Source organism: Benincasa hispida, chromosome 6 (assembly GCF_027475165.1).
Source record: "Benincasa hispida cultivar pf3 chromosome 6, pf3_genome.v1.1, whole genome shotgun sequence".
Taxonomy (NCBI): Eukaryota; Viridiplantae; Streptophyta; class Magnoliopsida; order Cucurbitales; family Cucurbitaceae; genus Benincasa; species Benincasa hispida.
Genome location: NC_143483.1, coordinates 13,796,303 through 13,868,391, shown reverse-complemented (window position 1 = coordinate 13,868,391; position 72,089 = coordinate 13,796,303). Strand labels below are relative to the sequence as shown.

The 72,089-nt window shown below is 35.3% G+C and overlaps 5 protein-coding genes, 3 non-coding genes and 1 pseudogene across 9 annotated transcripts in view; 4 read left to right on the top strand and 5 right to left on the bottom strand.

The window, feature by feature from the left end:
- The window catches only part of LOC120080391 (cystinosin homolog), a 5,328-nt gene extending 4,325 nt beyond the window's left edge, over window positions 1-1,003 (bottom strand). The window contains exons 1-3 of one of the 2 annotated variants that reach the window (XM_090314633.1): window positions 869-1,003; window positions 618-749; window positions 381-513 (exon numbers count right to left, since the gene is read on the bottom strand). In XM_090314633.1, the coding sequence (XP_090170759.1) occupies window positions 381-513; window positions 618-736 (252 nt within the window). In that variant the 5' untranslated portion in view covers window positions 737-749; window positions 869-1,003. The remainder of the gene's footprint in view (window positions 1-380; window positions 514-617; window positions 750-868) is intronic. The other variant, XM_090314634.1, reaches the window with a different exon arrangement.
- A 6,033-nt stretch (window positions 1,004-7,036) lies between these two features.
- LOC120080130 (early nodulin-like protein 21) lies at window positions 7,037-8,561 on the bottom strand. Its single transcript, XM_039034698.2, has 2 exons — window positions 7,536-8,561; window positions 7,037-7,445 (listed from the first exon to the last, which is right to left on the bottom strand). The coding sequence occupies exons 1-2, from the start codon at window positions 7,708-7,710 to the stop codon at window positions 7,105-7,107; spliced, it is 516 nt and encodes a 171-aa protein (XP_038890626.1). The 5' UTR covers window positions 7,711-8,561; the 3' UTR covers window positions 7,037-7,104.
- On the top strand, window positions 8,114-8,420 carry LOC150035434 (signal recognition particle RNA). Its single transcript, XR_016530398.1, has one exon.
- Window positions 8,562-17,684: 9,123 nt separating the features above from the next.
- On the top strand, window positions 17,685-17,991 carry LOC150035433 (signal recognition particle RNA). Its single transcript, XR_016530397.1, has one exon.
- Window positions 17,992-19,402: 1,411 nt separating this feature from the next.
- LOC120079109 (putative membrane protein At3g27390) lies at window positions 19,403-22,480 on the bottom strand. The gene is made up of 6 exons (XM_039033293.2): window positions 22,394-22,480; window positions 20,572-20,678; window positions 20,362-20,485; window positions 20,076-20,271; window positions 19,748-19,991; window positions 19,403-19,658 (listed from the first exon to the last, which is right to left on the bottom strand). Exons 1-6 carry the CDS (start codon window positions 22,478-22,480, stop codon window positions 19,403-19,405), a joined length of 1,014 nt encoding a protein of 337 aa, XP_038889221.1.
- Window positions 22,481-40,305: 17,825 nt separating this feature from the next.
- On the top strand, window positions 40,306-44,867 carry LOC150035432 (uncharacterized; annotated as a pseudogene).
- Window positions 44,868-54,343: 9,476 nt separating this feature from the next.
- On the bottom strand, window positions 54,344-55,330 carry LOC120079573 (early nodulin-like protein 21). The gene is made up of 2 exons (XM_039033801.2): window positions 54,812-55,330; window positions 54,344-54,721 (listed from the first exon to the last, which is right to left on the bottom strand). Exons 1-2 carry the CDS (start codon window positions 54,984-54,986, stop codon window positions 54,390-54,392), a joined length of 507 nt encoding a protein of 168 aa, XP_038889729.1. The 5' UTR covers window positions 54,987-55,330; the 3' UTR covers window positions 54,344-54,389.
- Window positions 55,331-55,389: 59 nt separating this feature from the next.
- LOC150035431 (signal recognition particle RNA) lies at window positions 55,390-55,696 on the top strand. Its single transcript, XR_016530396.1, has one exon.
- A 1,281-nt stretch (window positions 55,697-56,977) lies between these two features.
- On the bottom strand, window positions 56,978-61,466 carry LOC120079108 (putative membrane protein At3g27390). Its single transcript, XM_090314475.1, has 10 exons — window positions 60,640-61,466; window positions 59,747-59,855; window positions 59,457-59,652; window positions 59,215-59,351; window positions 58,615-58,903; window positions 58,277-58,383; window positions 58,067-58,190; window positions 57,781-57,976; window positions 57,453-57,696; window positions 56,978-57,363 (listed from the first exon to the last, which is right to left on the bottom strand). The coding sequence occupies exons 1-10, from the start codon at window positions 60,791-60,793 to the stop codon at window positions 57,108-57,110; spliced, it is 1,812 nt and encodes a 603-aa protein (XP_090170601.1). The 5' UTR covers window positions 60,794-61,466; the 3' UTR covers window positions 56,978-57,107.
- Between the last annotated feature and the right edge of the window lie 10,623 nt (window positions 61,467-72,089).

Below are 72,089 nucleotides of genomic sequence, written 5' to 3'. Positions count from 1 at the left end.
AGGGATCCAAGAAAATCAACAAAATCAGTAGAAATATAAAGGTGGAAGGAAGGATCCAAAAACTCTATACATGTATTGACTAATGAAGTTGAATAAATATTCTAACATGTTGACATGCTAAACACGAACACACACTAATTCACATTAAATAGCAGGATATTGAGTTCAAACTTCCACATCTAGATTTTCCTGGCAAAATATGCTTGTAGTTGTGAAGTCCAACACAATAAGTTATTCTAAAGCGGCCATAAACACAAGATATATTCAACGAATGCAACATTAATTCCAACATCAAAACATGAAAACAGAAGAACACACAACGAGAAGTTCACCCCTAAAATTTGAACAAAAAAGCAAGAAGGTAAAGGAATTAGAGTGACCTGATCGTAACCATATTTCTCGAAGTACTGTTTCTGAACAGCCGAGCTGAAGTAAAGCGAGGCATTATATATCAAATATGTCGAGTGCTTAGTCAAATTTAACAGCACAAAATCGAAGTTCAGTCCCACGACACTACATCAACACCAAAAAAAAAAAAAAAAAAAAAAAAAAAAAACAACGATAAATCAAGAAGAAGAAATCGGATCGAATAAACAAAAGGAAATGAACGAAAGTACCTTTTCCTACGGAAATTTAAGATGACTTGAGGATAGAAACTGATGGACCAGGAAACGAAGGCGAACCATCCGAGTACTTCGTAGGTAATCTCGAGCGGAATCGAATTCCACGACGCCATTTCTCTTCGTTTCCTGATTTCCGGCGAACGCAAAGGAAAAACAAGAAGGAGAAGATTATCGTCGGAAAGTGAAATTTGATCCGTCAAATCGAAATTCAGAAGCAGAGAAAGACGATGAACGCTGATAGTTACCGGCGGATCGAGGGGAGGATTCACCGGCGGAAAATAAAATAATCTTTTTTCTTATTTTTAAATATAATTTGTAGAATGTTGTAACTTATAAGAGAAAATGAAAAATGGAATAGAGTCGTAAAGCGAGGCATATGCATATGGAAATAGGTCAACATCGGTTAATTATCTAATTCAGGGCTGTTCCATAGGTTTGTGCACCTTATCCTTAATTTATTTTATTTTGGTTAATACAACCGTGTTTTAAAGACGATATTTCTATTTAAAAGAAGACTATAAAACATCAATATCTATAATTGAAATCTTTAAAAGGTGACTTTTTTAAATGTTTTTTACCATTTTACCTTTTTAATTAAAACAATTACAAATATGTCACTATAATTGCAATTTTTTTTAACAATAGTTAAAATTATGCAGGTTTGAGTTTGGCTAAATTCTAAAAAATGTATCTTTAACTTTGTACTTTATATAAAAAAATATATTTCAACTTTCAAAACTTTATATTGAAACTTTCAAAAAGTGTTTAAAAAATACTTTTGTTATTAATTTTGGATGGAAATCGTTAAAATTTTGTTTAAAAAATATCCTTAAACTTTCAAAAGTTTAAAAATACTCTCAACTTAAAAAAGTTCAAACATATCTTCATAGTTAGTATATGAACAAAAACAATCGTTGCAAAAATAACTTTAAGTTTTTTAAAAAAAAAATTAAAAATGCTCGTAGCATTAATATGGTGATCAATTTGTTTGAAGTTTTGTTAAATTTGAAAATTTTAATTTAAAAACAAATTAAAGAAATATCCTCTTTTTTCATATAGATACTTTTATTTTTTCTTAATTTTCCAAATTTTAGCTTATACCAATTTTCTCAATAACCAAAATTTTAAGTTAAATCATAAAATCCCACAAAATCACACAAAATTTCAAAGTCAAAATCTCTTATTAGTGTTGGCAACGGAGTCCGGTTGAGGCAAGAAGGGGTTCCCGTCCTATCCTCACCCATTTCCCCTATTGTTTCTCCATAGGAACCTTTTTTTAAAAAAAAATAAAAAATCCTAATATTTTCTTTTGTTTGGGCGTGGGCACTTTCATTAGATTTAGATTGGGTTAAATAAAAATCTAAGCTAAATGTAAAAGGTTAAAATAATATATATTAAAAATCTAATCCGAGTGTAGTCTGGGACGGGGCGGGGATACCCTCTTCATCCTCACCCCATCCCTGGTTTGGGATCCTAAAGAAGTCCCTGGTTTGACCCCATTCCCAGATAAATTAGGGATTCCCCATAGGGAATTTTGCCAGCCCTAATTAAAACATATCAAAATGATAAATATGATAGAGTAAACATGGATAAAACGGAAAATAACATAATCATTAAGCACTCTAATTACACTTAATTTGAGTCACAAGCATACTAAAACACAAGAATATACAAAAAGGGTTTCAGAATTTACAACCTTTGTAGAATCCTCTAAATCCTTGCTAATTCCATGAATTTGATCTTCAAATCTTCAGTAGACCACCAAGAGAATCTTTTCTATTATTCTCAACATTGGATTTGAGTGATGGAACTCTGAATTGGAAAGGTGTTGGAGATGGATTGGAGAGGGTTTGAGAGAAAAAAGCTTTCTGCAAAATTTCTCAAAATTCTGATTGCATAATCCCCAAATTTTAGAAATTTGAAGTATTTATTCATTTGATTAATGCAAACACTACAATGATCATCTGATTGAACTTCAATTAGCACTATCCAAGTGGGCTAGGTGTTAACTTATGGATTAATCCACTCAAAATTCAATTTTTGGGATAAATTCACTTTGACAATTTAGAACCTTTTTTAAATTCTAATTTTTCATTTTATCAAAATAAACAAAAACTAAATTAAATCTAATTTAAATTCAATTTTTTAAATTGAATTTCTTCTTTTAAATATGAATTTAATTTAATTAATTAATTAATTAAATAATCATTTAATATCAAATATTAAATCAATAAAACACCTAATTTAAACATGAATCTTATTCATGTAATCAATATTTAAATCATTATTTAAATATATTTATCTCTTCAAATATGTTTACTTTCAATAAATTTAAATGTTAATTATATCAAATATAATTATCCAAACCCTATAATTGAATTTGAACATTTCAAATCCAAACCCTAATATTTTAATCCAAGGTTTAATTTTTTACGAGCTAGTAGAAAGACCTTATGGACCTACAGATCATGAGCTTCAATGATTTGAGATTATTCGGTTAAACTGTTTAATCCAAATTAATCAATATTCGTTAACTACCGAGACATATCACTATAGCTCGTTAATTGCACTCTCCTCACTGTAGATATATTCTTGTTCACTTGATTTACCCATGATCAGTTAGTCGATCTTTCATAGGTCATTTATATTTATAGCTAGGTCAAAATTACCGTTTTACCCCTATAAATACATCTTGCTCCTTAAGTCACCATGATCCTCTATTGAACGGTTGGTTTATAGTCCTACTAATAAACCATATCCCTCTTTATCATGAGAAGGCGGGGCTCGTTTGTTCAATACCAGCAATCAATACTTAAGAGAACAACCTATCTGCTAACCTTAATTGAGTAGGAGTGAATTCCATCTTGCAGGGCTATGTCCTCAGCTATCTATCTGATTTTATCCCCAGAATGAGAGGCTTATTGAGCAGTGTTGAACTAATCTCACCTATGCAGATCAAAGGATAATCCCGAATAAACAGGAGTTCATAGCTAGCTCAGGATTAAGATTGAGTTACCCTAGGTCATCGAATTGAAATAGTCAGTTTTAACAGTAAAAGATCGTTATAAAGAAAAGTGACTATTTCGTGATCCGGTCTTATGCAAACGTCTTTTGCATAGGATGCCCCCACTCGCATGTGTCCACATGAACGATTTTGGGATCACATTGTTTTGTATTAGTATACAAAGTGGGTCGCATCCATAGTGTCCTCAGGATGAGGTATCCAACCTCATCCATATACTTACAGACCTTTTAGGCTATATACTATAACTTGATTCTCTTTTATATCTCTGCATAAAGTTACAGTATTCATACTATAGCCATGGTTTCGTTTATTGGATTTCATAACAAAATGCAATTTCGAAAATACTTTTATTGAAAAAATAGAATATGTTTCATATATTACGAACTGTGAGTTTTAGGGCATTTTTAACAATCTCCCACTTGGACTAAAACTCCAATGAGTTACAAATATATATAAATATATAATGTTGAGAAAAAAGAGAAAAATACAATAAACTGAGGCATCTATATACCCTTGACATTCTCCTACTTTCCCCAGATTTATGGTGCTCGTAGTCCCAGTCCTACCAAGTGACCCTCGAACACTTTAGTCGGAAGAGCTTTTGTAAATGGATCAGCAAGATTATCCGACTATCACATCTCCTTTATGTACTATCTTCCTGATGAGATGGTACTTCTACTTGATGTGTTTTCTGCATTTATGGCTCATAGGTGTAAGAGTATATCAGCATGCAACAGAAGCAACAAGGATCAATAAGCACTTTAATTCATTAATTTTGGCAGTAACTAAAACATGCTCATCTAACACAAGAGGGTTTGAAGTCATACTTTTGTAGAACTCCTTGAAGTCTTGATTCTTAGCTGTAATCTTCTTCGAAATTTGCTGCAAACCACATCAAGATCTTCCCCACTATACTCTTGGAGCTTTAGAATGAGTTGTGGGACTAAAAAAACAACTTAAAAAAAAGGAAACTTGGAGAGAAGCTCACTCCTACAACCCACTTGAAGAACAATTTCTTCAGCTCAAATTTTTCTGTATAAACTCTTTGAATGCATGCCTCAATTCCACTCCCATCTTCTTTATTTATTGCAGGTCTTTCATGCAAAAAAGATGTCTGTATGAGATGCAACTCATGCTTGGAGTTATTGAAGCCAAAAGAAAATGGGTTTTGTGTGAGCTAGTTGAAGGTTTAATGGAAAAATCCATCTTTCCATTTGTGTTGTTTTTCCAAAACCAAATAATTTCTAAAAATCAATTTGATTTCAAATATTTAAAATATTATTAATTTTATAAAATTAATTTCATAAATTAATTTTCTAATAAAATTAATAAATAATTATTTAAATAAATCAATTAATTCTAATTAATTTAATATCAAATATTAAATTAATTTTACACAAAACCACCTTCATATATTTAAACCACATTTAAGTATAAATTATCATATTCCATTTAATTCTAATTTAAACGTTTCAAATTAACTTATCATGCTACTCTAAAGCCAATCCCTTTACGAGCTAGTAGGGAGATCCCGCGGACCTATAGATCATGGGCCCCAACGATTCGAGATCAAATAGCTAAACTCATTATACCGAATTAACCCCTATTCGTTAACTAATGGGTCGCTCCACTAAAGCCCATAGTTGAACTCCCTCACTGTAGATATATTATGTCCACTCGATATAACCATGATCAGTAAGTCGATCATTCACAGGTTGTTCATAATCACAACTGGGTCAAGTTCATCATTTTACCCTTGTGAATACATCTTATTCCTTAAGTTCCCACTGACCCTTTAATGAACAATTTGGTTCATAATACTTATGAATCAAGTCCATTCTCTATCATGAGAAGGCGAGGGCTCGATTGTTTAAGACCTGGAATCAGTACTTAAGAGAACAACCTATCTGCTAACCCTAAATCAGGTAGGAGTGAATTTCATCTTGCAGGGCTATGTCCCCAGCTATTCATCTGGTTTTATCCCCAAAATGGAAGGCTTATTAAGCAGTGTTGTTGGATTACTCTCACCCATGCAGATCAAAGGATAATCCCGAACAAACAGAAGTTCATAGCTAGCTCAGGATTAAGATCGAGTTAACCTAGGTTACTTAAAATAAAATAGTTAGTTTTAACAATAAACAGTCGTTATAAAGAAAAGTGACTATTTTGTGGTCCAGTCTATATGCAAACTCATTGCATATGATGCCTCCACTCACATGTCTCTACATGAATGATCGTGGATCACATCATTTGTATTACGTACAAAATGGGTCGCATCCAATAGTGTTACCAAGATGAGATACCCAATTTCATCCATATATTTATTAGACCATTTAGGTTATATACTATTAACTTAATCCTGTTTATGTCACCACATAAAGTTAAAGTATTCACACTATAGCCATGGATATATTTATTGGATTTTCATAATAGAATGCAAAATTAACAACTTTATTGAATAAGTTACTCAATAATATTTTATTGATAAATAGAATGTTTAATACGAACTGCGAGTTCTAGGACATTTCCAGCACTAGGTTCCTTTGAATTGACAACTGATCCATATCATAATACAAGGTGCATATGCATATTTGGAACCACTTCCAAATATGTTCGAAATTTTTTGAGTCATACTGCTTCATTAGCTGCTTCACATGCAGCTACATATTCAGCTTCCATCGTGGAATCAGCGATACAATTCTGTTTAAGTGAGTTGTGAACTCCTGCCTATGAGAGCGATTCTTTGATTTGTATGGGTGAGAGTGGCTAAATCGCTGATTCAACAAGCCTACCATTTTGGGGATTCGTTTGATTGGGGAGCTAAAAACACAGCTACACAACGAAGGAATTCACTCCTTCCCCAAGGTCAGGGTAAGTAGATAAATTTCTCCCTTAAGGGCTGATTCTGAGGCTTGAACAATGTGACGCCACACCCTCTCTTGGCCCGAGAGAAGTTTAGTCATAATTAGATTATGATCTATTGTTCATTAGAGGGATCAGTAGTACTTAAGGAGTTAGATATAACTATAGGGGCAAAACGGTAATTTTTGCCTAACTGTACTTATGAACAATTTGTAAAGGGTCATTGTACTATTGATTGATTATGTCCAATGGACACAGAAATATATTTGTAGTGGAAAGAGTGCAGTTGTCGGTCTTTAGTGAAGTGCTCGACAGTTAACGGATGGTAAATATTTTAATTAAAGAGTTTGATTAAATATTTATGTACCATTGGAGCTTCAAGCTACAGGTCCATGAGGTTTAAAATAAGAATAAGTTTTTGAATTGTTCAAATTAATAGAGAGATTTAATTATATATGATATAATTAAGTTATTTTAATTATATATGATATATTTATTATAATGTATTTGATACATTATAGCTTAATTAAGAGGATAATGTATAAGATATTTTAGGATATGGATATTTTTGAATAATTTTTGAAACCTTGATATTCAAAAGAAAAAAAAAAGATTATGGAAAATATCTTCAAATCCCAGACTAGAACAGAATGGACAGAGCCAACGGAACAGAGACGAAGTTGGAGCGCTCAAAGCAGAGGATTTGTTAGAATCGGAGGAAGAAGCAGATTTATCATCGGCCATGACCTTCACGATCATCCTCTGCCCTCTTTCGCCGTGGCCATTAGCGCCGCTGATGAAGTAGAAAGTTCCTGATCGGCTGAATTGGAAGACGGTGTTGCCGGTGTTGGAGAAGAAATTTGGTTGTGTGGAATTGCATCTTTTATACTCTTCTTCTGTCACTTCCATCACCGAGTCCTTCTTGTACCGGAAACCTAATTCAAAAACAACAGACAGATACAATGTTAATGTAGAAAGGGACGTTAATTTAATCGATCGGTGTTGTGGAGATTAACTGTACTTACGGACGGTGTCACCGGCTTTGAATCTGTTTTCTGAGGCCCAATCGTTGTAGATTTTGCTGTCGTTAGCCGGCGGAACTACCCAGCCTTTGACGCCACCGACTTGGAACTCAAAAGAAGCGACGGCGGAGAAGGAGGTAGTGAGAAGGAAAAGTGTGAAGAAGGAGTTGGACGGCATTGATAATAATTGTAGTTTTTTACAGAAGGAATTGAACTGGATAATGGAAGTGAAGGTTGATTGGGGGGGAGAGATTTATAGTGGCGTAAATGGGAGTTGAGAGGAGTTTGAATATAGTGGGCGGTTGATTTTTGTTCATCCATGGCTGATTGCACGTCGAGTCCTACAATTTCGGGTAATGGGCAATGAATCGTTCTGGTTTTTTCTTTTCCTGCTTGGACCGTGGGAAACCAGAAGAAAATAAAAAAGGTAATATTCTTCAACATATCATATTCATATAAATATGAAATATGAAAAGAGTATTTAAGTTTTTGAAACAGAATTTGATTGAAATGTTGTACCACATCGATAAAATGACAACTCTGCATCTTCTTTATAAATGGCATGCCAACTCCTTACAAACGCCGAGCTCGGTAGTGTGAGCTTGTAATCCAAACGGAGGCAATAATGTGGTTGGAGGCTGGTTCGGCCCGGATGGTAGGGTCCTCTCAAGAAGTCTGTCTGGCCTGTCCGTTTCCAAGTAAGGAGTCGGGCCTTGGGCTTCGGGCGAAGGTTTGGTGTCCACTGCCCCTAGAGATTGGAGGGCACCGCGTGAGGCTGGATTCACAGAGCAGCGTAACCTCCCACTCCTGTCGGTGGAAGGATAACAGGCCGGTTCTTGACGGCCCATCAATGTCACCTGGGTAGTTACCCGCCCGACAACCACTTTTTCTTTTTTTGCCTGTAAATATTACTTAGATAATATAGTTTCATTGGTCAATTTTTCTAGAACAAAGTTTGAATTTTCAAATACACTGATGAACACTTAGAACAACTTACATCTATCTCAATCAAATTTTAAAAGCCCTTTAAAACAAGAGTTCATCCAAGTTCGCATGCAACTCTTTTCTTTATTAATTTTAGTTTTAATTTCCATTATAACTCTTATAACAGGAACCAACTAAAACTAACTACAACGCAAAGCAACATATTCAAGGCATTCATAACTCTTATAAATAAGCCTAAGTGGCATGCTCAACACCCTTATACTATAACTCTTATAATATAAAGATGATGCATTAATATAACTCTTATATTATATGATGTATGAGCATGCTTTCTTGTAATTTTATCATGCCATTTACTATATTATAACTCTTATAATATATGATGCATGAATAAAATGCATAACCTAAGGTGAGTTTTAAATCTATATGTCATACATTATGGCATATAAACAAACATACATCTCATGTACATTAAGTAAAGATTGACGAACCGAGATAATTAGCCTCAAATCCTTAAGAATAAAGCTAACTATTACAAAGAGCATTGAGTCCACGAGTTCAAACAAGCAAACTGGGTCTTGAACCATCTGGGTGAAGATCGCGTCTCCTTGATCGTTAACAGCTCCTTGTGATTATCTAGAAACAGTGTATGAGCATAAACGATCGTTTAGCAACGATTGGGTACCTTTGACTATGCGATGAAGCATGAAGGTCTCGCGATCGTGCAACACACATTGTGTAATGCACGTCTTAAACGATCAAGTAGATGACAACGATGCGATGAAGCATAATCGTCTAAATAATTGATGAGCAAGCGTAAGGTATCGTATACCAGGTGATCGTGTAGCTAGTGACTATGCGATAAAGCATGTTGAACTACATGATCGTTTAATGTGCGCGCCTATTAAACGACGAGCATCAAATACTCTATGCGATCGTTTACCTCAAGCGTCCACACGATCGAGCAACCAACGCTACACGATAGAATAAGCTCTTTACTCAATTGTTTAGCATTAGCTATACAATTGTTTAGTAAATACTACACAACCGGATAAATCTTTTCTATATGGTCGTTTAGCCAAATCTTAACAATTGTTTAGCTTGGGCTACACGATGCGACCAACCTTTGGTCTTCTTCCTCGATGCATCTCCATGCTTTGAAACTTCATCACGAACGACTCAAAAAACTTCAAACGCTTTGAATACAGACTCGATTACTTGTTAATTATGTCAAAAAAATGTAGGGGCCCTTACAAATTAACACTTTGTAAACTTAAAGAAAACTTTAAAGAGAGGCAATCATCCCGTAAACATCCATCAACACATCCGCAAACACATTTAACTCTTAAAGGCATTATAGAAAACGTAAAACATATCATAACTGTAAAAGAAGTTCAATACAACAATGAAATTTGGAATATCAAAATAACCAGACGCTGATACCAATTGAAGAAAATCTAAATAGAGATCTCCATGAGTAGCGGAAGTGGATCGTTCCAAATTCCACAGAGAATGAACACAACAATTACAGTCTTAAACGGAAACTAACAAATTATGCATAATCATAAATTACAGCATGCTACAAGAAGATACAAAGGATAGAGTATGCATGCCTTTGAAGAACTATTCTTCAAGTATCCCTTGATCAGTTTCCAATGCGTCCAAAACAGCACTCGAACTCAATGAATAGAACACGATCTCCACGAACGTCTGGATAAGCCTCGACTCTAATCGAGTCCAACTCGATCCACGAATTGAACAGGAACACTACAACAAGTGTGTCACACCCCGCCCCAGACCATCCTCATAGCCTATGGAAAGGGATGCGACTGCAGCAGTTATCAACCCTTAGACTGACACTTACTGCCTAATAACTCTTGCGGAATTAACTCTGATACCAATGTATAAATTTAACATTCAATTGATTAAGTCAAGGAGACAAACTACAACGGATTAAGTAGGACCATCTTATATTACAACAATGTAACGTTTATACAACTCCAAGACTTAACTACAAAGTTTACAATAACAACCAACTGTAAAACCCTTCGGGAGTGTATCTGTGGCCTGTGGCAGACCTTGACCTTAGCAGCACTCTGGAACTCCTCACCTTTTGCTACCTGGGAAGAAAAACATGAAATAACGGAATGATCTTTTATAAAGCTTAGTGAGCGGTGACACAATTACAACCAACAAGAGCTTTCCAAGTGAACCTCCAACAAAAGCATTATGCTTTTCACCATTCCACCTACACACACGGTAGATGTTTACCACATAATATCATAACAGTAATACTAGCTTATGTACACGTAGCTCCTCCCATCATGGGCTCAGAAACTAGGCTCGTCGGCCCTTTGACCATCCCATTTCAAGGATTCTTAATCCCACAGGCTCAGGCACTAGACTCTTCCGTCCCTTGACCATCCTGTAAGGATTTATTCTGGGCTCAGGTTCTAGGTCTTTAGATCCCCTGACTATCCCATCATCACAAAAATCACAACATATTAGTATACAATATGCACAAATAATAAGGGAAGAATTAACCACTCACCTTAGTCGCTTTAGGAACTTTTCTTTTTAGAAGTTCCTTGGTCTTCTCGAGTTCCTCTTTTGAACCCTAAATTCCACATTCAATTTAAAGCTCAAATTACTCATAGTTCTAGGCTTTATCTCAAGTTACTTCCTTCTACAAAAATACTCTAATGTCTCAGGAAGCTTACCATAAAATCTTAGCTCATAACTTCTAGTGGTTTGGCCGGAAACATCAAAACATCAAGACTGGCCCAGCTTACCCGACAGCTCGACCCTTCTGTCTTTTCCTCATTCTCCAGCCCGATTTCTTAGAGCTTCTTCTCTGGCAGCCTCTCCATGAAAACTAGACTCTTTTATCTTTCAGATCACTTTGAAATCACATCAAACGCACGAGTTTATTGGGAGATCTTCTCATCTCAAGTTGATGCATTCTCCTCAACCCTCACTGTCCAATGCGCTCTACTCTCCCTCTCTTTTTTGACATAATTTCTGATTTTGTGATTTGAAAATAAAATCCCAAAGGCTCTATTTATAGGAGTCCAAACTTCCTCTGGTGTTGACACCACCTACTCGACTGCATGACCAAGTGTTTACCTCTCCCCTTATCAACGCAAGCTTGCATCATCTTGGCCCAAGGTGTTTTCTCCATATGCGTCCACCACAATTCCTTAGCCCTTAAGAATTTCTCCCAAGGTGACACATGGTTTGGCTGGTGTTACCCTTGTGACCTCACCCTCCGTATGTGTTCAACTTAGGGTTTTCAACGCATAATCCACAACAACGCAGCCTAAACTCAACGCATGGATGCTTGCCCAACCGTTCGATGCATAGGCGAGGCCGCTCGCGTGGGCGAGGCATTCGAATGCAGCATCGAACGAGGCGTTGTTGCACGCACAGGCTGCTCTCGCTCTCTCCTTTCTCGCTGGTGTCGCTCTCTCCCACTTTCTCGCTCATAATCTCGCTCTCTCCACTCCCGCTCTCTTCAACTTTCTCGCACATAATCTCGCTCTCTCCCATTCTCTCGCTCAAACTGCTCTCTCCAATCTCGCTCTCTCCCATTTTCTCTTCACTCTCGCTTGGCATCACGCGTAGGACAGTTGTTTGGTCCAACGCTTCCATCACCGCATGCCTTTCGCAACACGTAGACAATACTTAAACCATTGCGTTATTCCATACTTAATTCATTTATCTTGGTTTTTCCACGTCTAAATTCCTCATAATTTTGTTATATTTTTTATTTTTATATTCTATTTCCTCATGCCCTCCAAATTAGGGGTTAGGGTATTACAAAGTATTGCCTTGGTATTCTCGGTGTGAGAATTCAGAAGTTATGGGCTCTGTATGATCTTGGATGGAGGAAGATAGGAGGTATACGATCAAGTAGACGATCGAGGAGATGAAAGACTGTCTATCGTATAGACGATGTACTCGATCGTTTAAAAAATGGAAGCCTATCGTATAGACATTGTTACTCGATTGTGTAGCAATGATCAACGAGTAACTATCGTATAGTCAATTCTTAGCTCAATCGTGTATGTTGTCAATGCTATCACTTAGTAAAAATCTTTTTTACTTGATAGCCTTTTTCGTGAGATTAATTCGAAATGAATCAACTAATAATTTTAGAAAACAATTTTCTTTTTATCTCACGGTTACCATAGAACTTCCAATAACCTCCCGCTCAAAATGATTATTAAAGAAAAAGAATTAATTATCATATAATTAATATATTATAAATAAATATGATAACCAACTTATCATATTATATTTATAACCTATAGTTCTAATATTTCTGCAGGGATTAAAGCCCTGCACAGTGGAAAACAACAGATCTAACTCTAATTTAATATCAAATAAATTTAGCATTGGAAAATAAACCTAGGCTAAACATATACGTTCAAAAAAAATAATAATAAAAGGAATTCATAACTTAAAACAAACTTGTTGGATATCAACAACACCTCCAATAAGCCTTCATTGGTCTTCTCTCACGGATCTAACGAGGCGGGATTGTGGGATCCCCTCTTCAATCTTGGATTAAGGGAGAATAATGGGAGAAAAAAAACTGTGAGAAAGTTTTTTTTTTTTGTTCACACACACTAATTCTCAGAGATCTGAACCTCATATGTGAGTATTGGAGGGAGAGGGAGAAGAATTAGGGAGAAGATTCCCTCTCCCTTCCCAAATAAAAAAAAAATAATTTTAATTAATTAAATAATAATAAATATATATTTAATTTAACTAAATAAATTAAATCGAATTTAATTTATAAAATATTAAATTAAATAATTATGAATTAATCAAATTAATTAATAATAATTAAATATCTCCTGTATAATACATCCCTCTCACATAACCTATAGTTTAAATTCAATTAATTTAATCAAATCATATTTGATTAAATATAATTAAATTAAATAATTGATTCTCCAATTAATTAATCATTAAATTAAATATCACATATTTAATTTAATCTTATAATTGAATCACATTCAATTATCTTTCTCTTATATAATCTATAGTTTTTAATTTAATTAATTTATCAAATCATATTTGATTAAATATAATTAAATTAAAATGATTAATTCATATTACAATTAATATTTAAAGTCCTTCAAATATTTAATTCACCCATAAATTAAATTTTAAATCAAATTCAAAAATAAATTTATACCAGAAAGTTTAATTAAATTATAAACTTTAAATCATTGTGTTTGTATCAAATACAAAGTCATATCCATAGTGTTACAGGATAAGGTACCCAACCTTATATTTATACTATAAACCCTTTAGGTTGTTCTTAAACAGTGATCCCCATATATCTCCACATATAGATCAATACTCATACAACAACCCAGGATATTAATTTATTGGATTAGAGTTATTTAGGCATGATTAACATAATAATAAACAATAACGCTTTATTGAAAAACATCAATATAATTTATTAATGAACAGTCAAAAGTTATATTTACTATCTATGAGTTTTAGGACATAAAACCCAACAATGTTATCATATGAAAATTTATTTTATGGTACTTAAGATAAATCAAATTTATATTAATTCCTCCAATTAATGTATCTAATACATCATATCAATTATATCACATATAATTGAATTTTCTCTCGTTAATTTGAACACTTCAAACTAACCCAAAATCTATTTCTCAACTTGAACCCATTGAGCTACCAAGAGGACTTCATGGACTTATAGCTTAAAACTCCAATGGTACATGAATAACTGACTAAACTCTTAGTCATGAGATCCACCATCCGTTAACTGTTGGTCACTAAATTAAAGACCGATGGTTGCACTCTTCGCACTACTGATATATTTTTGTGTCCATATAACCAAGAAATAGTACGATGACCCTTCAGAAATCGCTCGTAAGTACAGCTGGGCCAAATTAACGTTTTGCCCCTATAGTTATATCTAACTTCTTAAGTACTATTGATTTCTTTAATGAATAATAAGTCATAGTACTACAATGACTGAGTCCTCTCTTCTAAAGATAGGGTGTGGCCATTATGTTCAAGACTCAGAATCAGCCGTTAAGGAGCAATTTATCTACTTACGCCTGCTTCAGGGAAGGAGTGCATTTCATCTTGTGTAGCTGAGTTCTCAGCTCCCCAATTAGAAGAATCCCCAAAAAGGTACGCTTATTGAGTTGGTAATCTGATCACTCTCACCCATACTAATCAAAGGACCGCCCTCATAGGCAAGAGTTCCGACTCACTCCAGATTAAGGTCATGTCATCTATGATCATTTTAGTGAAATGTAAGTTTCAATTATCAAGGGCGTTATATAAAAAGACTAATCATCTCATGGTTCGGTCTTATACAAGCTCTTTATATAGGACACCCCCTCTCACATGTCTCCACATGAATGGTCGGGATCAGACCATTTGTAGCACTTTACTGAAGGAAATCTTATCAAAGAGCACCTCTGAGCGGAAGCAAGATCATTCCAAACTCATTGTGATAGAAACACCGCATTCACTATCAAACAAACTAGTTATGCATTTAACAATAAATTACGGCATGCTTTGAACTTTAAACAACAAAGGAATGAACATACTAGTTGAAGAAATCTTCTTCACTTTAAATCTCGCTCTCGTCAATTCAGCCAATCTCGCTGTCGTTGAGACCGTTAAGCCTATCGTCCACCAAATCTCGCTGTCGTCTACCATCGAATGAACTGCTCATGAACAAGGCAACAATGGAGGACACAACCACTCGAAAATCTCGGTATGCTCGGAGTGAGAATCCAGGAGGTGTGGACTTTGTTGGATTTGGTAGAGAGAAGGAGGAAGGAACGATTGTTTACCACGACCAAGCAAGTGGGAGATATCTGAAGTCTATCGTATAGACGACTACTTGATCGTTTAGTAAAAGGTACACGATCGTGTGCTAAAAGGGGCTTAATCGTTTAGATGATTGTTTAGTAAAAACGTTCGGGCATATGATCGTTTAGCAAATGCTTCACGATGGTTTAGGTAAAGCGCACGTGTGTACAATCGTTTAGTAAACTTTGAGTTATCTTGTATGCTCTTGTTTACTAGGGCAGTGTACTAAATCGGGGAGCGACTATTTGATCTGTTGTAAAATGAAACCCATTTTCATTTTATCCTTCAATTACGCTGAAAGCAACCTCCCACTATCTCATTCGGTTATGGAGAAAAATCCGCCAACAATTATCTTATAATTCTTTAATTAGAAATAAATATAATCATATTATATTGATAATCTATAGTTTAATATCATATCATATACAACATATAAACCATAATCCATTTCTCCTCCACTAGATATAAATTATATTTATATCCTATTCCTTCAATTAATGTATCTCATACATCATGTCAACCATATCATATATAATTGACCAGTTCAATCATATCATATATAATCGAACTCCCTCTTGTCAATTTGAACACTTCAAACTGATTCTCAACTTGAATCCATTGAGCTACCAAGGGGACATGATGAACCTATGGCTCGAAGCTCCAACGGTACTTGAATAGCTGACTAAACTCTTTAGCCACGAGATTCACCATCCGTTAACTTCCAAGTATTCCACTAAAGATTGACAGCTCTACTCTTCTTACCATAGATATATTTCTGTGTCCATCAGATATAACCAATCAATTGTCCAATAACCCTTCACAGATACTCGTAAGTCCCTACTGATCCTCTAATGAACAACTCGTTTGTGATCCAATCACTAAACCAAACTCTCTTAGCCCAATGAGAGGATAGGACCCCTTGTTCAAGACACGGATTCATTACTTGAGAGAACAATCTTTCTCCTATTCCTAAATCTGGTAGGCATGGACTCCGTCTTGCACCCTATGCCCCCAGTTATCTATCCGGTCTTACCCCTAAAATGTGAGTCTTATTGAGCCGACGCTGTTAAGCCAACCCTCAACTATGCAAATCTAAGGACAATCTCGAATAAACAGGAGTTCATAGTTAGCTCAGGATTCAGATCGAGTTACCTAGGTCATCTAGGTGAAATAGTCAAGATTAAGATAAAGAAAAGGGTTTTGGAAGTAGAGATGATTCTTTTCGTCGCTTAGGAAAAATTTTGCATTATAATACTTGTGTGTTGTGTATTGTCACTGTCTTTCAAAGGGGCCATAGGGAAGTCTTTATATAGAGAAGGATCAAGCTTTTTTCCTAATCTTTTTCCCATTTATCTTTTCCACAATTAATTAATTAACTAATTAGACTAATTAATTAAATAACACTTACTTAATTAATTAGCACAATTAAATAAAACTTATTTAATTTAATTTGCACATTAATTAAATAACTATTTATACATTAAATCCAATTTAATGTATATATATTTAATTATCATAAACATTTATGTATATGTGCAATACCTCTCTATTAGTTAATTCTTTGTGAATCTAATTCACTTGATTTAATTAATTGAATTTTATTCAAATATTACTTTCCAATTTTATTTGAATTATAGATCATGTTCATAATCAATTATATATTGATCACATTAATATATGGTTTCCTCAAACTAATCCAAACAATTCAAATATCCCTCTTAAATATTCTCTAGTGAGCTAACAAGGGGACTTGGTGGATATGTAGATCAAAAGCTCCAACGATACGGGATTAATTGGCTAAACTCATTAACCAAATTAATCAATATTTGTTAACTATGGGTACATTCCACTAAAATCTACAACTGTACACTTTGAACTAAAATTATATTTTTGTGTCCACGGATATGTTCAATAACAAGAAGTTAGTCCTTCATGAGTGTTCATAACACCACGGATATGTTCAATAACAAGAAGTGAAGGTTGATTGGTGGGGGAGAGATTTATAGTGGCGTAAATGGGAGTTGAGAGGAGTTTGAATATAGTGGGCGGTTGATTTTTGTTCATCCATGGCTGATTGCACGTCGAGTCCTACAATTTCGGGTAATGGGCAATGAATCGTTCTGGTTTTTTCTTTTCCTGCTTGGACCGTGGGAAACCAGAAGAAAATAAAAAAGGTAATATTCTTCAACATATCATATTCATATAAATATGAAATATGAAAAGAGTATTTAAGTTTTTGAAACAGAATTTGATTGAAATGTTGTACCACATCGATAAAATGACAACTCTGCATCTTCTTTATAAATGGCATGCCAACTCCTTACAAACGCCGAGCTCGGTAGTGTGAGCTTGTAATCCAAACGGAGGCAATAATGTGGTTGGAGGTTGGTTCGGCCCGGATGGTAGGGTCCTCTCAAGAAGTCTGTCTGGCCTGTCCGTTTCCAAGTAGGGAGTCGGGCCTTGGGCTTCGGGCGAAGGCTTGGTGTCCACTGCCCCTAGAGATTGGAGGGCACCGCGTGAGGCTGGATTCACAGAGCAGCGTAACCTCCCACTCCTGTCGGTGGAAGGATAACAGGCCGGTTCTTGACGGCCCATCAATGTCACCTGGGTAGTTCCCCGCCCGACAACCACTTTTTTTTCCTCGTTTAAATAATACTTAGTGGTTTTTTCCATCCATTTTTTTCGTAAACTGTTGTTAAATTACATTCAATTAAAAACTGACAAATTTCCCCATAAGGTATACTAACACTTTCCAATATCTAATTTCAGCTTACATTCTATCTTCAAGTGTGCATCCACACCAAAAAAAAAAAAAAAAAAAACAAAAAATCTAAAACCATTGATAATGTTAACACAGAATAGACAATAGAAACATTCCATCGAAACCATGTCAACCACTAATAATAATCTAGTCAAAACATAAAATCTCAATCCAACATCTTATATTTACAATGTATTCCCAAGCCAATGTACATATAAAATGATGTGTAGCATGTCTAAGAGGATAGATGGTAGATGTTAGCTCTAGTAGGCATGCCTGGAACTCTGATGCTATCTAGTGGAAATAATTAGGAAGAAATGTTGAGCTAACAAATCCAGTGAGTGATAGTTTACTTAGAAAATTACTTATTTGAAATTATGTTTATGAAAATAAAACGAGAGAAAAAAGAGACAAGTAAGCTCATATATAGAATCTTCGCTAAATTTGTACTTAATATTTGGTCATACTAGCTTAGAGTAAACCCTATACGCACTATAGAACAATAGTTGGTCATATTACATATCAAGTAGTCCCAAGACATGTAGCAGAGCAATCTAATATGGTCATACGTGCATGCAAAGCTGCCCCTAAGAGGTTTGACACCCCAACACATGGCCCAAAAGCCTATGTATGTGCCAAAGTGGGTCTCAAAGACCTGTATCTCTTTTTGATATACTACGAAAATATATTCACATAGCATATGGATAATCACTATGAATACATAGATCGTGTGGTTTAAAAACCACTATTGTCTCAAAACCTATAATCATAGTATTCTCAAATCATTATTAAAGAAAACATATTCACGATAAACGCAGACTATTTCTAAAATTCTCAATTGATATATCATCATAGATCTCAAATCTTTTTAAATCACTAAATTTAGGCTAAATGCATGAAAAAGTCAAAATTCATGGTAATTCTTGGAATTATCATAATATTTTTCAATGTAATTTAATTATCATAATATAATTAAATTACATTAAATTATATTACAAATTTCCATGGACTTTATATTACATTCAATTAAAAACTGACATGTGGCACTTCCTATTACATTCAATAAATTGACATGTGGCACGTTCATTTTTTGAAAAGGAAATTATTAAAAAAAAATGAGTTTTTGGTGCATGTAGAGGAAAGGGGAGCAATACCTAAACATTACTTTTTATATAATATAGTTTCATCTGTCAATCTTTCTAGAACAAAGTTTGAATTTTCAAATATACTGATGAACACTTCAGTGATAATACAGAAACTAAAAAGATTACAGCTGAAGAAAGAACTATGTTAGTTTGCTTTCCACATCTCTTTCAACTACATTTGGTTCTTGATCAGTCTCATCATTTCCTGTTTTATTTTTCAAAGATATCTGATTTAGAAACCTCCCAATAGCACTCTCTGATTTGGAAAATTTACGTCTACTTGGTCTGCTTCTATCATTCTTCTTGATGATATCTTCAAACACTGCATCGACAAGACTGCCAAACCGACGTTTGAATGTTGGAAATCTCGATATCAGTCTGGTGATCCCTCGAAGCCTTCATGGTAGACAGAAGAAAGCCATTATGGGTATGATGAAATTACCAGAATTCATTAAATGATGTACCAAGTTTTTCCAAGTACTTACCTTCGAGCCAATGCCTCAAGTTCGGCGCACTTGCATTTAGATTCTGGCGGCAAGCTGATGTTTGAATTCTTCATTCTAATGGGATCATCACCCAACAAGACCAATCTAGAGAGGTAGTCCTCTTCCTCCTCAGAGAGATTTATTGCTTTTATTTGCTCCTTGATGATCAGAAGAGGACTCAGAAACCAATCAAAGAATACATCTTGCGGTCGATTTGCGGTAGTAATCTCCGTAACGTTGTCATCTAAATCAATTGAAACCCAAATGGATTTGAAAGTAGTTTTTATATGCTCAAAGTCATCATCAAAAAGAAGGAAATGAAACTTACTCAGGAGCAATCCAGTTGAATCGGCTTTTGCCGAACGAAGGATTGTCTGAAGAATGCAGTAAGCAGGTAAGCCAATGCTAATGACTGTGATGTCATTATTGGATCTGGCATGCTCAATATCTTCAAGTGTTATTAATCCATTGGAGACGACAATTTCCCCTTGCCGCTTACACTCCTTAAAAAGACGATCAAGAAGCTATAGAAGAAAGCAGAGTCCAAAATTTTCATTCAGCTCTGGAAACTTTTGAGCTAAAGGAATGCACTAGTTATTATGAACACAAAGTACCTCCAAAGGTTTCAGCTCAAGAATGAGATTCTTAACCAAATCCGTAAGAGAGGGACAACTTCTAACAGATTGAGATTCTTCAGGTTTATCTACTGACTGCATATCCTTCTTTCGATAAATGGGTCTTTTCGTATACAATCAAAGAAACAATGTTATGTCAAGGTTCACTTGTGCAGTTAAAAGAGAGGTTTTTAAAGGGTAGGAAAATACCTAGGAAAACAGGAGCCATTGGCCATGTCTAGGACATCATTGCTGTAGTCATCATAAATGGAGATGGATGCCAAAATATAGCAAAGCCCCAACCAAAATGATGATTCCTGCAATCCAAATTCAAAAGTTAAGAATGAGCATATCTAGATATGCATAATTTGAGATCTAGATATGACACACACTAAATTAATTGAATCGTATGTAATATGAACAAATCATGTTGTTCAGTAAATCACACAAGAGCTGAAGATTACTAGTAGAGATTAACCATCGATAGAGATATGTTGAAATTGCAAGAAGGAATGATCAACTTAAGATTAAGAGAAAATGTAATAAACCTGATAAACCAATAAACCATGTCACAATAAACTAATAGTACTAATGTTCTTTGTAAGAGAATAAACCATGTCACAATAAACTAATAGTACTAATGTTCTCTTTTTTGCAAGACTACTTGGATCTAAATGAAACAGACCTTAAGTTTATATAATGAAAAAAAAACTTGGGTGCAGCTTAAAGTGCATCAATCAATTGTGCAACTCTTATTGTACTCAATTAAAAACTGACATGTGGCAAAACTTGGTGTTTTTTAAAAAAAAATTAAAAAAAAATAGGTTTTGGTGTGTGTAGAGGAAAGGGGAGCAATACCTAAATATTACTTTCTAGAACAAAGTTGGGATTTTCAAATACACTGATGAACACTTCAGTGACAATACAAAAACAAAAAGATTACAGCGGAAGAAAGAACTTTGTTAGTTTTCTTTCCACATCTCTTTCAACTACACTTGGTTCTTAATTAATCTCATCATTTCCTGTTTTATTATTCAAAGATATTTGATTTAAAAACGTCCCAATAACACTCTCTGATTTGGAAACTTTACGTCTACTTGGTCTGCTTCTATCATTCTTCTTGATGATATCTTCAAACACTGCATCGATAAGACTGCCAAACCGAACGGGGGCATCCTATACAAAGAGTTTGTATAAGACCTGACCACGAAGTGTTAACGTCTCGTTATATAACACCGTTCACGACATAGACTTCACTTCACTAAGATGACCATAGGTAACATGACCTCAATCCTGAGTGAGTTGGGAACTCTTGTCATTGAGGGCGGTCATTTGATTTGAATGTATATGGTGTATTTCGGTCACAGTGAAATTGGAGCGGTCCGAACGCACTCATGAAACTCTTCGTTAAGAGATCCTTCAATTGGTATCAGAGTCAGGTTATGATACTCTAATTTCATATGTTGCAACGAAATGAAATTTACGTTCTTGGTGGGTGTATTTCTACACTGTTTAATTGTTAAATTGCTGTGGATGTACGGATTAATGAATGTTTTCGTGGATGGTAGCCTCGGTTTGATTTAATTCTTTTACATTTGCGATTGTTTGTAAAGGTCCCTGCATTTTAGGCATTACTAATCGTTATCGAGTCTATATTCAAAGTTTGTTTGAGTTTTGAGTCGTTCGTGAAGAAGATCGGAGCAAGCGTTGCGATTCTTCGAGGAAAGAAGCGATCAAAGGTTGATTGCATCGTGCAGACGATGGAGTACGCAATCACTGTTGATCGCATCGTGCAGATGATGGGGTACGCGATCGTTGTTGATCGCATCAGTTAAATGATGGGATAGTCAAGGGTTTATTGTATTGTGTTGACGATCGGGTACGCGATCGCTGAGTATCATGTCGTGTAGACAATGGGATGCTCATATATCATTTAACGCACGCACGCACTGGACGATCGTTTAGGTCAGCAAATTTCATCGCTTAGTAACTGACTAAACGATCGTTTAGTAACGCAAGGTAAATCGCTTACCTGTCGCCGCGTTAAGCGATCACATAAACAATCAGGCTTCGCAACCTTGTTGTCGTCTACGCAATCATTTAATTTTGCTTCTATCATCTAGTGCGCGCTAGACGATCATCTACCTACGGCGTTTACTACATGATGGAGTCCTCCTGGCGGTTCAAGACCCGGTTCGCTTGTGAACCAGTTTGCTCTATGAAAAATGTAATAGGTATGGTTATTTCATTCCGCTTTTTGTAAAGGCTCATCTTGGTCTATTAATCCTTTATTTATTACATGCGATGCATGTTTTTTATGTCATATGGTATGCACATATAGTAAATCTCACCTTAGGTTATGAAACGGTCATGCATCATTTCTATATTGTAATTGTTATAATTTAGAGAAGCATGATTTAATAATGTAAGAGCATGCTCATGCATCATATAATATAAGAGTTATATTTATGCATGCATAAAAAGCATTGACATGCATCATCTTTATATTATAATTGTTATAGTATAAGGGTGAATAGTAGCATGTTTGCTTGGTTGTTACGCGTTATATAAAAGTTATGTATAGTAATGATTGGACATTGCATGAAGCATGACACATTGGTTTCTTTATAATTGTTATAAACACCTCGTCATGTGCAATTGTTTTAGTTGTTTCTTTTAAAAGTTAAAGAGAAATTATAACTAAAATAAATAAGTAAGACATGCATGCTCACTTAGGTTTAATTCATGGTTTTAAAGTGTTTAAAACTTGGATCACATAGAACTAAGATCACGGTTCTAATATGATTAGTAACCCTAAAACCTTGATCTTTTAATCAGTTTAATAGGATTAAATTGGCTAATAAAAGGTTAAAGTGTAGCAAATCTATCTATAAAGGACCTTTTGTGTAAGGCAGGTTCTGTCTAGGCTGGGATATTTAAGTTGACGGAAACGTAACACCCCTACCTGAGAACTTACCTGGAAAGGTGAATTAGATAGATTTGATGCATGCATGAAAGTTAAGGACAATCCATTAAAATGTTTAAATGTGATTATTTGAACTTGTTTTTTCATAGACAAACGTTGTTTATGAGCACAGTTCAAAAAGACGACTTAGACTAAAATCAGTAGTCGGATTGTCTAGGTTAATGAACCCTTAGGTAGAACATTCAGTGGGAGGTACTTGGGGCATAGATACTTCACTTAAATCTTTCATTTTTCTCCTAAATAATCCACACCGTGAGATCTACCCTCGGCTTTGTGGCACCTTTGGCGTGTCCCCCCTAACGGATGGTGTTTGAGTAGGTCAATATCAAGGTGGATGGAGAGAGTATTCATTATAAGTGGGAACGGGAAGTGTGACAGCATATCCCTCGGTCTTCCTCGTTAGGTTGAATAAAGTTACTACGCATCGCCTCGAGGCACCTTGGGAGTGTCCCCCCTAAAGAATGACAGTTTTGCGTATTTCTTTATTTGATCTCCTGTAAGAGGATAATGTAACTTAGTCTTTTGCCTTAATCTGCTTCTTCCCTACGGTGGGCTCATTTGGGTGGGACTCAAGCACCGAAAGCGAGGGGTCACACTTACACAGAATTGTTAAAGGTTAACAATTCTGGTACAAAAAATGGTGGTTGTTAGGTTTAGTTCGAAGAGTTGGTTCTGCCTAATGGTTGAGAATGTCTCATCCCAGCGAAGAGGCAACTGATCACCCCATTGGTGACATTTTTCTTGCCTCACTGGGGCATCATTGCAAAATAGAAGTCTATAACTTAGTGTACTTGAAACTGTTTTACAAAACTGATTAGTTTAAAAGTGGTTTAGCAAAATCTAATAAAGTTTTGTTCGTATTTTCAGCAGCTTTTGCAAAATGGCAACAACCACGTAGCATTGTTAAGTGCCAAAAAAGTTACTGGCGATAATTTCGCAACATGAAAACACATGATCATGACGATCCTGATCATCGAGGATCTCATGTTCGTTCTCACGGAGGCTTGTCCTCTTATTCCAGCTTCTAATGCCGCTCGAAATGTTCGGGAGGCATACGAGCGATGGACAAGGACGAATGAGAAGGCCCGAGCCTACATCATGCAAGTCTTTCTGAAGTCTTGGCCAAGAAACATGAGCCTATGGTCTCAGCGCGTGAGATCATGGAGTCCCTGCAGGGGATGTTTGGACAACCGTCTGAACACTTATGCATGAGGCTCTTAAGTACATATTCAACTCCAAAATGGAAGAAGGCACCTCTGTTCTTCGTGAACATGTACTTAACATGATGATCCATTTTAATGTGGCAGAGTTGAATGGGTCTACCATCAATGAGGGCATCCAGGTTAGCATAATCCTGTATTCATTGCTAGAGAGTTTCCTGCACTTTGTTAGTAACATGATTCTTAACAAAATGAAATATAACCTTACAACCCTCCTCAACGAGTTGCAGACCTACCAATCTTTATTGAAAATTAAGGAAAAAAAAAGGGTGAGGCAAATGTTGCTTCATCCTCCAGGACTTTCTATATAGGTTCGACCTCAGGAACGAAGTCTACACCTTCTACTTCTAACTCTGGAAAGGGGAAGAAGAAGAAGGGTGGTAAGGGAAAAGCGAAGGCGCCTATTAACCCACAACCTATCACCCTAGAAGGCGTCCACCGGTTGCTAAGGGAAAGTGTTTCCACTGTAACCAAGATGGACACTGGAAGAGGAACTGTCCTCAGTATCTGAAAGAGAAGAAAGAAGCCAAGGCCGATAAAGGTAGATATGATTTACTAGTTCTTGAAACTTGTTTAGTGGAAAATGATGATTCTGCTTGGATAATTGATTTGGGCGCCACTAACCATGTTTGTTCTTCTTTTCAAGGGATTAGATCTTGGCGACAGCTGGAGGCTGGTAAGATGGCGATGCGAGCAGGCACTAGGCACGTCGTCTCAGCTGTGGCAGTAGGAAGGCTCCAGTTAGCTTTACAGAATACGTTTCTAGTTTTGAATGATGTATATATTGTTCCCGAACTAAAGAGGAACTTCATTTCTGTAAAGTGTTTATTGCAATGTAAATATACTTTTAATGTGGATAAAATATTTATTCATAAAGATGGTGTTTTTATTTGCATAGCAAATCTAAAATCGAATTTAAATGTGCTATGGCTTTTAGCCATTAATTCCCTCCATAATACTGAATTATTTAGAACTGTCGTAACTCAAACAAAACGTCGAAGAATTTCTCCAAAAGAAAATGCCTAACTTTGGCATCTACGTTTAGGACACATCAATCTTAATAGGATTGAGAGATTGGTGAAGAATAGACTTCTAAGTGAGTTACAAGAAAATTCTTTACCAGTGTGCGAATCTTGCCTTGAGGGTAAGATGACTAAACGACATTTTATTGGAAAAGGTTATAGAGCCAAAGAGCATCTTGAGTTAGTACATTCTGGCCTTTGTGGTCCTATGAATGTGCGAGCCCGAGGTGGCTATGAATATTTTATCAGTTTATTGATGATTACTCCAGGTACGGGGATGTTTATCTTATACAACGGAAGTCTGAATCCTTTGAAAAGTTTAAAGAGTTCAAGGCTGAAGTTGAAAACACATTAGATAGACAGATTAAAACACTTCAATCGGATCGAGGTGGAGAGTTTTTGGACTCGACATTCCAGGACTATTTGATAGAACATGGAATCGTTTTCCAACTCTCAGTACTGGGTACACCTCAACAGAATGGTGTAGCGGAGAGGAGAAATATGACCTTGTTAGACATGGTTCGCTTGATGATGAGTTACGCTTCCTTACGGGACCTTTTTTGGGGTTTCGCAGTGGAGACTACAGTATATATACTCAACTGTGTTCCATCCAAGAGTGTTGCAAAAACACCTCTAGAGTTCTGCATTTGACGTTTCCCTGCACATGTGCTTGAGACTAATTCCAAGAAGTTGGAACCACGGTCGAGGTTATGCCTCTTTGTAGGCTACCTCAAAGGTACACGAGGTGGTTATTTTTATGATCCGACGGAAAATAGGGTGTTTATTTCAACAAACGCTACTTTCTTGGAGGAGGATCATATAAAAGAGCACAGTACACAAAGAAAAGTCGTGTTGCATGAGCTTTCCAATGAAACTACTAAAAATTCAACAAGAGTTGTTGAAGAGCCTGCTACATTAGCAGGAGTTATTGATGGGAGTTCATCCAGTAGGTCGGTTTCACCTCAAGAGTTGAGAGAACCTCGACGTAATGGGAGGGTTGCGAACCCATTTGTTCGCTATCTGCGTTTCACGAAAATCCTTGCTATGGTAGCAGATGGCGACGTTGAGGATTCGTTGTCTTATCAGAAGGCAATGGAGGATGTTGACTGGGATGAATGGGTCAAGGCTATGGATCTCGAGATGGAGTCGATGTACTTCAATTCAGTATAGGATCTTGTAGATCAGTCTGATGGGGTAAGACCTATAGGTTGTAAATGGATCTATAAGCGCAAACGGGGTACTGATGGGAAGGTACAGACCTTCAAGGGTCGACTTGTGGCAAAGGGTTATACTCAGGTAGAGGGAGTCGACTATGAGGAGACTTTCTCGCCTGTTGCCATGTTAAAGTCAATTCGCATCCTCCTATCCATTGCAGCTTATTATAATTATGAGATTTGGCAAATGGACGCCAAGACGACCTTTCTGAATGATAATCTTGAAGAGACCATTTACATGGTACAACCCGAGGGATTCATAGCCTAAGGTCAAGAGCAAAAGGTTTTCAAACTAAATTGGTCCATTTATGGACTAAAACAGGCATCTCGATCTTGGAACATACGGTATGATACTGTGATCAAATCGTATGGCTTTGACCAAAACGTTGATGAACCTTGTATCTACAAGAAGATCATCAAGGCTCCAGTAGTCTTTTTAGTGTTGTACGTAGATGATGTCCTACTCATTGGGAATGATGTAGGTTTACTGATTGCAGTTAACAACTGGCTAGCAACCCAATTCCAAATGAAAGATTTGAGAGAGGCTCAGTTTGTTCTAGGTATACAGATCTTTTGAGATCATAAGAGCAAAGTGATAATACTGTCTCAGACATCATACATTGACAAAATATTGCTCAAGTATTTGATGCAGGACTCAAAGAGGGGCCTACTGCTATTCAGGCATGAAGTCACTTTGTCTAAGGACATGTGTCCTAAGATGCCTCAAGAGGTTGAGGAGATGAGATGGGTCCCATATGCGTCTGCCGTTGGCAATTTGATGTACATAATGCTCTGTACTCATTCAGACATTTGCTACGCTGTGGACATAGTCAGTAGGTATTAGTCTAACCCAGGCTAGGGTCACTGGACCGCAGTGAAGAACATCTTCAAGTATTTTCGAAGAACAAGGGACCACATACCCGTGTATGGTTTTAGGGATTTGATTCTTACCGAATACACAAATTCTGACTTTTAAACTGATAAGGACTCTCGCAAGTCCACATCAGGTTCAGTCTTTACTCTTAACGGATGAGCTGTAGTGTGGCGAAGCACTAAGCAGTGGTACATCGTTGACTCCACCATGGAGGCAGAGTACGTCGCGGCTTGTGAAGCTGCTAAGGAGGCCGTCTGGCTCAGGAAGTTCTTGATAGAACTGGAAGTTGTTCCAGATTTGCTAGGCCCATTACTCTCTATTGTGATAATAGTGGGGCAGTGGCGAACTCCAAGGAGCCGAGGAGTCACAGGTGTGACAAACACATTGAGTGGAAGTATCATTTGATCTGCGAGATAGTGCATCGAGGGGACGTGATCGTCACAAAGATCGCTTCGGAGCATAATGTTGCTGACCCGTTTACAAAGGCTCTCACGACTACAGTGTTTGAGGGTCACCTATGGAGCATGGGTCTACAGGATCACCCGCAGCTGGATTAGGACAAGTGGGAGATTTTCTTGTACTAGGCTTTTATGCCCTAGTTTATTGTTTTGTATTAGTTTTTTGTACACCCCACTTCGCTTTAGGACAAATGGGAGATTGTTGGGTTGATAGTCTAAAGTCTTGTGTCCTATAGTTTGTAAATAGTTTGTACGAACACTTGTATTGTATAATATATGATATTTTACTTCACATCTTGTATTTTGCTCAGTTGCATGTTTTATTTGCTTTACCACAAACTAATAAACATAAAATCCCTGGTTATCTGTATGTAACTCAAACATGTATGTGGTGACATACAAGTGGATCATGTCTTGAGTGATAACCAAAATAGTCTGTAGTATATGGATATAGGAGGGAAACCTTATCCTGGTAGGGCTACGGATGCGACCTGCTTTGTGAAATGGTCACAAGTGTTGTGACTTGTGACAGATGGTCTGATCCTGATCATTCGTGTTGGGGACATGCGAACAGGGGCGTCCTATAAAAAGAGTTTGTATAAGACCTGACCACGAAGTGTTAACGTCTCGTTATATATCACTGTTCATGATAGAGACTTCACTTCACTAGGATGACCATAGGTAACATGACCTCAAGTAACATGACCTTAATCCTGAGAGAGTTGGGAACTCCTGTTATTGAGAGCGGTCCTTTGATTTATATGGGTGTGAGTGGCCAGGTCGCCGATCTAAACCTACTATTTTGGAGATTCGCCTGATTTGGGAGTTGGAAACTTAGCTACACAAGATGGAATTCACTCCTTCCCCGAGGTAGGGGTAAGTAGATAGATAGCTCTTTTAAGGGCTGATTCCAGGGCTTAAACGATGTGGCGCCACACACCTTCTCTTGGCCCGAGAGGTGTTCACACATAGTTGGACTATGTTGTATTGCTCATTAGAGGAATCAGTGGTATTTAAAGAGTGAGATATAACTATAGGGGCAAAATGATAATTTGGTCTAGTTGTACTTACGAGCATCTGTGAAGGGTCATCGTACTCATGATTGGTTTATATCCGATGGACACAAAAATATATCTGTGGTAAGAAGAGTTCAGCTGTTGGTATTTAATGAAATGCCTAACAGTCAATGGATGGTGGATCTCGTGGCTAAAGAGTTTAGTCAGCTATTCACGGACCATTGGAGCTTCGAGCCACAGGTCCATTAGGTCCCCTGGGTAGCTTGGATAAAGTCGAGAATCAGTGTTTGAGTTAATTTGGAATGTTCAAACTGACAAGAGGAAGTTAGATCATGTATGATATAATTGGACTGGTTAATTATATATGACATAATTGGCTAAATGTATGAGATACATTATTTTGGAAGAAATTAGATATAAATATGTTTTGTACCAAGTAGAGAAGAAATTACTATAGTAGATATATGATATCAAACTATAGGTAAAAATATAATATGATTATATTTATTAATAATTTAATTGGTTAATTATATGATAATTAACCCAAAATCTCGCTCGGACATGCGTTAGTGAGAACAACGTCGATTATTGTAACCGATGAATAAAAATGAAATTTGTTTCATTTTGAATAGTTATGGAAAATATTGGAAGTTTGGCGTTAGTGTGGAAACGTAATCGATCGTTTAAAATCGAGAGCCTATACGATAGTCACTCAGCGTCTAAACGATCACATACCTCGCGCTTAAACGATCGCCTACCTAACGCCTAAACGTCGCACACTAAGTCCTAAACGATCGGTTATCTTTTTTAAACGATCGTGTAGTGTGTCATGTTTGCTAAATGATCACCTCTGTTTTCTAAACGATTGTTCAGTAAAATCTACACGATCTGTAGTTTCTTCTAAGCGATAAGCATCTTGCTATACGATAGCTTCATATTCCCTCTCACTTACTTATCGACTACACGATCAATTCTTCCTCCTACCTCTACCAAAAACACCAAAGACCACGCTTTGGGTTCTCACTCCAAGAATACATGGGGCTCTTTTCTGGTGGTGTCGTCCTCGTTGCGTTCGTGTTTTTGCGGTTTTTTGTGCTGCTATAGTCGACGCATCTACTGGGCATTGGTTGATCGGGTAGAGGTCATTCACTGCGTTGAGTTCCAAAGTTTGAAGACCGTCTTTAACTGGTACAAGAACTCTCTCCCTTGTTTTTTCTTGTTCAAAGCACGTTGTTAATTATTGTTTGTTTGCATAACTGTGCGTTTGTATGTATATGGTGTATTTCGATCACGGTGAAATTGAAGCGATCCGAATGCGCTCATGGAACTCTTCATTAGGAAATCCGAACCCTTTCTTTGGAAAAAAGGACTCAGTCATAGTCTATGAATTATTCTTCATTAGAGGAATTGGTGGTACTTAAGGAGTTAGATGTAACTACAGGGGCAAAACGGTATAGTGGTCCAGCCGTACTTACGAGTAATTTGTGAAGGGTTATCGCACTGTTGATTGGTTAATATGGATATAGAAATATATCTGTAGTGAGAGAGTGTAGTGTCGGTATTTAGTGGAGTGCCCAATAATTAATGGATTGTGGATCTCGTGACTAAAGAGTTTAGTCAGCTATTCATGTACCGTTGGAGCTTTAAGTTACAAGTCCTTAAGTATCCTTGGTAGCTCAATGGGTTCAAGTTAGAGATGTCCACGGGGTGGGACGGGGCCGGGGATGCCATTCTCCATCCCTATCCCCGCTCTCCATTTCATTCCCCATCCCCGTGTAATTTCCTACGGGGATCGGGGTGGGGATTCCCCACGGGGAATTTTTTTCGTTACTTTTTTTTTTGTGTAAAAAATCAATTAATTTAAATCACTAATGTGAACAAATTTTAATTAAATAATTAATTTTATCACTAAATTGTTTATTATGTTAGTTTTACATGACAATTTGAATTTAAAAATAAATTACTCAAATTTTGGTCTAAAAAAGTTAATTAATTTCTTATAGTAGAAAGAAATAAATATAAATCAAATTATTCACATATATAATCTAAATTTAAATATTTAATTTAAACATATTCATTATCTTCTCCAATAAATAATCAAATTTGAAATTTAAATGTAATATTTATATAATAATAATAATAACATAACATTAGATAACTATACTAAATAAATATATAGAAACTAATCGGAGTGGGGACAGAGAACGAGGCTTGGGCGGGGAGGGGACGAGGATTGCGTTCCCCGTCTCCGTCCCCGTTTAGCTCACGGGAAATTTTTTCCCCCACTCCCTCCCCCATTCCCTACCTAATCGGGGAATCCCCGTGGGTCTCCGTCTCTATGGGGAAATTGGACATCTCTAGTTCAAGTTGAGAATTAGACTTTGGGGTTAGTTTGAAGTGTTCAAATTAACAAGAAAAAATTCAATTATATGTGATATAATTGGTGTGATATATTAGATACATTAAATGGAGAAATAAATATAAATATGATTTATATTAAGTACCATAAAATTGAAAAAGAACTATGCTTTGTATGTTTCATGAGATGAAATATTCAAACTATAGGTTATAAATATAATATGATAAGTTGGTTATCATATTTATTTATAATATATTAATTATATGATAATTAATTCTTTTTCTCTAATAACCGATTGAGTGGGAGGTTATTAGAAATTTTGTGGTAACCGTGACATAAAAGGAAAATAGTTTTCCAAAATTAGTAGTTGCTTAATTCGGAAAGTACTCATGGAAAAGGGCTATCAAGTAAAATTGTTTTACTAAGTGATAGTCGTTGAGAGACTAAAAAATCATTTAGAGTTGACTATACGATAGTGATTTAGTTGATCGTTGCTACACGATCAAGTAGCAAAGTCTATGCGATATGCTTCAGTTTACCAAACGATCGAGTACATCGTCTATGCGATAGACAGTATCATATCTCCCACTTACTCGATCGCTTACCTCCTCTATTTTTCAAGGTAAGATCATACAGAGCTCACAACTCCTGGATTCTCACACCGAGAATACCAAGGTAACACTTGTGGTAGTGTCTTTACTCAGTTCGTGAATCGAGTTGGACTCGATTGAACTTGAGCGTATCCAGACGATCGTTGTGTTCGTGTTTGTTGGTTGTACTGGTCATTGTGTTCAAGTGTTGTTGTTGGACGCATTGAATACTGATCGAGGGATTCTTGAAGAATGGTTCTTCAAACGTACGCATACTCTATCCCTTGTTTCTCTTATAGCATGCTGTAATTTCTGTATATGCATGACCTGTTAGTTTCCATTTTAAGACTGTGATTGATTTTGTTCATTCAAAATGGAATTTGGAACGATCCCTTCTGCTGCTCATGGAAACCCCCGTGTTTGATTTCCTTCACTTATTGTTCTAGTTAAATCTTTGGGCGCAAAAATATTCTACAGTGTGAAGAGTACAACTTATGGGTCTTTAGTGGAGTGACCCACAGTTAATGAATGTTCATTAACATAATTAAAAAGTTTAATTAGTTAATGTCAAATTTTTTGAGCTTCTAATATGCAGGTTCATCAGGTCCCCTTGCTAGCTCATAATGGGTAAACATGGACCAAGAGATTTGAAAGAATTTGAATTGTTCAAATTAAATAAGGGAGTAACATTAATTGTATATGATACAACTACTCTCATGGATCGATACATTGTCATATAAAATTAATTTGAATAAGTTTCAATATTAAACTATATAATAAAAGAAGATTTAACATATTCAAATATGATTCAAATATTAAATTAATATGAATAAGATTCATATTAAAACTATAGGTTATGAGAGAGATCTACATTTGAATATGATTTAAATGTACATATAATTAAATATGAGATATTTAATTAAAATAAAAAAACCAATTAATTAATTTGATCAATTAATTTTTTAATTTAATTAAATGAATTTTATTTCATTTTAATTAATAATTAATTTAATTCAATTAAAACAATTAAATCTGTTTTAGTTTAATTAAATAAAGGAAGTGGAAGATATACTTCCACTTCATGTATTAATGAGTTGGAATTTTTTTTAGAATATTTGTAATAGATAATAAAATAAGGGACTAAACATATATCACCTCTTTAAAACATTTGCAAATATGGAAGTTTGGACTAGTCAATTTTTTAATTTTTCAAATTTTCAATTTTGTCCTCCCTTGTCTTGTCTTGTTGCACACCTTCTTCTTCTTCATTTTTTTTTTTTTGTTAAAGGCCGAATTTCGTACCCAAGAATTTAAAGTACCAAGTTCATAAGTGACTGACCAACAAGCCAATCATCAAGTTTGATTATTATAATGAAACATTAAATATAAATAGCAAATGAAAACAAATTTGAAAGAAACTATTTTTTTAGTCCACAAATTTGAACCATTTTTAGAAAAATTTCTTAAAAGTTTGAAATAAGAAACGAGAATAGTTATTAAACAAGTTTATTTCTCAAAAAATGAGAAATGTGAACGATATCAGATAGGTCAATATTTTTTTTTTCTTTTTATAGGACTTTAAGAGTATGCTGTTTATCGGAAATAAACTTGAAAAAGTAGCATAGATGGCCCAAAATCAAGAGCAAAAATTGAAATATTTGTATATTTGTGTACCATAATATTTGTTTACAAAATAAAACGAAGAAGAAGGGTTCGGTTTGGTTGTTCACTATTTTTACGAAAGTGCTCTTGAGAGGTATCGGAAAGAAAAAGGACCGTACAAATGTTTGAAAATGACAAGGAAAGGGACAATAAGGTGGTCAATAACTATCATTAATAGTAGCTACTACTTATAGCATGTTATCGGTGATAGAAGCTAATACTGATAGCACGTTACCGTTGATAGAAACTACCACTAATAGCACGTTATGAATGATATAAGCTACCACTGATAGCATGTTATCGGTGATAGAAAGCTATCACTGATAGCATGATATCAATGAAATCATTAATATCATGATATCATGATGTCAGTGAGATCATTGATAGCATCTTATCAATGATGTTAGTGAAAGAAGCTATCACTAATAACCATGATATGAGTGATACTAGTGATACCGGTGATAGAAGTTAGGTAAAATATATATATCGAATTTCTTTGAAGTTCATAACTAGTTATATAAGTCTATCATTGCTAGTCTTAAGTGTTACAAGGTTGATTCTAATTGATGAAAGTCTATCAATGATAAATTGATAACTGCTATCAGTGATAGCGACAATATAAGATTATTAGTGATAACTACTGTATTAATCTTTCAAAGTTGATAGTTATTTATGAAAGTCTATCAGTGATAGTCACTAATAGTTTTCCATCACTGGTATAGCTCAATCCTTTAAAGTTGTTGGTTTTCTTTCAATGTTGATAACTATTTATAACAATCTATCATTGATAGCCACCGATAGTCTTAACTATTAATATTTCAAGATCGATTCCAATGATGAAAGTGTATAAATGATAGTCACTAATAACTAATAGAAAATTAAAAGCTAATATTTTTAAGATTGTATAATTTCTAAAGTTGAAAGCTACCACTGGTAGCAACTATCGGTGATAGCAATTGATAGTAGCTATTAGTGGCTATCATTACTATTAGTGATAACATCTATCAGTGACTATCACTTATAGCTGTTATCAGTGATTGCTTTCAATTTTAGAAAATCGAGAAGAAGCGAGCAAAATGGTGGTTAGACGTGAGGGTTTTAGTCTTTTACCATTTTTTGTTCTATATATGTAATTATTTTATTCTTGTACTACATATTCTATTATTTTGGGTTTGAATTCCATTTATGCGACTAGCTTTTTTTTCTAAGGTTTGTTATGGAAGAGAAATAACTTCCCATTTTCCTCTCTTCTCTCTCAATGATTTTATAGAGAAATTAGTTCTCTCCAAAATCTCTCCAATACATCAATTCCCTTTAATTTTTTTTTTAAAAAAGAGGATTCCATCATCCGGTTCTTGCCAGAGATATAATGGGGAAGATCAATTGGAGGCTTCCCGAATGTGACGTGTTGGTTTGTTCATGACAAAGGAATTTTTTAAGAAAGCAGTGTTCTACAAAGTTAAGTCCTTTTAACTCAATTTATGTTCTTGAATATATGCTTAGCCTGAAATTTATTTTTAATTTTGTATTTTCATTCTCCCAATTTCAAGACAAAAGCGATAAATCGCTTCCGCTATGGGTTTTCTATCCCTTCATTAAGCACATTAAATATCATAAAGGGGAAAGATGAGAGGCACTAAGATAACACATTTCTGGTGCTATCAATTACTATTTCATGTGTCATTATTTGGTGGTTATTGGGAGACAGTGAATTCTAGAGAGAGAAAAATTAATATATTTAAGATGAATTATTCTTTTTTTTTTTTTTTAAAAAAAATACTATGATAAAAAAGTAAAGAACTAAAGGGTGTTTGGCTTACCAACATGAGTCGAGTTGAGTTGGCATAATATACCAACTCAATATTTGACCCACCAACTTTAAATGCTGGTGGAGTTGAGTTAGTATATTTTACCAACTTACTCAACTCACCCTTCTTCCAATGTTTTCAATGGCTCAACCTATCGGCCACTTCGACGACTATCACTGTCACACTCCAACTGCAGACTTCGACAACCATCTTTGGCGACAATTTCGGTGACCAACTCTGATGACCACCTTCGTGCAATCAACTCTAACAACCAATTCTGAGCTCTAGCAACCACTTCCGATTAAAACTTTAGTGACCCAACTCTGATGACCACCTTCGCACCACAAACTCCGTTGACCCATTTTATATTTTGATAACCACCTCCAACAACAAACTCCGATAACCACCTTCATAGGCTCCGAAAACCACCTTCATAGGCTCCGACAACCACCTCTGACGAAAATCACCTTTGATGATCAACTTTGACTACCACTTTCGAGTAAGCAACTACGATGACCAACTCCGAGCTTCGACAATCACCTTTGATAACAAACTCCGATAACCAATTCCAATACCATTTTCATGTGACCAACTTTATACTCCGACTATAAACTCTAATGACAACCACTTCTGACTATTATAAGACTGATGATTGTTAAAGTATATTACAGGATTGTTGATTATATAAGTAATAGTATTTTGTTTAAATTAAATGCAATATTTATACGTAGAAGTTTGTAAATATATTTGTATTTAATTGAATTGACATACCAAGAGCGTTAATAATATTTGACAAAAAAAATGTATGTAGTTGAAAAGTACGTAACATATAACAAAAAACCATAAAATGGAGATTTTTTCTTTGAACATTTTTTAGCATGGATTAGTAAAAAATGAAAATTTGTTCTCTGATGATTCTCCAAATTTGGAAGAATTGAAAGTGAAATTATTGAAAAAATGTGGTGGCATTCCATCGGCTGCTAAGATGATGAGGAAGATTCAATTAAAAAACTTCATGACAGAGTAAAAATACATACAACAATAGAAAGAAGAAGAAAGAGAAGAAGGTGTGGATGAAATTCATAAAGAAAACTTAGGAGTCAAAAGTTCCAATTTCTCTTTAATTTCTCATTTTATTTAACTATATTTCTACAAGAAATATAGTGAGTTAATTATTATTCATTACCAAAGAAGAAAAAAGAAAGACAGGAAAACTTTAAAACTTAAAAGAAAAAAATTGCAATCTAATATGTTATTGAAACAAAGATGGGTAGAATTATTAAATAAAAAAGTTTCAAAACAAAAATAGTAATCATAGAAACAGATTACATAGAGTTCAAAATACTACAACAGATACTTCAGACATATGACTTCGACTCTACACCCCAAACACAGATATATGAACTCAGACCAAATAACTCTACATCTCAAACTACAACATATAAACTCCGTAGATATATGAATTTTACAAACATATGAATTTCATATATCCTATCATTACTGTCAGAAGAACGGAAAAGCATGCCATATAAAGCAATAAAATAGGGAAACATTTGTTTAACTCAATAAACTAGGAGATAAAAACAATCCCCAACCATGAAAATCAAGTCAAATATGTAAAGAAAGTAATGAAATAATGGAAATATAAATTATAAAAATAGAAAGACAGAATGATGTATTTTTTTTAGTGTCTACGACAACAGAAAAATAATGATATATATGTACTTTTAATAAAAATAGTAAACATATAAAAAAATAGTTAAAAAAAGACCAAATCAAAACAAAGAAGCGCATGATTAATTAAAAAGGAAAAAATATTAATCAACAAAAAAAAAATAATAAAAAAAATTAGTAATAATATATCACCATGAAATATTTCTTGTATGTTTAAAATTGATTCTTTCTATCAAATATTTTGTATATCAAATAACATTTACAAAATAAACCTCTTTTTCTATTTGTTTTAGATCGATTATTGTAATGTTTATATTAAATTGGTATATAATTTGTGTAGTTCCTTTTTTGCTACTAAAATTTGTGAGAATTTATATATCAATTATTTCAAAGTTTGGTAAAAGTTGATTAAACAATTTAGATTGAATATGAGAAATCTTTCTTCTCTAACGTATTGAATTTAATTGAAAATTGTTAGGTGGAAATTGGTGTATTAGTTTCCTTGCAAATTGATATTTAACATAGAATACATATAGCAATATAATTTTTCAGTTAAAATTAAAATTAGAACTATTTACTTGTAATAAACCAACAAGATGAAATAAAAAAAAATGTATTTATTTCATTTAGTACCATTTAGGTGTTATGTAGCAATAAACCAACAATATAGATGTTGTTAAAGGATAAAATTTTAGACCAATCACAAGTCACCACGTCGTTTGCTAAATTAATGACTATTTCTAAATCATTCACTTTGGGTCTAATTAGAAGTTGACACATGTTCCGAATTGAATTGAAGACCAGTTTCGATGACGTCATGCGGTTGAATTAGATGAGATTAAGTTGGCCCAATTTGATATTATTATATGGGTTCAAAGTCCAAACTACAAAAAAAAAAAAAAAAAAAAAGTTACCAACTAATTGGGCCCAAAGGCCAGGCCCATAGACCAACCAAACCCCCGAAGCCCGCCTGAGAACTCTATAAATAGTGAAATTCTCTTCATTTGTAAAGGCAACATTTTCTATAAAGTTTTAGGGCCCAAAGGCCAGGCCCATAGACCAACCAAACCCCCGAAGCCCGCCTGAGAACTCTATAAATAGTGAAATTCTCTTCATTTGTAAAGGCAACATTTTCTATATTTAGAGGACCCAGAGAGAATTCATCAACAATCATAAGACTCCCAAGACTCCTGAAGCTGCACTCCTATAAGACAGAAGACCCTTGAAGACACAAAGACTCTTCCAAGATTTCTACTCCAAGACTTCTACTTCAAGCTTCCAAGACTTCTACTTCAAGAACGTTCGGTGCTTTTCTTCTCCAAGTCAAGCACATTCACCCAACTGAGAGAGAATCAGAGGATCAAGTATTAGAGATCGAACCACATCGCATCAAATCAACTTCAACATCAACACGAACTCGAGTTCAACTCCACGAAACACATTTCTCTAGAAATCTCGTGTGAACAGAATTGGCACGCTCGGTGGGACTTCTCTACCTCTCATCTCTTTCTCAGCATTTGGCGCCTAAGAAGGTGGCATCCAAAACTTCCTCCACCAATGGCTCGTACAAGGGACCGGTCACCTGCGGTCGCTAAGAGAAATCACGTAGGAGCAAGAGCAGAGCTCCCCTATCGCCCATGACATCTTGAGGCAAATGATGGAATCCTCACAAAGTGGGGTTGTCATCAAGGAAAACCCCTTGTTTGACAACTATACTTTTGCATCCAGCAGGCTGAAAAGAGATTCACCGCCAGATGTGATTTTTGTCATGATGGCGGATGTGATGGTGGAAGCGGCCATGGCTGAAATGGAAAGGAATATTAACTTTCTGATGAAAGCCATCGAGGAGCAAGTCCATGAGATCGCTACCCTGAAAGAACAAATGCAGTCTCGAGAGGCTGCTAAATCAAGCCAAGCACCCACGATCAAAGCAATCGATAAGGGGAAGATCGGTCTACAAGAAAACCAATTGCAATAGTCAGCCTCAGTGGCCTCTTTGTCGGTCCAACAATTGCAAAACATAATCATGACCTCCATAAGAGCTCAATATGGAGGGTCGGCCCAAACTTCCTTCATGTATTCCAAGCCATACACCCAAAGGATCGACAACCTGAGAATGCCTACAGGGTATTAGCCACCAAAGTTCCAACAATTCGACGAAAAGGGCAACCCAAAGTAACACATCGCCCACTATGTAGAAACATGCAAAAATGTGGGAATAAGGGGAGACCTACTAGTCAAACAGTTCATCAGAACCCTCAAAGGGAACGCTTTTGACTGGTACACAGACTTAGAGCCTGAGGTGATTCACAGCTGGGAACAACTTGAAAGAGAATTCTTGAATTGCTTCTATAACACCAGGCACACTGTCAGCATGATGGAGCTGACAAGCGCCAAACAACGGAAAGGGGAGCCAGTCGTCAACTATATCAACCGATGGAGAGCTCTGAGTCTGGATTGCAAAGATCGACTCACTGAATTGTCTGCTATGGAAATATGCACACAGGGTATGCACTGGGAACTCCTTTATATCCTACAGGTGATAAAGCCCCGTACCTTTGAAGAATTGGCGACCCGTGCTCATGACATGGAGCTAAGTATCGCCAATAGAGGAACGAGGGACTTTCTGAACCACGAACCGAAGAAAGACAAGAAGGAGGTGAAGGGCACCGAGAAAATTGTGAAGGACACCACGAAGGAATCAATGGTCGTTAATATAACCCCATTGAAGTTCTCCTCAAAAGGGAAAGAGAAGAAGATAGAGAAGAAAGACCAAGAAAGCGAAAGACGTCGCCCAACCCTGAAGGAACGACAGGAAAAAGTCTACCCATTCCCTGACTCTGACATAGTGGATATGCTTGAACAACTACTGGAGAATCACCTTATCCAACTGCCAGAATGTAGACGACCGGAATAGGCCGGCAAGGTGGATGATCCCAACTACTGCAAGTATCACAGGGTTATTAGCCACCCGGCCGAAAAATGTTTCGTACTGAAGGAATTGATCCTCAAATTGGCCCGTGAAAGGAAAATAAAGTTGGATCTAGACGAAGTGGTCCAAATGAATCATGCTGCAGTGACAGTAACTCCAAATGTGGTGCCACCAACCATATTTTATGAAGAAAGGGAGTTCGGTCCAGTTTGGGACCTTCGAACTTGTGGTAGTGCGGTTTCTGCAGAAGGTCCAAACTACAGACCCTCAAAACGGAAGAGGGTGCACTGACGATGACAATAACGAAGGTTGGATTCTTGTAGCGCACCGTAAGAAGGAAAGACTGAACTTTACCTAGAAAGAGCTACGCTCTCATAGAAGCCACACGGGAGAGAGTAAGGCACAAAAAAGGAAGGGTAGAAAAAAGGCTCAAAGGCCCAAGGTTGTTGACGAGAGAGACGAGGATATTCCTCGTCCCAGACGACAAATGACCTTAGCAGATTTCCTCCCGAAGAACTTCTGCAATTGGGGTTTAGAGGAGATACCAGATATTTCCGCATGTCATGTTGTCAGTATCAGGGAAGAGGAAGATAACATTCCAGGCCCATTAAAGTCAACAGGAGAACCAAAGGGTTCGTCACTATTCAACATAGACGACCTGCTTTCACTCCTGCTAGAAGCTAAGACGAACCTTATTAAAGGCTATTAGAATCCATGCCTCTGGTGCATCGACCCCCGCAGCACGTGCTTATGCCTCGTGTTGCACGTCCATAGGCTTCTCAGACGAAGATCTGTTACTGGGATCCAAATTGCATAATAGACCTTTGTATGTCTCTGGATACATTCGAGAACAGAGAGTGGGTTGAATCCTCATCGACAACGGATCCGCCGTCAATATAATGCCTAAGATGACTATGAAACAGTTGGGCATATTCATGGAAGAGCTATCAAACAGCAAATTAGTAATTTAAGGTTTCAATCAAGGCAGCCAAAGGGCGATAGGCATGATACGCTTGAAGCTCCTCATTGGCGATCTGAAGGCCAACGCGCTGTTTAATGTGATAGACTCAAAGACCACCTACAAACTGCTATTGGGACGCCCTTGGATTCATGAGAATGGTGTGATTACATCGACACTACATCAATGTTTCAAGTTTTACCAAGATGGGATTAAGAAGGTCACAGCAGATTCTAATCCGTTTTCTAAAGTCGAGTCTCACTTCGCAGATGCAAAGTTTTACCTAAAGAGTGAGAATTCCGGTGAGATGATGCCGGTAGAGAACTTACTGACAAAGAAAGTGAGTGGATCCCGGTCGAAGTTGCCAGTAGACATGGAGAAAAGGGCAGGTAACAAGGTACGAGCCTCCAGCCTAAAAGAGAATAGAATGTCTTTCGGCATTGGAGAAACACCCATGGTGAGGGGCGAGAAAGTCTCAAAACCTCCAATTTTGCGCTATGTCCCTTTGTCGAGATGAAACAAGGGTGAGTCACCTTTTATGGAATGCTCAAAAGGTTTGCAGGTCGGCGACATAGAAATTCTAAAGGAGAGTTTCGTCACACCCTCACGCCAATAACGAAGCAAGAAGTCCACAAGCTAGAGGTAGAAGTAATGGGGTCAAAGCTGCCCAAGAGGCGAACGGAAGACGAATTCGATCCCAAAGCTTACAAGCTATTGGCGAAGGTGGGCTACGACTTCACAACTCACACTGGGTTCAAAAGTTTGAAGATTTACGAGCAACCCCGACTCTCGCCAACCCAAAAGAAGCTTTTGCAAGAGGGACATGCTATACCCATGTCGAGGGCGGGTCTCGGATATGAACCGTTAGAGCCACTCCGCATAATCAGAAAGGCGAAAGGGAAAGTGGCCAACAGCAATCATATCACTGTGGAAGAAGTTGATGATATAGGAGAGAAGAAGAGCAAAAATAAAAGAGCCTCAACCTTCGGTCGTATTAGACTACTTATCGCACGCACCTTGATCTTCGAAGGATTAAACATGACAGAAGCAGAAAGGGGAAACCCGCATACTATTCCCAGAGATACTCGACGCTCAGTCTTTCGAAGGTTAACTCCGCCAAATGAAGAAAATGAGGAAATCATCTGTCAATCGCCCGTGGTGGTGTGACCGTTAGCCTTCGAAAGACTAGGCACAATTCCAAAGGAGAGTGAAGGAAAACCCCGCACACCCATTTTCGATCGCTTGAAGCAAGAAAGGGCTAAATATCCCCTCGATCAATATGTCCCTAGTAAGACAAAGGGGAAGGGAAGAGCCTGCGCTGACGCCCTCGAAACAACTACAGGAAAGAAGGGGCCGATACCTCGAGCATCCATCTGGCGACGAATCAACCTTAAAAATGTCGAAGCGTTATCGGACCAGAAGCCATCAGGAGAGGCAAGAAGTGATGGAGAAATCCGTAGTACCATCCCCTCATGGATGAAGAGAAAGACCTTCGTTACTCTAAACACAAGTGAGAGCACGCTCAAAGTAAAGAGGCGCGACGTCGTTTTCACCAATCCTTAGAATCTAGAGCAGGAGGAAGGTAAAATTTCGTGCCACCACATCACCATCCTCGAAGAATCCGAAGAAGGTATGACCAAAGAGGAAGTGAAGAACGCTCCGCAAGAGCTAGAAGGCGGTGGTCAATCCATGGTGGACGAGCTAAAAAAGGTGAATCTGGGCACCGTAGAAGAGACACGTCCGACTTTCATCAGTGCATCTCTCTCGGAAGAGGAGGAGGACGAATACATGAGTTTACTCACCGAATACAGGGATGTTTTCGCCTGGTCATACAAAGAGATGCCAGGACTAGATCCAAAAGTAGCAGTCCACCATCTCGCGATCAAATAGGGGTGTCAACCCATTAAGCAGGCTCAACGACGCTTTCGGCCAGAACTTATCCCCCAATTTGAGGTTGAGGTCAATAAACTGATTGAGGTCGGGTTCATTTGTGAAGTTAAATATCCAACGTGGATAGCCAACATCGTCCCGATTAGAAAAAAGAATGGACAGCTTCATGTTTGCGTAGACTTTCGCGACCTAAACAGTGCCTGTCCTAAAGATGATTTTCCATTGCCCATCACAGAAATCATGGTCGATGCGACAATGGGACATGAGGCCCCATCCTTCATGGACAGATCTTCCGGATATAACCAGATACGGATGGCCCTCACAGACGAGAAAATGATGGCATTTCGAACCCCAAAAGGGATATATTGTTACAAGGTAATGCCCTTCGGGTTGAAGAACGCTGGTGCTACTTATGAATGTGCCATGCAGAAGGTGTTTGACGATATGTTGCACAAACATGTGGAGTGTTATGTGAATGACCTTGTGGTCAAGACCAAGCAACAACATGACTGTTTGAAAGATCTAAGGACCGTGTTCGATTATCTGTGAAAGTACCAGTTAAAGATGAACCCCCTCAAATGTGCATTTGGAGTAACTTCAGGAAAGTTTCTGGGTTTTGTTGTGAGACATTGAGGGATAGAGATAGACCAATCTAAGATTGATGCCATAAAAGATGCCAAGACCAAGAAATGTACATGAGCTGAGAAGTTTGCAAGGACATCTGGCCTATATTCAGAGGTTTATTTCTAACCTGGTAGGGCGGTGTCAACCTTTTCAAAGACTGATGAGAAAGGGAGAGAAATTCGAATGGGACGAGGCCTGTCAGAATGCTTTCGATAACATAAAGAGGTACCTGATCAACCCTCTTGTCTTAGGAGCCCTAGTAGCAGGCAAGCCGTTAATACTATTCATTGCAGCGCAAGAGAGATCACTGGAGGTACTATTAGCACAAGAAAGACAAAAGGGAAAAGAACGCGCACTCTATTACTTGAGTAGAACCCTGAATGGAGCCGAGATCAATTATTCCCCTGTAGAAAATACGTGCCTCGCGCTCTTCTTCATGATAGATAAGTTGAGGCACTACATGTAGGCCTTCACAGTTCACTTAATTGCGAAAGCCGACCCCATCAAATACGCCCTGTCCAGGCCGATCATCTTGGGACGTTTAGCCAAATGGGTAATGATGCTTCAATAGTACGACATTGTCTATGTACCACAAAGGGCAGTTAAAGGGCAGGCGTTGGCCGACTTTCTAGCAGATCACCAGGTTTCATCGGATTGGGAGTTAAGTGAAGACTTGTCTGATGACGAAGTTCTCTTCATAGAGACCTACGGACTGTAGGTCATGTTCTTTGATGGTGCGGCATGAAAAAGTGGTGCGGGGGCAGGTATCGTCTTCATTTCGCCAGAAAAGCACATGCTGCCTTATAGCTTCGCACTTGCCGAGTCATGTTCAAACAACGTCGCCGAATACCAAGCTTTGATAATTGGCCTCCAAGTGGCCTTAGAGATTGAAGTAGCTTGTATAGAAATCTTCGGCGACTCAAAGTTGATAATCAATAAACTCTTATGCAAATACGAGGTGAAGCACGACGACTTGAAACCCTACTTCACTTACGCTCGCCAGTTGATGGAGAAGTTCGAAAGCATGGCATTGGAACATGTCCCGAGGACGGAGAACAAGAAAGCGGATGCCTTGGCAAACCTAGCCACTGCTTTAACGGACCTGGATAATGTGCACCTTAATATATCGCTTTGGCGGAGATGGGTTGTACCTTCGATTGAGACCGCATATGGCGAAACGAATGTGATATCAGTTTACCTAACTGACAAGGAAGACTAGCGGCAACCCATCGTAGATTACCTTGAACATGGAAGGCTCCCAGACGACTCCCACCGTAAAATCGAGGTTCGCAGGAGAGCTGTGCATTTCATTTACTACAAAGGGGTCTTATACCGCCGATCCCTTGAAGGACTTTTCCTTCGGTGCCTCAGTAACGAAGAGTCAGCGAAAGCTTTGGAGGAGGCACACTCAGGCATATGCAGCGCGTATCAAGTAGGACCAAAGCTACAATTCCAGCTGAGAAGAATGGGTTATTATTGGCCAGGAATGATCCAGGACTCAATGGATTATGCAAAGAAATGTGAAGCCTGTCAATATCATGCGAATTTCATTCACCAACCGCTCGAGCCTCTACATCTGACCATAGCCTTGTGGCCTTTTGAAGCATGGGGGCTTGATCTGGTCGGCCCTATAACACCTAAGTCGACAGTAGGGCACTGCTACATCCTCGCAGCCACTGACTACTTCTCAAGATGGATTGAGGCTGTCGCGCTAAAGAAAGCTAAGAAAGAAAACGTGTTGGATTTTATCTGCACTCACATCATTTATCGGTATGGTATTCCCCATCGGATCGTAACGGATAACGTAAGACAATTCTCCAATAGTTTGATGGATAGGTTGTGTGAAAAATTCAAATTCAAGCAGTACAAGTCATCCATATATAACGCCGCCGCAAATGGGTTGGCTGAGGCATTTAACAAGACATTGTGCAACCTGCTGAAGAAAATTGTTTCCAAGTCGAAGAGAGATTGGCAGGAGAAGATCGATGAAATGTTGTGGGCTTAATCGCACCACTCACCGTACCCCTACAGGAGTCACCCCCGTACTCTCTCATTTATAGGGTAGAAGATGTCCTTCCTTTGGAAAGAGAAATTCCATCGCTGATAATGGCAGTGCAAGAAGGGCTGACTACAGAAGACAACGCCAAACTGCGACTCAAAGAGTTGGAAGCACTGGATGACAAACGATTAGAAGCTCAGCAAGTGCTGGAATGTTACCAAGTACGAATGTCTAAGGCCTTCGATAAGCATGTAAAGCCTCGGTCCTTTCAAGTAGGTGATCTAGTGCTCGCCGTAAGGAGACCAGTTATCATAACAAGACATACGAGGAATAAGTTTACACCTAAATGGGATGGCCCTACGTTGTCAAGGAAGTCTAACAAACGGAGCGTACAAGATAATTGATCAGGATGGACTAAAAATTGACCCAATCAATGGCAAGTTTCTCAAAAAGTTTTATGCATAAAAAAAAAAAAGAAACCTTTGTACGAACTACATTACGACTTGATCCCTGTCATTATAAAGGGTAAGTAGGCAGCTTAAAGAAATTTAAGTTCAGTCACGTGATAAAAAAAATATGTGTATGTACATGAGTAAAATAAGTAAATATATAGATAAATAAACAAATAAGAGAAGCATAAATTTATAGGAGGCTACAAGGCGCCAGAGAACATCACTGAGAAAAGGATAAAAAAAAACTTTCATTTAAGATGTTTCGGCGCTACAATAGTCGAATCCAATAGCTATGCTAAGAGTACGCCTAATCTAATAAGACGAGCAACATCAAGTTAAGGTACCCAGTGGTAGTTCCTCAGCTTATGCTGCATCACTTCCAACACATGGCATAGGACATCCAAAGCTTTGACATCCTTGTCAGAAAGGATTGAGGTGGCCTCGATCTTGTTTATCGTCCCCCGCATCTCCGAGGCCTCAAGCTTATACCGATTCAAAAGGCCTTCGCTCTCAGAAATCAGTAACGATATTTCAACTCGCTCGGCCCTGATGGCCTCCAACCTGGCTAGTAATGTCTCTCCTTCTTGTAAGGCCCGGGAGTCGCGTTCAAGTAGCGCCTTTCGTTTAGCAAAAGCACTACTCTCATCATACAATATCTTCTCTAGATCAGACTTTGCCTCCTTCAGAAATTACTCCTTACTTGTTTGAGTTAATTGAGAGGAATAGGATAACTGAAACTGATTGTACTTCTCCATGTTTCAAAAGTACTCATCAAAAGTTTTCTAAGAGGAGGGAGGTTGGCACCACAAATGCCAAAAATGGCTCGGAATATCTCATGTGTTTCTTTCTCCAGACTAAGATCCTTCTAGAAAAGAGTACGCATGATCTTCTTGTGCATAGTCTCCCATATGGCCGACGCTGCATGGCGTCAAACATCGGAAACTACGGTGGCAGCACAGAACTCGGAAATCTTGGGGATGACCGGGGGTGGTGCCCTATCTACTTGCCTCGAGGACTCACTGCCACTTGGACTTGCCAAGACCTTCGACGCTTCTCCGGGTTGGAGAACCCTCCTACCACAGGCACCAAAGGGGAATTAGTTTCCTTGGCTACGTAATCTGAAGCCTCGATATTCCCCACGACCACCGCCTCATCGACATGAGGGATGTCACCGGGGATAGCACGCACTGGACAAGACCTTGGCACGGGATCCACCGGCAGTACTTCGGAGGTACCAACGCCCTCAATGGCTAATTCAACGGAAAAAGGGCCCACCAAAGATTCTTCACTTCGTGAGGTTTCAAATCTTTGAAGAGAAAGGTTTAGGGGTAACTACAGAAGGGGAGACTAAATGTAAACCGTACAGTTTTTTTTTTTAAAAAAAAAGGAGACGAGACAAGCGGACTTATATATAGGGACGACATACTAGTAGATTGAGAGCGTCAGAAGCCACCAGATCATTCTGAACCCTCTCAAGAAAATCGGCATCCGAGGCCCTGTGTTTTTTGGAGGGTCCCTTCCAACAACGATCACCGGTACTACTATGACTGTCCTCCTCAACCGGTTTGGAATCGTCTTTATGTACGATCGCCGCCACCTCTTCAGTCAGGCGAAGTTGCTTCCCTCCATGGTTGATCCCTCTACCCTTGGGTAATCTCGGCGACGCTGGGGGAGGATTAGCACTAGTCACTAACAAATGACGATTCCCTTCGAAGTTGTTCCCGTGTTTTGCTAACCACCAATCCTTGAACCGTGGGGTAACATGAGTGTGTGGATCCAACGTACGGGCCGACAAGAATACCTGAGACGAGGGCTTGCGTCTCGTGCATAATCTCCAATAATGTAAAACGTTCTTCGGCATAGAAGCGGGAGGTATTCCCCCTATATCATTTGGAATGTCCTGATGGAAGCCGAATTGTCGGCCGAAACGAAAGGGACTATACGACTCTATAGTTCGGACGTTCCCACACTGGGAGGATATGTAGCCTGATCGCATGCTGGAGAAATAACTAGACTTTAGAAAAGATAGTTCTTTATCATCAATTTGGAATTCATGCTTGTTCCTGTTCAGAATACTTGCGTGCCACTGAATACTAGTGTCGCTATGGATCAATTCTTGTGCCTCGTACTCGTCGAAGTAAATCGAGCCATCTTCGCCAGAAAAGCAAACCATCTTGGAACCTCGAACAACGATAGGAACGGGGTAATGCGTGTTGAAGTAATGGGCCAGCCAACTATGGACATAGTGCATAGGAAAGTGAAAATCCATGCGCCTGATCGGGTTCGAAGCCTCTGCGATCAGCCCTAGACATTGATAGATGTTGGCCAAGATCGAAACAGCGAGACTATAAACAGTCCCGTGAGCCATCAAACTAGTTATTCTGAAGACCTTGGGGCGAAGGTAACGGCCATTTTGGGGAAATACAAAAAGGTATAACTAGCAGGATAGAAAGGTGGCCAGATAAGTTTTGTCTTTCAACTCGTCTTCGACCTCTAACTCTGTGAATAACATGATCTCCCTCCTTGACCAATCTTGGAATGCAATCTGTGAACTGTCAGGATTTTGCGTGAACCGAGACCAAGAGGCTTTCTTTTGCTTCAGTGTAACAGGCTTGTCATATTTGTGAACTCTAGGAACCAAAAAGAGATCCAGTAGCTAATAGACACTAAAGAGTCATGCTTCGAGGGAGTCGTGCGATTTTCTTTCTGCGAGCACACTATCAAAAAATACTCCTGAAAGAGGTGTTCACACGTCTTCGGCAAGTACCTCTGTTTGTCGCGGTGACCGGTTAACTTTTTGAGGGAAGGAACCACCTCATCGTAAAAGTTTCCTCTGACCGGAAGGCCTCCGAGCAACCAGAGATCCCACAAAGAAATCGATGCTTTACCTGCCGCGGTATGGAGAGTGTTGGTTGAAAGGCACCAGGCTTCACAGAATGCTCGAACTATGTCACCATTGCGATCATACGTGTACAAGGAGGCCGTCACTGTGCCAAGCAAACTGACGTCATGAAGGAATCACTCGTTTCGACCTACCGCAACCTCAAGCCACTCCTAGTAACAGTCAAGGAAGCCGAATTCTCCAGGGATTTTCGTCACAATGGTCCACCGGACCTGACCCTCAATTATGCAACGTCCAAGAGTCAGCACTTGATCGGGATTTGGGGTCTCCTCATGAATAGAAGATCGTAGGATCCATGCACGTTCCCCTCGGGTCAAAGGCACTTCCATCGATAATTTGGAAAGGATCATGTTGTCATCCAGACTTGGCCAATGATCAGCGAAAGGATTGGCTAATGATTTTGCTACAAAAAGGCTAAATCCTTCCTTCATAGGCTGACTCCGGTCTTTAAGAATCACGAGATACCTCTCACCAGATGAAACATGCTCGGTGAAGTGAACCAATGTTCTGAAAATATATATATACTATATATATATATATATATATATATCATCGAGATCCTTCTGAGATCGAACGGGAGAGTTGTAAGCCTTTGCGAAGCCCTTCCCATGACAACCTGGATGCACGAGTGGCGCATAAGGCAGAATTTTCCAAGATCTGCCCTAGGGTGATCGAATGAGAGAGTGTAAGCCTTTGCGCGGCCCCTCCCATGACAATCAGGATGCCGGAATGGTGCTACGAGGCAAACCTTTCGAGGATCCTCCCTAGGGTGATCGAATGGGACAGTTGTAAGCTTTTGCAGGGCCCCTCCCATGACGATCAGGGATGCACGGATACGAGGAAGAACATGTACACCAAGGAGTCGATCACACGAACGTGAGAGGAAAAAACCCACTCTGATTACTGACGGTCGGCGACATTTAAAAAAAATGGTTGTGCTCTCTTAAGTTACGCTTCAACTCTTATAAAGAGCAAGAGAGGACAAGTTAATAAGAGAAAAATAATAAAAATAAAAAAAAAGAAAGCAAAAAAAAAAAAATTAAGAAAAAAAAGAAAAAAATATATATATATGAAAACAAAAAAATGTGGAAGCCCTAATTTCCCATCTTTTTTTTTTCTTCTCTTTTCTTCTCTTCACTTATAGCCTCCTACCGCAATCCAAGCCTGATTTGCAATCCAAGGCTGATTTGCAAAGGACATAAAGGACGTAAGAACGAAAGAAAATCACAATTTAAACTGCAAAGGACGTAAGAACAAAAGAAATCACACTTCAAGATGAAGAAAATCATGTGTCCTGCCAGTATATATATAGTTAAATTCGGACGTGATCTTCTACTAATTAGTTGAAATCTGATAAAATCACGGGTTATCTAAACTAAATATTGTTTGTTTGGTTGTGGAATCCTGATTTTTTCCGAAACTGGTGAAGATTAAAAAAAATCACACTCGATTGGATGCTGCTTGAATTGGGGGCAACGGTGGAGTTTTGAATCTCTAGATTAAATGGCGAGGAATTTTGAGCTTAAGTCTTGAGAGAATCTGTGCATAAGCAGAGACTGCTTGGGAAAAAAAAAACAGTATGGAAAAGGAAATCTCACTAGAAATTGGGCTGGTATCGCTGGTATCGCTAGTGGATGAGTATCACTGATAGATCGTATCGCTGGTATCGTTGGTATCGCTGCCATCGCTAGTAAGCTGGTATTGCTAGTAAGGTGGTATCGCTGGCATTGCTAGTAAGTTGGTATCGCTAGCATCACTAATAGGGCTATCTTACGATGCTTTGGCTCTCCAAAATTTCTTCCATTTAAGTTCAAATTCATATTCCATTCAAATTGGAATTAAATTCAAATGTTATCTCAAATTCTAGTATAAAGTTGGAGGAGATTCCAATCCAAATTTTATTCTAAGTTCAAGCTAGCCAAATCGAGTGGTGAAATAGATGTCAAACTCGTCCCAAATTTTATCAAAATCCAAACGTTTAACTTTGATATTGAATTATGAATAAAGTGTCAAGTTAAAATTTGGCTATATTCCAAAGTTTATCCCAAATTCGAGTTAAAATTATGTACTGAATTCATAGTTTGACTACACATTAGTTGAGGTCGAATTCAAAAACAAATATATTTGAATTTTGATCACAACTTCACTTTTTTTTTTCGAGATTCACCCACCCGTAAGCGTGCATAAATGTCGAAAGGGGGCTGAAGGATAAAATTTTGGATCAATCACAAGTCACCACGTCGTTTGCTAAATTAATGACGAATTTCTAAATCATTAACTTTGAGTCCAATTAGAAGTTGACACATGTTCCTAATTGAATTGAAGACCAGTTTCGATGACATCACGCGGTTGAATCAGATAAGATTAAGTTGGCCCAATTTGATATTATTATTTGGGTTCAAAGTCCAAACTACAAAAAAAAAAAAATTGAATTAGACCCAAATCTCAGATCAGACCCAAAATCAACTAATTGGGCCCAAGGGCTAGGCCCATGGACCAACCAAGCCCACGAAGCCTGCCTGAGAACTCTATAAATAGAGAAGTTCTCTTCATTTGTAGAGGCATATTCAGAGGACCCAGATAGAATTCATCAACAATCAGAAGACTCCCAAGACTTCTACTTCAAGCTTCCAAGTCTTCTACTTGTCTTCTACTTCAAGAACGTTCGGTGTTTTTCTTCTCCAAGTCAAGCACATTCACCCAACTGAGAGAGAATCTTTCTTCTCCAAGTCAAGCACATTCACCCAACTGAGAGAGAATATTTCTTCTCCAAGTCAAGCACATTCACCCAACTGAGAGAGAATCAGAAGATCAAGTAATAGAGGTCGAACCCACATCGCATCGCATCAAATCAACTTCAACATCAACATGAACTCAAGTTCAACTCCACGAAATACATTTCTCCGAAAATCTCGTGTGAACAGATGTATTTAACCCTATTATTTTTTAATAATTTATTTTGTTTATAGAATAATATGTGTTTTAGAGTTGTTTTATGTTTTTAAAAATTATGTTGAGTTACATACATTATATCTATCTTATCGTGTTCCTCACTTTCCATTAAAATCCATTTAATTTTCAAGTAAATTAAAAAATAATAATTTGAAAAATTAATATTTTGCCTCTGGGGTTTTAAAATACAACTTATATTTTGAAAATAACTTTTAAAAGTAGATGAAAAAAATCAAATAAAGAAATAATTTTTGAAACCTTGATATTCAAAAGAAAAAGAAATAGATTATGGAAAATATCTTCAACCATTACATAGATATTGTTAGGTGAAAATTTAACTTTCAAAATAAAGAGAGAGTCAATCTTTTTGGTTGGAGAATCTCACATTAGAAAATTTGGTGTTGAAAGTTTATACTCCAATCTTGAGTTTTGGTTTGGGCCCGAAGGAGTACCCATATTTTGGAGAGAGTAAAGAGACTCACCAATGTGGGTTCAGTGGACGCCCACACGCATGCCATTGGGCGTGACGAGGCGCACGTGTGATGATTATTTTATTTTTAACCAAAAAAGGGAGGAAATGAAACAGTCCATTCGTCCGCGCACGTTCTGTGGCAGAACGCCCTTCTCGCTCCCTACGATTTATCGTTGAAGGCCTATAAAAGGCCTGGCCTTCAGCAGTTCGAAAGGCACAAATTGTTCTTCACTTATCACTTCTTTTCCTCTCCCTCTTCTCCTCCATCTTAACTTTCCGAGCAATGAATTTAGAAAGGGTGTGTGTTCCGATCAGTAACGGTGCATTTTCGATTGGGTTCTTTTGGTTGTTTCATCATGGGGACGACATGGCAATTTTCAAACCTGTTTGCATACTTGGACAGAGCCGCGAAACGTCTTAAAGAGAGCGAGCTACGCAACTCAGCCAATAACGAGTTTCTGTTTTGCAGGTTTTGACGATTTACTGTTCGTCGTTCTGAGGGTCCTGCCATTTTTAACATATATAAATTAAAAAAAAATTAACCATTTCTAAACTATTTGATTAAAACTATTTATAAAATAAACTTATATTTCAAATCTCAATAAATATGTAAAACTAAAATATAGCTAACTCCTTTTTTACATATATACTCAAATCAATATTTTATGTGAATGTTTATAATAGATCTTCAAAAAAAGATTCAAAATATAATGGTTTGTTTTATTAATAATTTAATGACATGCAATCTTATCATCTTTCGTTATATTTAAAATTTTAGAAAAATTAATTTTACAAATAGTTAAACAACAATATTTTAACAAAAACTGAATTAGATAGCCATTTTGAGACTAATTCCTGATCGATCACTTAACAAAAATAATCTATCAATTAATTTCTCCAAAATCAATTTGAAATGATTTTAAATTTTTCTAAAATCAATTTTAGCTCATGCCAAACACCATCATTTTAAAGAAAGGTGATTTTGACTATCTCAAAACCACTCCCAAACTTACTCTAAGATTTCAATGAGATTATAGTAAAAATTTTGTTGATTTTTGTGAATTTTGGCTGAGCTATTCAATTATTAATTTGTGTTTTAATTAAGCTTAATTTAGTGCAAAACTTCATCAGTGAGTTTATATTAAAATTGGAGTGAAATAGCAAAAATTAAACATTGGTAAAAATGGAAAGGTTTACCTAAGTTGGCTCGAATTTTATGGTTTATTTAAAAATTCAACAAATCAAATCATCTGAAATTTAAAAGTATTTATGTTAAAAAAAAATTCAATTTTACACAAGAACTGTGTTCCGATGGGGAAGTTTTATTATTTTTAAAAATAATTTATTTAGTAAATAAACATTTTATAACTTTTAAATAAGTTAATATTTTTGTTATTTATAATATATTTACATTAATGATATTTTGTTGCTTATTTTTATGTTTTGTGAATTTTTTATGATATGATCGGATTATCAATTCATTCTTTACATCGATACAAACCTATAGAAATGTATAAATATCAATAGAAATATCGATATGTCAATAAAAATTTAATATTATGCATAAGTGATTAATAAACTTGTAATATTTGATCTTACTATATAAATTCTTTTTAAACTAATGTAATAAATACACTAACTTAACCACCAATTGTTATACAGACTAATTTAGCCATAAAGTTTTTAATTTTATCAAGACAAAATTATACAAATGGCATATTAAAATATTAATTAAACAAATGAAAGAAGAAAGGTAAAATTGGTCAATTCTTCATTTTTGAAAAACAATGTCAAATCCAAATATTAATTAAACAAATAAAAGAAGAGAGGTAAGGGAAAAAAAAAAGGAATAAATGGAAATTAGTTTGAAATTTCGACAATGGTGTATAAAACAAAAGAAACACATCCAATAAGAAATAAGACGAAATTCTGAAGACGACGAAAAAAATGAAGACGCTATTGCTCTAACAAATCCCAGATTCGAACAGAATGGACAGAGCCAACGGAACGGAGACGAATTTTAGAAACCCTATCGTTGAGATTGGAGTGCTCGAAGCAGAGGATTTGTCAGAATCGGAGGAAGAAGCAGATTCATCATCGGCCATGACCTTCACGATCATCCTCTGCCCTCTTTCGCAGTGGCCATTAGCGCCGCTGATGAAGTAGAAAGTTCCTGATCGTCTGAATTGGAAGACGGTGTTGCCGGTGTTGGAGAAGAAATTTGGTTGTGTGGAATTGCATCTTTTATACTCTTCTTCTGTCACTTCCATCACCGAGTCCTTCTTGTACCGGAAACCTAATTCAAAAACAACAGACAGATACAATGTTAATGTAGAAAGGGATGTTAATTTAATCGATCGGTGTTGTGGAGATTAACTGTACTTACGGACGGTGTCACCGGCTTTGAATCTGTTTTCTGAGGCCCAATCGTTGTAGATTTTGCTGTCGTTAGCCGGCGGAACTACCCAGCCTTTGACGCCACCGACTTGGAACTCAAAAGAAGCGACGGCGGAGAAGGAGGTAGTGAGAAGGAAAAGTGTGAAGAAGGAGTTGGACGGCATTGATAATAATTGTAGTTTTTTACAGAAGGAATTGAACTGGATAATGGAAGTGAAGGTTGATTGGGGGGGAGAGATTTATAGTGGCGTAAATGGGAGTTGAGAGGAGTTTGAATATAGTGGGCGGTTGATTTTTGTTCATCCATGGCTGATTGCACGTCGAGTCCTACAATTTCGGGTAATGGGCAATGAATCGTTCTGGTTTTTTCTTTTCCTGCTTGGACCGTGGGAAACCAGAAGAAAATAAAAAAGGTAATATTCTTCAACATATCATATTCATATAAATATGAAATATGAAAAGAGTATTTAAGTTTTTGAAACAGAATTTGATTGAAATGTTGTACCACATCGATAAAATGACAACTCTGCATCTTCTTTATAAATGGCATGCCAACTCCTTACAAACGCCGAGCTCGGTAGTGTGAGCTTGTAATCCAAACGGAGGCAATAATGTGGTTGGAGGCTGGTTCGGCCCGGATGGTAGGGTCCTCTCAAGAAGTCTGTCTGGCCTGTCCGTTTCCAAGTAGGGAGTCGGGCCTTGGGCTTCGGGCGAAGGCTTGGTGTCCACTGCCCCTAGAGATTGGAGGGCACCGCGTGAGGCTGGATTCACAGAGCAGCGTAACCTCCCACTCCTGTCGGTGGAAGGATAACAGGCCGGTTCTTGACGGCCCATCAATGTCACCTGGGTAGTTCCCCGCCCGACAACCACTTTTTTTTCCTCGTTTAAATAATACTTAGTGGTTTTTTCCATCCATTTTTTTCGTAAACTGTTGTTAAATTACATTCAATTAAAAACTGACAAATTTCCCCATAAGGTATACTAACACTTTCCAATATCTAATTTCAGCTTACATTCTATCTTCAAGTGTGCATCCACACCAAAAAAAAAAAAAAAAAAAACAAAAAATCTAAAACCATTGATAATGTTAACACAGAATAGACAATAGAAACATTCCATCGAAACCATGTCAACCACTAATAATAATCTAGTCAAAACATAAAATCTCAATCCAACATCTTATATTTACAATGTATTCCCAAGCCAATGTACATATAAAATGATGTGTAGCATGTCTAAGAGGATAGATGGTAGATGTTAGCTCTAGTAGGCATGCCTGGAACTCTGATGCTATCTAGTGGAAATAATTAGGAAGAAATGTTGAGCTAACAAATCCAGTGAGTGATAGTTTACTTAGAAAATTACTTATTTGAAATTATGTTTATGAAAATAAAACGAGAGAAAAAAGAGACAAGTAAGCTCATATATAGAATCTTCGCTAAATTTGTACTTAATATTTGGTCATACTAGCTTAGAGTAAACCCTATACGCACTATAGAACAATAGTTGGTCATATTACATATCAAGTAGTCCCAAGACATGTAGCAGAGCAATCTAATATGGTCATACGTGCATGCAAAGCTGCCCCTAAGAGGTTTGACACCCCAACACATGGCCCAAAAGCCTATGTATGTGCCAAAGTGGGTCTCAAAGACCTGTATCTCTTTTTGATATACTACGAAAATATATTCACATAGCATATGGATAATCACTATGAATACATAGATCGTGTGGTTTAAAAACCACTATTGTCTCAAAACCTATAATCATAGTATTCTCAAATCATTATTAAAGAAAACATATTCACGATAAACGCAGACTATTTCTAAAATTCTCAATTGATATATCATCATAGATCTCAAATCTTTTTAAATCACTAAATTTAGGCTAAATGCATGAAAAAGTCAAAATTCATGGTAATTCTTGGAATTATCATAATATTTTTCAATGTAATTTAATTATCATAATATAATTAAATTACATTAAATTATATTACAAATTTCCATGGACTTTATATTACATTCAATTAAAAACTGACATGTGGCACTTCCTATTACATTCAATAAATTGACATGTGGCACGTTCATTTTTTGAAAAGGAAATTATTAAAAAAAAATGAGTTTTTGGTGCATGTAGAGGAAAGGGGAGCAATACCTAAACATTACTTTTTATATAATATAGTTTCATCTGTCAATCTTTCTAGAACAAAGTTTGAATTTTCAAATATACTGATGAACACTTCAGTGATAATACAGAAACTAAAAAGATTACAGCTGAAGAAAGAACTATGTTAGTTTGCTTTCCACATCTCTTTCAACTACATTTGGTTCTTGATCAGTCTCATCATTTCCTGTTTTATTTTTCAAAGATATCTGATTTAGAAACCTCCCAATAGCACTCTCTGATTTGGAAAATTTACGTCTACTTGGTCTGCTTCTATCATTCTTCTTGATGATATCTTCAAACACTGCATCGACAAGACTGCCAAACCGACGTTTGAATGTTGGAAATCTCGATATCAGTCTGGTGATCCCTCGAAGCCTTCATGGTAGACAGAAGAAAGCCATTATGGGTATGATGAAATTACCAGAATTCATTAAATGATGTACCAAGTTTTTCCAAGTACTTACCTTCGAGCCAATGCCTCAAGTTCGGCGCACTTGCATTTAGATTCTGGCGGCAAGCTGATGTTTGAATTCTTCATTCTAATGGGATCATCACCCAACAAGACCAATCTAGAGAGGTAGTCCTCTTCCTCCTCAGAGAGATTTATTGCTTTTATTTGCTCCTTGATGATCAGAAGAGGACTCAGAAACCAATCAAAGAATACATCTTGCGGTCGATTTGCGGTAGTAATCTCCGTAACGTTGTCATCTAAATCAATTGAAACCCAAATGGATTTGAAAGTAGTTTTTATATGCTCAAAGTCATCATCAAAAAGAAGGAAATGAAACTTACTCAGGAGCAATCCAGTTGAATCGGCTTTTGCCGAACGAAGGATTGTCTGAAGAATGCAGTAAGCAGGTAAGCCAATGCTAATGACTGTGATGTCATTATTGGATCTGGCATGCTCAATATCTTCAAGTGTTATTAATCCATTGGAGACGACAATTTCCCCTTGCCGCTTACACTCCTTAAAAAGACGATCAAGAAGCTATAGAAGAAAGCAGAGTCCAAAATTTTCATTCAGCTCTGGAAACTTTTGAGCTAAAGGAATGCACTAGTTATTATGAACACAAAGTACCTCCAAAGGTTTCAGCTCAAGAATGAGATTCTTAACCAAATCCGTAAGAGAGGGACAACTTCTAACAGATTGAGATTCTTCAGGTTTATCTACTGACTGCATATCCTTCTTTCGATAAATGGGTCTTTTCGTATACAATCAAAGAAACAATGTTATGTCAAGGTTCACTTGTGCAGTTAAAAGAGAGGTTTTTAAAGGGTAGGAAAATACCTAGGAAAACAGGAGCCATTGGCCATGTCTAGGACATCATTGCTGTAGTCATCATAAATGGAGATGGATGCCAAAATATAGCAAAGCCCCAACCAAAATGATGATTCCTGCAATCCAAATTCAAAAGTTAAGAATGAGCATATCTAGATATGCATAATTTGAGATCCAGATATGACACACACTAAATTAATTGAATCGTATGTAATATGAACAAATCATGTTGTTCAGTAAATCACACAAGAGCTGAAGATTACTAGTAGAGATTAACCATCGATAGAGATATGTTGAAATTGCAAGAAGGAATGATCAACTTAAGATTAAGAGAAAATGTAATAAACCTGATAAACGATCACTCCTGCATAAGCACCAAGGAAAATGCTGGAGATAATAGATCCCACCAGTGCACCCACAACAGCTAATGGCCAGAGTAAAATAGCAAGCCCTGCAAATGGAACACATATCGTCTCCGAGAAGGGGCCTTTTCGACCTATAAGATCGTGGAACAAACGACACCAACCCTTGAACAGCATAAAAGGACATTTATACAGAGCAATGAGTAAGATGACTGGTGTATCAACCACAGAACCAAGAATTCCAATTATGGAACCACCAAGGAAGTCGAGCAATCTGCAAGAAACTAACAAAAAGGTTAAGTGATGGATGCTTGTCACTTTTTGAGAAGAATGTGGCATTTAGAAAGCCTTTAACACTGCAAAAGCAGTATTGTTTATCATTAATCTTTTGGAACTAGCTCAGATAATAAAAAGTATAGACTAGTTTTATGGCAAGTAAAATTTCCGAAGTGTTTTGTAACCAAAATGGTTCATCAGATGACATAGCATAACAAAATTATCAGATATTCAAATCGTATCTTTATTGCTTGTTTCTGATATGATGAATCAAGAATCTTAGTCAGTTACAAAATGACAACAACAAACCTGATATCATAATATTCTCCATCCAAGGTTCCCTTTTGTAGCAGTTCCTCCATAGTAGAGAAGTAAGAATGTAAACAAACATCACGAAAATCCCCGATAACCAAGAAGGATCCTTTTATGGTATCCCAAGTTCCATCCTGAAATTCATCATAGATAAAAAAAATCAAATTATAGTCAAAGGTAACAGAGAAAACATGTAGGAATAACATATATATAACTGAGTTTGAACCGGAAATACATACATACATACAGTGGAATACTTTATCTGGCTTGTCCTCTCTAGCAGCATTAAATGTAGCCATTATTGGAGAAAGAAAACCGTAAAGGGCTCCGCCTACGGTGCTTCCAAGAGCGCCAAATTCAGGCCATAAAAGCAGTAAAACAGGCAGTACACAAAGACATAAAACAAGTTTAAGACCCCAACCAAGTTGTTCAGCTCTGCAAATAAGCGGTCTGTAATGTTAGAAACATGACTACTTCACACAATCCATTTTGATAATGGAAATGGAAAGCAAAAATTTATAGATAACACCTTAGAATGCAGTAATATGTCCAAAAAGTTTGAATTGGCCAAAGAATGACTATCAAAGTAGAATTTGCCATTGTCATGATTAGGCTAGTCAATGGACTGAAAATCATACCTGAAATTATTGAGGGCATTAGAGACAAGAGAGACAAGATTAAACTGTTTGATCATGTAAAGAACCTAGTGTTAGAAAAGTCTCATATTGGTTAAAGAAGGAAATGATCATGCATATATATGTAAAGACAATTATCTTCATTGGTATGAGGCCTTTTGAGTGGTACCGAAAGCAAAATCATGGTTTATACCCAAAGTGGACAATATCATACCATTGTGGAGATAGGTAGAGGTTCCATTGTCCTTATGAATTGATATCAGAGCCTTGGTCTAAACCTAGTTGGGTAGCATTGTAGTTTCCATTACCTTGATAAGAGCAAATGTAATCCGTGCTCGTGCTCGTGTGCGCTATTAGATGTTGACCCGAGATGCATGCAATGTACCTCAGGATAGATGCGCAAGTTGACTCGAGATGGACTGGATGTGCCTTAAGATGAAGAGCAAGTGACCCCGGATGAATTTGAGGTGTTTTGAGATTTAGAGAAAGCTCTCATGGTTGGAAGTGGACGAATTTGTTCAAGGGGAGGCTCAAAAGTGGTACTTTGTTCAAGGGGAGGATTGTTAGGAGCGCAAACAAAGTCTCATATTGGTTAGGGAAGAGAATGGTATTTTGGGTGGTGCCCAAAGTACACTATCATACTATTATGGAAATAGATGGAGGTCCCACTGTCCTTATCACCTAGATCATTTGGAAAAGTACATACATATGCAATCTAGTAGAGTTCAAAAGAGTAAGAAACAACAACAGAAGATCCCCCAAAAATAAAGAAGTAATTGAAGCTCACCTTTGGTAATGCCGAGAAGAAAAAGCACAGTGAAGGCAGGTAGATTACGAATGAAGTTCCACATAGAAGGCAAAGCTTCATTTGGAGCTTGCATGTCTACCCTTTTCCCCAAATCCTTAGTCCCTTCAGACATCTCCAAATCTTTGCCCTCCATCGAAGAATTAGCCAAAAATCTTCCCTCAAACTCAAACTACAATTCTTCCGGCATTGCAAGCATTTAAAGGACAATAAACGAAAGCGAAATGGCAGCAACAAAATGAAGAAGAAAGAAAGAAATTCTCCAGCACAAATGAACAGAAGTTGCATAGTTTGTTTCAGAAACCAAATCACGTGAAACCCCATTAGAAAAAGACCTAGATTCATTCATTAGCGACGGCGATTAGACATGGGTTTTAAGAGCAGAACTTCAGAAATATCCAGAACGATGGGAACGATCGAATTGGACAGACCCCATGAAAGAAACTGTTCAAGATCACGAGCTGGGATTGGAAGAGATCGCATCACAGTTAGCAAGCACGTAGCTACAGTAGAATTGTTCAAGTGAGGATCAATCAATCAATTCAATGCTTGTTGCTCACCGAATTAGCTGTTTGTTTGTCGAACAAGTAAGGATTTGAATTCGAAAATCCAAGCATAAATAAGAAGAAGCATACCCATCTTCTTGAATAGTTGAAACAGCTCAGCCAAGGCTTGGAAAATAGCATTAAATCAACAAGTACAACAATATTGGTAGCCATTGAATGCTTATTTTTCTTCCTCAAACTACATTCTACAAACCCAAAAGAGACTAATATGAATTTAATTGTAAAATGTGTATTTTGTTAACGAATTTTCATAGTTAATACTTAGTCTTGTAGAGGAAGTTCGTTTAAAGAGAATAAAAGTGATAAATCCTTGGTTTGTATTGACCCATATGAATTATGGTGAATGTTTAGAATTGTATTGCATAATTAATATGTTATGACAAGGCCCAAATCCGAGGCATCCATGGAGTACGCCTGGGACCTGAACATCCTGTAATGGAAAGCCAGAGACTCAAATGTTTGGTAGAAGAGATAATATCTTGCAATCTCGAGAATTACACATAAGAAGATGTGCCGTGCCGTAAGTTGAGCTTGGTTAATGAAAGCTTCCAACCTCGATAATTACAGCTAAGAATATGCAGTTAATATTGCAAAAATCAAACGACATATTCTATGAATTGTCATATTCCTCCACCTTAAAAGATAAGTTATAAGATACGTGTATTTCATTTGAGGTTTAGAATCCGTATAAAATACGTATGGGATATCGATACTTTCCAGATATATATCTATATTTATTTTTACAATTACTCTTTTTTTAAAAAAAAAATAAAACTCATATATTCTTTCTTAATCTAAAACTAGGCAATCTATTTAAAAAACTCACAACTTAAATCCAAAACTTAAAAAATAAAATAAAATATGAAACCCTAAAATCATATAATTTTTATTTTCACATTTAAATCCCACAAAATCCACCCAAATATAACTCACTTGGATATCTTCAACAATTTAGTGGAGAAGCTCTTCGTTTATCTTTATACTTCTCCCTCTAATCTTCTTTTTCTTCTTTGATCAATACGAGTCACCTTTTTATTGCATTTTATTGACTATTATATTTCAATATCTAAGATGTTGCTTTTTGTATTGTATTTTGTACTATTTCATTAACTTGTATGCTAAATCCATCTATATCCTAGATTTTTTAAGAAAAAAACATATTTTCAACGTTTCAATATCCTACTTTTTTAGAAATTAGCGTATCGCCACATCCTATTATATCTGTATCTCGTATTTATATCTGTGTCTATGCTTCATAGAAAGTAATAGTCTGAATGCTTAAATGAACTAAATATTTCATATACTAACTTATTGTTGGAGTGTGTTCGACTTGATACCACATTAGTGCGAGCTCTCTAATATCTAGATGCAGGAGCCATGAATACGCCAACAATTTCATGATATAACTCTAACTTAATTTATTTTCTTGCACTAAATAAAGGATTTTTTCTTAAGAGAATGATATAGTGTAAATGTGGTGCGATAAGATGTGGTGAAGATAGATTTTCCATAGTGTGCATGATGGAGCTTAAACCTCAATAAGTGCAAATTCTTGATGATGGGTCAGATCATATGCCTAATCTACTTCATGGGCTTTTCTTTATGGGTCTTTTTTGATGGCTAGACTACTTGTAGATTGGACTTCGGTTTTTTCTTCTCGAGTCATTTCTAAATAGGGTGATTAGACAAATCTCTATTTTAAAAAATTGTCTAAATCTAATTTCTCTCTTTAAAATATTTAATAATCTAAATTCTCTCTTAAACATGTTTAAACATTAAATATTTCATTAAAATACACGTAATTATTTAAAAATATAAACATATATACCATTCCATATTATTACCAGAATTAATTTAAATGTAGAATCTTATCTAAAAATTCAAACCTATTATAAATAAAAGAAAATACAGAATCTAATCCAATAATTCAAACTAGATAAATAAAGGAAGATAATGAAAATAGAGTTCTAACCCAATTGTGGTCTCAAATACTTTTGTATGTAGATATGCACAAGATGCAAACTAAGCATGCACCAATCTACATTTATGAATATGCTATAAATCATATACAATATAATCCCATGTGATCAAAGAGGGAATTTAGATCGAAAATTCATGAAGAGAGAAGTTTATTGATTAATCAAATTTTAAAATTCATAAATTTAATCTATGAATACGAAGACCTTTGAATTCGAAGAGGTTCTTTCAGCATCCAAAGAGGTTTTTTCCAAAGATTAAATGGATAACAACAATGCAATCTAATTTGATGATTATCCTTTGAAGTTTCAAGGAGATAGCAAGTTCTAATCCTTTCTTAATTACAAAATTTATAATTATAGATTCCATAAAATTCATAACTTTATAATCTAGAAATATGATAAATTCTAGGGTCTATTTGAAATGCATTTCAAGTGTTTAATTTTAAAAAAGAAATCATTTTAGAAAAAACTAGAATGTTTGACAACCACTCAAAATAACTTTCAAGATGTATTTTCAATAATTTTGTCATTAGTGTTTAAATAAAAATGAGATTTTTGAAAAACACTTCTTTCTCAAGTCAATCAAAACGAGCCCTAATAATTAATTAGAAAAAGCATAATCTCGAGATTAAGGCTTTGTTTGGAATTGTTATAGCTTTTAGAATGATTACTGGTAGATGTACTTTTAGAAAAATCATATATGGAAATAAGTAAAATAGTGCTTGGTAAATTTAAGCATAAACTTTTTTTCCATTTTTTTGTAATTTAAAATTTTAAATGATTAATATGAAAAAAAATTTAAATTAAGAAATATAGCTTTATTTTAAAAAAAAAATCAATATGGTATATTTTTTTAAAAAAAATTAATGCATTTAACTCATGAAAAAATAGAAAATAGATTTGATTATGTGAAAAATAGATAAATATATAAAATAAATCTTCTTTTTAAAGTATAAAATTGAAACTTAAATATTAACTAAAAATTCTACCTAATTTAGGAGAATCCAAAAGCTAGTTTAAATCTATTTTAAAAAATCTTCTTTTTAATTTAAATCTATTTTATCAAATGCAAAAAATGGTTAAGATTTTCTCTAAATGACTTTTTAACACAGTTAAGGCAGGCCAAGCATTGATAAAAAAAAAAAGATATTTATTCAAAATTTGCCCAAGGGTAAATTTGGAAAACACATTTATGGTTTATGTTCTTAATAACCTGATAGACTTTGTCAGTAATTTCAAAAAATAGAGTAATCTTTCAAAATTTACCTCCAATTTTATCCATCTAATGGAATTTCTCTTTTAAATATTTAGATAGTCACTCCACTTGCATTTTTGAACCGGGGAATGAGAATGGTATTGGACAAAAAAAAATATATATATATTTATATAGACATAATTTGTGTCACCTTATTTGAGTTTTTTCTTATTAATATTGAATTTGTTATGAATAATGATCTCTTTTATATATGATATTGCCTTTTTTACTTTTCCTTTATCTAATAAATTTTACGTTTGATAACTTTTTTTTTTTTTTTTTGGTGTTTTTAAAAATTTTATTGTTTTTTCATTTACCAAGGTTTTGAAAACTATATATATATATAGTTTATTGGTTTGTATTTTAAAGCTAGTTAAAAATTTCTTACTATACAAACACAATTTTCAAGAAATACAAAAAATGTCCTCATCTTTTTTTAATAGTATCAACATTATAAAAGTTCTTTTTTTTTTTTTTGTTTTATTTTAAAAGGGAAATCAACATATGTATCATTATCATAATAAAGTTTCGAAACAAAAGATTCAAAATAGATCTATAAAATGAATTGAAGAAGATTCACGTTCATGAAAACAATCACACATTCAGTCATAGATTCCCAGAAAGACACAACATCAATTTAAATAATCCAATAATGTAAAAAAAATAATTAATTAATTAAACAATATATATATATATACCATCTTCCCAAAGTAGTTGAAGAAGGCCAAAGCTTTTGATAAGTACACTTGAGTTGGGAAGCACAATAATAGGCCATAGCCATTCATTCAAGAAACCATAAAAATCTTGTAATAAGTACTTTAAATAATATTTTTATTGACGAAATTAAAATATCTTTAAAAACCATATATTTGTTGCAAAAAAAATTTCGTGGAAGAAAAGTTCATTTTCGTCGCATCAAACGATGAAAATGAACTTTTGTCGCAAACAATCTTGCAATGATTTTTTGCGGCATTAACACATTTATTGTGACAAAAATCTATTTAGTCTAAAAAAGTTGTTGATTTTGTAAAATATATATATTACTATTTGTTCCAATTTTAATAATGACATTTCTTTCGTCTTTCCTATATTTTGTATTTAAAGTCTAATAAACATGCTCTATACACAAATAATCAAATAAAATAAGACCACATATATTAATAAAAAGGTTGAAAGTTAATATATAGATGGGGTAACTTTTTTTTTGTGTAAAGTTTCGAAATTACAAAATAAATGAACAAATATAACGATTAAACAACAATGTCTACAAAAAGTAAATTACTAAATGTTCTATATACGAGTGAGTGAGAAGTCAACGTCCTTCGTTCTTGTTCCAACAACAATGGTCAATTTAATCCTACACATAACATACACAATTTTTCTTCTAATTCAACCCAAAGCAAAGTTACATCAGCAATTTTTTTCTTTTTTCTTTTTAAAAAAAAATCCCAAGCATAATAATCACAAAACAACTACCATCACAATTTTAAGCTAATTATTAACCACCTCTCTTTTCAAATATGTCATAGTGTCAAACATAAGTTATATAATTAATCTCAAACTTAAGTCACAAAAATCAATTCTAGTTAAATCAAACTTAGGTCATGTTTACCAATTCATAATGAAAATTAATGTAATCGTATTAGAATTTCATTGATTGATCAACCGTAATGAGCTAGAATCGAAAATGTAATTCGATTACTTTTTATCACACTTAGAATTATGAATTTTGAAAAGTCAAATAATAACGATAACAATAACGATAGCGGTAATAATTACAACATTTATCTGTTGATTCTGACAATAATAGTGTTGTTACAATATTGTCATAGATAACAAACAAGTACAACATTGTAATTACTTCGAACTGGGTCACCAATTGTTGTGTTCAATCTGTCTGTTTTATCCTTTTTTTTTTTACTGTATTGGTGTATTAATAAGTGTCACAACATCGTGTTTAACATCTTTCATCTATCATAGTATTACCTTCATGTACTTTTCAAAATCCAACTAACAGGACAAGATCAATATCTAAAATGTAACAATTTAATGTTCAATAAATTCAATAGGATAAAAGTCACAAAATTGCCTTCAAATCAAATTGCACAATAAGATTAAAATCAAACTTTAATCATACACAAGAGACTGAAAATTAAACTAATCCCAGATTTGGACTTATCAAAATTTAGTCACATAAACCATATGCTTCTTCAATTCAAACAAATTAATAACCTTCAAATCAAACTTTAATCACATAAATAACTTTCAAATAAAAATATTTAATACATAATAGACTCAACAACCACAATTCAATCAAACAATAAACTTCAAAACAAACTTCAATAGCATCCAAAACACTTTAATCACACTTATATTCTCCAATACACAACATATATTTATTAAAATCTCAAGCGTCATAAAAGTATTTTCTAATGTTTTTCTTTTATAGGGAAATCAAAATATGAATCATCATCCCAATAAAGATTCCAAACAAGAATTCAAAATAGATCTATAAAATAAATTCAAAAAAGTCCATGATCATGAAAAACAATTATACATTTAACCATAGATTCCAAGAAAGATACAACATCAATTTAAATAATCCAATAATGCAAAAAACTAAATTAAACAATATTTTTTTTTTAAAAAAAATCACCTTCCCAAAGTAGTTGAAGAAGGCCAAAGCTTTTGATAACTACAATCGAGTTCAGAGGCAAAATAATAATAATAATAATAATAATAATAATAATAGGCCATAAGCATTGATTCATAAGAAAGCATAAAATCTTGTAGTAACCAAATCTTATGGGATACGTAAAATGGATCCTTCTTCTCATTATTTCCTTTTTTTATTTTATTTTATTTTTAATTTTCTTTGGATTTATATTATCCACGTGCTCTCTCTTTCCAAATTTCAATTATATTCATGTTTCAGAATCTTTTATTATTATTGTTATAATTTTCTTGTGAGACAGTGGATGTTCTCAAATATTTTGTTCTCCATATATTCTTAGGTATCTGCAGATTTTTGTCTATCAATTAATGCTTTAATTATTTACTTCACCTTACATTTTATTTGCCCCTCTTTACAAGAAAAAGGCATTTATAGGGGTTGGTTGATTACCATTTTCAATTATATTCTTTAGATCCCATTCAGTAATTATTTGATTTTTTTTTTTAAATTAAGTTTATATCATCTACATTTATTATCATAATTTACATTTTTTTTTAATATAATGATCGAATTCTTAGCCAAATTTTAAAAACAAAAACAACATTTTGAAAGCTATTTTTTTAGTTCTCAAAATTTGGTTGGGTTTCTTAAATCATGGGTGAAAAATGGATAACAAAGGAAGAAATTTGGAGGTGGAAATAATGTCTATAGACTTAATTTTTAAAAAATAAAAAATAAAATGGTTATCAAACTTACTTTTTTATTTTGGTTTTTTATTCTTTGATAATCTTAGTTTTCAAAGCTTCAAAATAAATTTTTGTATGTAAGTGTTATTAAAAGAAAAAAAAAATACAATGTTGTGTTTTTTTATCCAATACCCTTCATCATGTGTCAAATATTTTGCTCACTAATTTAGAAGAGATCGTATTGGCTTAGATCTCTTTATTGTCATTGTGAGACTTTCATTACGTTCTTGATCTATCTCTAATTTTCTCTCCAACTAATCTCTTTTATAGAATATATTTTCTCTATCTATTAATAATCTTATATATACCTAAGTATAGGTTCATATATATAGTATTGATTTGTTGTTGAACTAATTAAAAAAGAAAAAAACTGAGTTAGAGAAAAGAGAATAAATATTAATATATAATGATAGAATTCAAAAACTATACTTATGATATAAAAGAAAACAAAAGATGGATTTTTATTATTACAAAATAGATATTGTATGGATGATACAAAGAATTCCCTATTAATTTTTGTTTTAATTTCCAGATTAAATTTTGCTATATCAGATATTTTTGCTCAAAAAACAATAATAAATCCCATCTTTTTTATTCTAAAAAAAAAAAACAGATGGGCCTAAATTATATTATTTTCATTTGCGCTAGTAGATAAATAGTAAATTTAAAAGTTTCATTGGAAAAATAGTAAAAAAATTTATGTAAAAATGGAAAAATTAAATTAAATAATAAAAAATAATGATGATAAATTGTCAAAACTGCCATAACTTACACATAAATACCTAACGTTCATAAGTTGAAGGAAAAACTACAATTACACTTGTAACTAAACAAATGCCATGGTAACAAATGTAGTCTACCAAAAATCGAATCAATGCCTACATAATATGATTACTACAATTCTGTAAACATTCATAGAAAATAAAAAATAATTAAACCAAAACCACCAACAATTTAAATAAAATAAAAAAAAACTAGGGATTTAAAAAACTTCTCATCTTCCTTTGATTTTCATCTAAAAAAGAAATTAGGGATTTGAGAATCTCTTCACGCAACCGCAACGCCTCTTCCTTTTGTTTTCCTTTTCGTTTAGGGATTTGAGAATCTCTTCACGCAACCGCAACGCCTCTTCCTTTTGTTTTCCTTTTCGTCAGGTGATCACAATACACACTGTCACAGACAATAAGAAACAATTAAAGGAAAGAAAAATCATATATTGCAGTTGTATGGCTGCCGATTAGGTTTATGAACGAACAAAAAAAAAGTGAGAAAAAGAAAAAAAAAAATACACCTTAACCTGCAGGTGGTATGGCAGCTACGATAATGGTAGAAGAAAAATGAATAAAAATGGGAAAAAAGAGAGAAGTTGTAGCTCGTAGGGTTATATTTTTTTTTTCCTTTCTTTTATTCTTTTATTTTTTTATTTATTTAAATTATATTAAAATTGAAATCTAAATATTTCAAACTTTACTGAAATCTATTGGGTTCTTCAAAAAATGATATATATATATATATATAAAATTCCAAGTAAGTTGACTCTTATACTTCCTTCTTAAATTTAAAATTTACAAATTTCAAATCTTTTATCAACTTAAATGCAAAATTTTCAAATCTCGTATGAAATAAATTTAAATGGATTATCTTCTCAATTATATTAGTTTTGACACAAAAATACAAAATTAAAAGGAAACAAAATCCAATAATTTGAAATAATTAATTTAAATTTATAAGATCTCAAAATATTATCGTTTATATACCAATGATATATTATTATATTATTGTATTACATTTTAAAAAAATAAATTATATAAATAGTAATAATATAAAAGAAAAAAATGTATGAAATAAAAAATAGTTAAATCATGATAAGAATACAAATCCCTAAATATATATAAAAAAAAATTGAAAAATAATTAGATAAAACTCAATCCATTTGAAAAAAGAAGATAACAAAAAACTGAATTTGATAACAAAATGTATAAATAAATTAAAAAGGAATAAGATAAAACCAAATTTGATAAGAAAATGTATAAATAAATCGACAATGAATAAGATAAAATCAAATCTGATAACAAAAGATAGATCTGGATAGCTAATCATGGAGAAAAAATTAGGAAGATACAAAATTTTGTTATAATAACATATTACAAAAAAAAATTATGATTAAAATCTCATAAGTTTACATTACAATTACGTTGTATAAATGTAAAATAATTAAATCTAATAGTTTCATATTACTATACTGTATGTGTAATTATAATATGTTAGTTAATTGGTGAAATCTTATATAAACATAATATAATAATATGATACGTGTTAAAATTGATTAAAAAAAAGAAGAATATTTTAACGATTTAGAAAAAAGAAATATCACTTCTGATCATTCAAGGATATGGAAATACATAGCTAATTTATTAAGAATATATGTATAAAATTATGAAAATCGTTAAAATAATAGCAAGAATAGTATATAAAACAATTTAATCATTCAAGAATATGAGAAATATACCACTAATTTATTAAGAATATATGTATAAAATTATGAAAAAAAATTCAAAGATCAGAATAAAATTGAATATGTAAAAAATAATGAAAAATCATTCAAAGATTTGAATAAATTTGAAATTTGATTAGATAAAATAAAATTTAATAATATATGGATATTTAAAATATATGGTAGAAAAATCTCAATATTTAATTCAGGTGAGATTAATTCGAAAAGTGGTTAAACAAAGGGATTATGTTAACTACATTGCAGTTGGTCTTGAGAAAAATTAATTGTATGCATAACTCTTTTATTCTACAAACCTTGTGTTTTATTCTACGATTATTTTGTATTTGTAGTTTCATCAATAACAACAACTACGAACCAGATAAGGGCAAATCAGGATTTAGAAATTGGTGTCCATGTGCATGTCACGTGAGTTGCTATAAATCTTATTTCTGAGCGACTTTGCCATCTTTCAGAAAGAAACTTTAAATTTTGTCATACGCTCTCATTCCCAAATTCCTAAAAATAAATATATAGGGGCAGTTGTTGTAAGAAACAAAAACAGAAAATTTAAAAAAAAAAACTTATTAAAAGTTTCAATTTATTTTCAAAACTTTGATTTTCACATTAGTGATGTTAATTGAAAATACAAAATTATAATGACGAATTGACATGACATAGACGTAAAATAATGATATAACACTATGGTAACTAAATCTATATATTTTAATACATGTTATAATTAAATATATATATATATATATATAAATATTGTAATTTAAGTTTCTTTAAAGTTGCATGTTGGGGTTTTGTCATGTAAAAGCGTGTGTTGAGGGTGAGGAATGGACAAGATTCCAACCTTTTCCACCAAATTTTATTTGATTGTTTTTAGCTAAAAAATTGAAGAAGAAGCAAGAAGAAGAACAATAAATAATTGGTGATGATTAAGGCATTTAGGGCATAATTTGGGTGTTAATAATTATGGAGATGGGAGTTGGAAAAGCTATTGCCCACAATTCCAACATATGGGACCTTCAAATCTCATGCTCTTTTTTCCTTTTCCTAAAAAATCCCACCCCATATTTTTAGTCTTTTCCTTGTTAAAACAAAACAAAACCAAAAAACATCCCATGCTCCTCCTTTTTCAACTCAATCCTTTAACAAACTTTTTTTTTTAAAAAAAAATATCATTTTTATTTCATGTCCTTTCCAATGATTAGATGATATAATATTAAATTTATCTTCATTCATCGACTTATGTTTTTTAGTCAATCAATTATATAATGTGATATCAAAGGAGTTTTGTGATGAATTGAGAATATGAAGCACATAAATATAAAACCCAAGAATGTAAAGTACAAGAAATATAAAAGGGTCTAGCTTAGGAATTAGAATCCACCCAATTGTTCGATTGATCATAGAGCTTCTAAAGATAGATAATTTCTTATTCGTGTATGTTTTTAGCCTACTTGTCATAATCGCAATCATGTGCACTTGAGTTGATTATTTAAGAACTTAATTAAATGAGATGCTCGATTAGTTGGGTTCGATAGCACCCATAAAAATCTAACATCCGCATTAAGTCTAAGAGATTTCACTAAAATGATTAGACTTGGATAACATAAGTTATTAATTGATTTCGTTCTTTGGATTAAACCAAATCATGTAATGTTGTAATGGACCCTTTTAAATAGTTACACACGATTACATATTATATATCA

Excerpts from the sequence above, each read along its gene's own strand:
- LOC120080130 (XM_039034698.2), bottom strand. The coding sequence starts at position 7,710 with ATGCCGTCCAACTCCTTCTTCACACTTTTCCTTCTCACTACCTCCTTC. Across the intron at positions 7,446-7,535 it reads CAAAGCCGGTGACACCGTCC|GTTTCCGGTACAAGAAGGAC; the intron begins GTAAGTACAGTT and ends TTTTTGAATTAG.
- LOC120079109 (XM_039033293.2), bottom strand. The coding sequence starts at position 22,480 with ATGATAGAAGCAAAATTAAATGATTGCGTAGACGACAACAAGGTTGCG. Across the intron at positions 20,272-20,361 it reads TTGAGCTGAAACCTTTGGAG|CTTCTTGATCGTCTTTTTAA; the intron begins GTACTTTGTGTT and ends TTTCTTCTATAG. Across the intron at positions 19,659-19,747 it reads CTTGAGGCATTGGCTCGAAG|GCTTCGAGGGATCACCAGAC; the intron begins GTAAGTACTTGG and ends TCTACCATGAAG.
- LOC120079573 (XM_039033801.2), bottom strand. The coding sequence starts at position 54,986 with ATGCCGTCCAACTCCTTCTTCACACTTTTCCTTCTCACTACCTCCTTC. Across the intron at positions 54,722-54,811 it reads CAAAGCCGGTGACACCGTCC|GTTTCCGGTACAAGAAGGAC; the intron begins GTAAGTACAGTT and ends TTTTTGAATTAG.
- LOC120079108 (XM_090314475.1), bottom strand. The coding sequence starts at position 60,793 with ATGGAGGGCAAAGATTTGGAGATGTCTGAAGGGACTAAGGATTTGGGG. Across the intron at positions 59,856-60,639 it reads TCTTCTCGGCATTACCAAAG|GTATGATTTTCAGTCCATTG; the intron begins GTGAGCTTCAAT and ends CAATAATTTCAG. Across the intron at positions 59,653-59,746 it reads ACATATTACTGCATTCTAAG|AGCTGAACAACTTGGTTGGG; the intron begins GTGTTATCTATA and ends GCTTATTTGCAG.